Below are 72089 nucleotides of genomic sequence, written 5' to 3'. Positions count from 1 at the left end.
TTTGTCATCAATGGGAAGGGTTCTTATAGCTTGTTGCTTGGAAGGGATTGGATTCATGATAATTGTTGCATTCCTTCAACCATGCATCAATGCTTGATTCAGTGGCAGGGCGACAAGATTGAAATTGTGCCAGCCGACAGGTCAGTCAATGTTGCCAGTGCCGATTTAGCTCTTTGGGAGATGGATGGTCTTGATTGTTTATCTGGAAAAGTTTGGGATGGAGATTTTCTAAAAGTGTCCGACTCTGATATACAGCCAATTGAAGATGGAGAACCCAAGCTATTATTTTGAGGGCGTCGTGGAGGGTTCAGATGTCTACAACAAGGACACAGTGGATGATCTCGATGACAAACAAGGACAGGGTTTTATGTCAGCTGATGATTTGGAAGAAATTGATATAGGTCCAGGTGATCGACCAAGGCTGACATTTATTAGTAAGAATTTATCTGCAGAATTTAGAATCAAGTTGATAGCGCTGTTGAAAGAATTCAGAGATTGCTTCGCTTGGGAGTATTGTGAGATGCCTGGACTCAGCCGATCGATTGTTGAACATCGGCTACCTATCAAACCAGGGGTTAGGCCACATCAACAACCTCCGAGGAGATGCAAAGCCGACATGCTTGAACCTGTCAAGGCTGAAATTAAACGATTATATGATGCTGGTTTTATTCGTCCTTGCTGATATGCTGAGTGGGTTTCTAGTATAGTTCCTGTTATTAAGAAGAACGGCAAGGTCAGGGTGTGCATTGATTTCCGAGACCTGAATAAAGCTACCCCGAAGGACGAATATCCAATGCCGGTAGCCGATCAGCTGGTTGATGCTGCGTCAGGGCACAAGATTTTGAGTTTGATGGATGGAAACGCAGGATATAATCAGATTTTTATGGCCGAAGAAGACATTCGTAAGACAACTTTTAGGTGTCCTGGTGCAATCGGCTTGTTTGAATGGGTTGTGATGACTTTCGGCTTGAAGAGTGCTGGAGCTACATATCAAAGAGCTATGAATTACAAATACCATGATCTAATTGGCTAGTTGGTGGAAGTCTACATTGATGATGTGGTTGTTAAGTCTAAACAGATAAAGGACCACATAGCCGATTTGAGGAACGTTTTCGAGAGAACCAGAAAATATGGCTTAAAGATGAACCCGACAAAATGTGCTTTTGGTGTATTGGCTGGCCAGTTTTTAGGATTTCTTGTTCATGAGAGGGGGATCGAGGTGATTCAAAGGAGTGTTAATGCGATCAAGAAGATTCAGCCTACAGAGAACAAGACAGAACTACAAGAGATGATCGGCAAGATAAATTTTGTTAGAATGTTTATTTTTAATTTGTCTAGAAGGTTAGAACCTTTTACACCATTGTTGAGATTGAAAGCCGATCAACAGTTTACTTGGGGGGCAGAGCAGCAAAAGGCTTTGGATAATATTAAGGAATATCTTAGCTCTCCTCCTATTTTGATTCCTCCATAGAAAGGAATACCTTTTAGATTATATCTATCGGCCGGTGAGAAGTCAATCGGCTCTGTCCTGATTCAGGAGCTGGAAGGAAAAGAACGAGTTGTATTCTATCTTAGTCGTCGGCTTTTGGATGCTGAAACTAGATATTCCCCTGTGGAGAAGTTATCCTTGTGCTTATATTTTTCATGTACAAGGTTGAGGCGTTATCTATTATCCAATGAGTGCACTGTTATATGCAAAGCCGATGTCGTTAAATACATGTTATCGGCTCCGATTTTGAAAGGAAGGGTTGGAAAGTGGATATTTTCCTTAACTGAGTTTGATCTTCGGTATGAGTCGCCGAAGGCAATTAAAGGACAAGCTATAGCCGATTTTATTGTGGAACATCGTGATGATTCAATCGGCTCGGTCAAGGTTGTGCCATGGATTTTATTCTTTGATGTATCGGTGTATACTCATGGTTGTGTTATCGGCTTAGTTATAATTTCCCCTAGGGGGGCATGTTTTGAGTTTGCTTATACTATTAAACCTTATGCAACTAATCATCAAACTGAGTATGAGGCAGTGCTCAAAGGGTTGCAGTTACTCAAGGAGGTTGAAGCCGATGCTATTGAAATCATGGGATATTCCTTTAAAGTTTATATTGGTGGCGACCGATTATTTCACCAAGTGGGTAGAGGCGATTCCTTTAAAGAAGGTTGATTTTGGGATGCGATACAGTTTGTTCAAGAGCATATAATCTACCGATTTGGTATTCCTCAAACCATCACAACCGATCAAGGTTCAATCTTCGTGTCCGATGAGTTTTGTTCAGTTTGCCGATAGCATGGGTATCAAATTATTGAATTCTTCACCGTATTATGCACAAGCTAATGGGCAGGCCGAGGCATCTAACAAGAGCTTGATCAAATTGATTAAGCGAAAACTTTCTGATTATCCTCGGCAATGGCATACTCGGTTGGCCGAAGCATTGTGGTCTTATCGGATGGCTTGTCATGGATCGATCCAAGTCCCTCCTTATAAACTTGTTTATGGACATGAGGCTGTTTTGCCATGGGAAGTTAGAATCGGCTCCAGAAGAATGGAATTACAAAATGATTTAACAGCCGATGAGTATTATAACCTTATGGCCGATGAGAGGGAAGATCTGGTTTAGTCACGTTTGCGAGCCCTTGCAAAAGTTACCAAGGATAAGGAGCTTATTGCTCGGCATTACAATAAGAAAGTAGTACCCAAAGATTTCTTGGAGGGGGAACTTGTATGGAAATTGATTTTGCCGATTGGAACTCGAGATAGCAAATTCGGCAAGTGGTCGCCGAATTGGGAAGGACCGTTTCAGATTTATAAAGTTGTCTCTAAAGGAGCTTACATGTTGCTAGGACTCGATGGAGAAGTCTATGGCAGAGCACTAAATGGCAAATACTTGAAGAAGTATTACCCAAGTGTCTGGGTTAATGCATGATCGGTTGATGTTGTCGATATATGATAGCCGATGTGTTTTCATCGTTTTGAGATGTTGTCAATATTGTAATTGGTTGTGGTTTGCCAATATACAATGGCCGATATCGTTATATTGCCCTTAGTTGTTTTTATAATTTTATCAATGTTTTTGACATTGTAAAATTAGGGGGGCACATATGTACAAAAAACAAAAAATTTTTAGCAAAGTTAGAAGTTGTGTTAATCGGCACAAAGGATTGTCAAGACAACAAATTATTAAGGTATCTTAGCCGATTACAAAAATTTCTAAGGCCTATTACACAAAAAGTCATTAAGACAAGTATTGCTGAATAGTCGAAATAGCCCTTTGCCTGATTTTTTCTACCTCTTCAATGGCTTGGGCATCTTGAGCATCAGTTCCAGAGATGACCTTTAGGGACTTGGTCAGGTCAGCAACATTGTTGATAGCCGATTTGAGTCTTGCTTTCTGCTCTTCGATAGATTTTGGGAGATCAGCTAGCTTTTTGTGCTCCAGGTCCAGTTCAGCATTGCATTCTTCAAGCTGTGCTAAGAGCTCGATCTTGCGAGCTTCGAGCCGATCAATATTGGACTTAATCGGACCCTCAGATAGCTGATCAAGTTTGACCTTTTCTTGATGCACAAGCTGCCGATTGACCTGGATTGTGGCTTCAATCTCCTTACGCTCCCGACGTTCGGCTAGTCTTAGCTTAGCCTTTTCCAGCTTGAATTGATGTTGCTCGAGATAAGTGGCTGGAGTAAGGACATCGGCCAGTTCTTCGGAAATCAGAGCTTGAACTTCATGCAGCCGGGTCCTAATCGATCCACAGTCGACCACTAAGCTATCTAAAGAGGAGGCCTCTAGCCGACGAGAGATATCTTCAAGTGTTTTCTTCACATCATCAGATAAGGGAGCTAGAGCTTTGCTCGAAGTATCTTCTTCTGCCTCATCAAGATAATCTCTAATGTCAAAAGAGAAGAGATGAGCTAAAACATGCAGAGACAATTTCAAGAAGATTGAGAGCTAAGTAAATATAGCCGATCTAAATTCTTGCATCAAAGGGAAACTTACTGGGATAGCAGGAGCAGCTGGTTGTTCTTCTTCCTCAATATGATGACTCCCCACAGCCGATGGAGTTCAGTCACTTGACGATTGCTGTACGGAAGGAGAAGGAGGAGGAGGAGGCTGTAAAATAGACAAGTGTTATATAGAATTGGCTGAGATTGACTAGTAAAAGAATTAAAGATATCTTACTGGTGGAGCCGACTTGACAATTGTTGCTGCTGGTTTCTTCTTCACAGCAGTTTTCTTCTTCTGCAACCACAAAGTCTATGAGTAATTGGCCGAAAAGTCAGGTGATTACAAAAGAAGCTGAAGAGACTTGCTTACTCTTGTGAAATGAGTGGGGGCAGAAGGAGTTGGAGGTGTTTGCTTGGGTGAAGTTGATGGTGTTCTTTCTGTGTCACTCACTTCGGCTGCAGCTTGGTCAACATCCTCACCAATTTCTTCTTCATCCAGAGCTTGTTCGATGGATGGATCCAAGGCAGGCAGGTCATCAGTCGGCTTAGTTTTCTTAGAATTGGGTTTTTTCTTTGGAGCTAGAGCCAAAGTGCCCACAGCCGATGATCTAGTTTTTCTTTTCTTGCCCGCATCGGCTGGTTCCCTGATTAGGCCTTGGAGGAGAGTTAAAGTCCTGGGGGCATGATAGCCGATGACAGGGGGAGATGGTCCACCTCCATTAGGAATCAGGCCTGGAGCATATTCAATGTCCCCGCCACTATTGCTTTGGCGTGGAGGGGAAGAGTCGATTGTCTGCAAAACAAGAATAAAAGATTAGTCAAGTAATGAATCAGCGGACAATTATTCAAGTTAATAATGACAAGGATGATTGATGAAATAGGTGCACCTTCCATTCACCCCACCATTTGTCAAAGTGTCGAAGTTTCTGCTCTTGAATCCTGCCAACTCGATATTGTCAATGCTGCCTAGAGGGGGCCCTGGGAGGTTAAGCAGCTGATCCATCATCAGAGTTGATGTGATTTCTCCTCGGCACTGGATCTTATCGGCAAAGAATAAGCCGATTGGGAGTTGGCCCAATCCAAGTTGTCTTGTTGAACTCATTGGGTGATAGAACTCATAGGAGACTTGGATGTTTCTTCCCTGATGAATGCCGACAGGAAGGATGCACGGGCTGATTGCGACTATGAGAACTTCCCTAGATTTTTGGTATTTCTCATGATTGATGTCTGATGGAAGTTCAAGATCTGCTGAGTCTTCATAAGGAAACCAAACCTAGCATCTTTCTGAAAGCCTTCATAGAAGCTGCAGAACCAATCCTTGAGCAGCTCAGCCAATAACTTTGCTCCAGCATCGGTTGGTGTGGATGCATATTCTCCGTATGACATGCATCTGCGATGAGTACGTTCTTCTCCATCATCTTCCACAATCAGCTCTGGCAATGGAAATTCAGCTTCTGTCACGGATGGTCAATTTACAACTTTCATGACCATCAGGTTTAACCAGGTTTGCAGCAGCCACCATGGTCCACCTGCTCCAACTACTGAGCCGACGGCTATCTTGGCTGATACATTGTTCAACGTTTGGTATAGATAGCCGAGGAGGATTTTGCCCAAGGAAAATTGTTTCTTTGACCCTAGGGCTTTGGCTTCAAATTGCCAATTGGTTGTAGGACCACAACTGGATCCACAGAAGAGGAATTTTTCTAACCACATGAGTAAGAAGGCCACATGTTCTCGAGGAGTAACAGATCCTTGGCCCATGTATGCTGCCACATAACCAGACCAGCCACCTATGCTTTTGGTTCTAAAATCAAACTGGTTTTTGGTGTTCATGCTCATAGGATTAGCCGATGAAGTTACATCTAAACCGGTGATCATGGTAATGTCGATCAAAGTTGGAGTCATCGGTCCTTGGTTGAACAAGAAGGCATTGATGGTGTTAGACCAGAAATAGGTGGTGGCAGCTATCAGAGGTTTGTCCTTAGCAGAATTGGCTATGGTGAGGGCAAGCGCTTGGCCGATCCCAATCTCATCCCAGTGAACTTTCTTACTAGCCGATACGCGCTGGTACCATGTGGTCCAACTCTTCTCAGGGGTGGTTTTCTCAAAAGATGGCCAAGACTTGAAAGTATTTTTCTAGTGACCCAGATTAGGGTTGGCTAATCTAAAGGGGATCCTGTTGGTTTCACCAATAATAAAGTTAGTGGGGTCAAGATTGCCGATTGGACCAAGAAAGTAGTGGTTTTCATGTGACAAGCTAGGAATCGCAACTAGGTTGGAAAGGTGCTGGAGATCCAAAGGAATCGGGAAGAAGAAAACACGATGAGACGAGGGGAAATCGATTTCATGTGAGAAAAAGGGATCTAGCCGATGAGAACTTACCTCAGCTTACTCGGCCGATGGCGCGGTAGACGGGCTGGCGGAAGACGACATCGCCGCAGGCGGAGATCCGGCCGGAGATGGAATCACCTTGGAATCGCTTTTTGCGTCGGAGGAATCGCCGGAGAGAGAGAGAGAGCAAGGTTTGCTTCAGCGGCAAAAACGAAAGAGGACGGTGTGAGATCTCTCGAGGGTGACGGCTAGTATTTAAAGCACGAGAGTAACGGTCGGAAAACGGCAAAGTGCAAAATTTGCTCGGAGTCGATATACAGCATATCCGAAACATTACCAAATATTTCGGACTTGGGGGGCATGTGTTAACGACCAAATTTGGTAATATCAGCATCGGAAAAGAAGATTAGATCGAAGTGGAGTTCATGGCGGAGATCGATTCGAGAACGGAGCAAGAATCGGCTGGAGTCCGGATCAGCTACGATCAGGATCGGCTGGGTCTGAGTCAGACTGGGTAAACCGATACAGACGATTCCGACAATACGACTTGCTGTATGACATCGGGTTGAATTGATATGCTTCAAGATGATTGCCGCACATGGATAGAGTCCTAAGAAGGCAATTGTATCTATTAATTAGGATATTATATGCAATTTCCTTAGAGATATCTTTAGGGCAAAAGTATGCCGTAAAGACTTATGGTATCTTAGAGTTTGCTAGGGATAAGAGTCGTGTCCGACATGGATATAGTTTGTAATTTTCGGGTATAAATAGACCCCGAACCCCATGTAATCAATTAACACACACGTTCAATACAATTTCGGCGCATCGCCACCCTTTTTGCTTTTGTTTTATTTCGACGAGTTCTTGCTATCGGGTTGAGCTGCATCGGTTTCGCTCTTCAACAAGAGGTAAAACTTGTTATGACGGCTTGCGTTCTCGGGATTAGTGGTTCCATCTTTATGATACTCTAATCTTGTTTATGTAATTCGTCGAGTTATCATATGTCACACCCCGAAGTTCTTTCCCAAGCCTAAATTGAAGTTATAAATGGTCTCAAGAAAATACCTGTGTAAAGCAAGAGTAAACCTTAGTAAATTAATGCAAATAATAATCAGAATTGGCATGTGGAATTTTTCTTGAGTTCTACATGCCGAAATACGCTAACAAGATTTTTAGTGGAATTTTCAGAGCTCTCGAAATAATTTTAATCAATTAAAATTGAGCACAGGCAATATTTAAATCCTTGGAAATTCCTTTCTTCCTTTTTCTTTTTCTTTTTCCTTTTCCCTTAGTAGGCCGCCGGCCCATTCGCCCTCCTCTCTCCCCGCGCCTTGCTGGGCCGGCCGGAGGCCACGGCCCAGCTCAGCCCGCGCCCCCTCCTCTCTCTCGGGGTCACCGACAGGTGGGGCCCACCTGTCGGGTCCTCCCCCAACCTCCAGCCGCTCGCCGCCGCGCCCGCAACCGCCGCCGTGCCTCGCGTCCGCGCCTCCCGGGCCACGTCGTCCATGTCGCCCTCGCACCCGCGCCTCCCGCGCCCACATCCCCCTCTCTCCCGCTAGCCCGCGCTCCCGAGACGGCCGGGATTCGATTTTCGAATCCCGCCTCTCTCTCCTCTCCCACTCCCCCACGTCGGCCGGCGATTCCCGCCTCTCCCGGCCACGTCCGGCCCCCTCTCTCCCTATTTAAGCTCCGCCGCCACCCCCTCTCTCTTTTTCCCCATTTCGCCGAACTCTCCCGAGCACTCCATCGCTCCTGCACCGTGCATCCACCCGCCGCCTTTCCCGCCACTCCGGCCGCCGCTAGCCACCGCTAGGCTCGCCGCCGCACCGCGCCGTCGCCGCCGTCGGGTTCGCGTGGCCGAGATCCACCCCGTCCACCCCTCCTCCGTCAAGGTTCGCCGCCGGAGCGCCATTCCCACCGTGCGACGGTGAGAGCCACCATGTCCGCCGCCTTCGGCCGGCATTCCCGCCTTCTATGGCCCCTGTCTCCCTCTCTAACCTTTTCCTTTTCGTTCTTTAGGTCGTCCCGGTCCCCGTCCGCCGCTTGTCGACCTCCCTGCGTCGCTCCTCGTCGCCGGTCGTCGCCGCCCCCTCCGGTGAGGACTCCCTCCCCTTTCCTTTCCTTCCCCAATTCCCCGTGCGCCGCTGCCAGGTGGCGCCCGCTTGTCAGCGCCGCCCCCCCCCTTGATGACGTCAGCCCTGGGACTTATTGCGCAATAAATGATTTAAGGACTTTTTGTTATAGTAATAAACATAGTGAATCTTCTAAAATTCATAACTAATTCATCCGTGCTCCGTTTAAGCCCATTCAAGTCTCTGTAAATCAAGAAAAATGTGTAGAATCCACTAAAAATGGTTTTGTTCTCTGTTTCAGTAGTCTTATAGCCTGTTTGTATTGTTTGCTTTGTATGTCGCTTAGATTCCGGTTCTTCCGACGCTCCGGTGTACTTCGAGATAGTCGCCGAGGTTCCTCCAGCAGCAGAGCAAGGCAAGTCATGCTTGTCACTTGAACATGTTGATCCTATATTGCAAATGCTCTATTGTTTTTCTTCAAATATTGCATTGTTTTATAATGTTACTATGGGATGTTTACCTATTGTCATAGCCATGCTATTCTTGTACCATGTTCCTTTATTAGCTTGGGTTATAACATGAATAGACTTTGGACTAGGAATTGCTTAGCCATGCTTAGTTCAACTAGTACACAATGGGAAAAATCCTATTAATGTTTAGACTGTAGGTTCTAATGGTAATGTTGGATTAGTACCACCGCTTTGGTGTTGAATAATTAAAATGAATCACATGGTGGGCTGTGGGTGCATGGTTTTGTTGGTCGCACCCATGGCAGTTAAGGACCGGTTCACGGGATGCCCTGGAAGAACTTATCGTACTTACCACAAGCCAGCGTGGGCAACGGCTGGGCTTGTAGTGTAGCTTTCCTCTAGCCGACGCATCCAGGCAAGGGTGGGCGTGATGGAGCGGGGCGGGCCCTGCGACGGCCTTTGTCGCTTCCGGATTCACCTAGGCACGAGATGGGACTTCCCGTTGCCCGCTGGGGATGGGGGTGAAACCTGAGGTGTGGTGTGCTTGGCTAGAGGGGGTTATGCGAAGGGTCCTGTCACAGCCTCTTTCCGGTATGTCGTGGTGGCATGTCGGTGCACGGAAACGTGTCGTGGGGCTGTGTCTTGTGGGTACAGTTGTACACCTCTGATCAGAGTAAAACTATTCAAATAGCCGTGCCCGCGGTTATGGGCGGTCAACCAGATTCACCGTGATTAGACTCACCCTAGTTTAGTCTAATGAAATTGGATAGTATAGGTGGATGGTTGGGCCTGTTGCAATGTGGGATAGCGTTGGACAGCGGATGATTAATATTGATTAATTATTACAACTGTTTACTTCTTTAAACTTCTGTTTATAAATGCTCGCTTTATGCAAATGAATCATTCTAGCTCTCCTTTGATAAATCCCTGCATCATTCCCCTATTCCGGTATGACTTGCTGAGTACAGTGGGTAGTACTCAGTCTTGCTCTATTTTCCCCAACCCCAGAATATGAGTATGTGTCCGATGTTGGTTTCTCCGAGGAGTAGGCTTCGTCCGTGCCATCGAGGATGCCTGTGGAGTGGTGTTCCCGCTGCAGTTCAAGTCAAGGCTTAGCTCCTGTTATCTTTCGTTTTTCCGCTGCATTTATGTAAGACTTTTATGATGTTTGTAAGACGTGGATTTGAATGTCAACATTGTCGTTTGTGTACCCCGGCCGGTCCTGGACGAGGATTTTAATGCACATTCTACTTGTAATTCTATTCGGGAATTTCTGGGCGTGACATCATATATCTTACATAATCTCTGGCAATATCGCTATCTAACCTACAATCGGCTAACATCTGTCGGTATAGGGCAGCCGATTAGGTTATATATCGACGTTGATTTAGATTATATAAGATATCTACCACTCTATGAAACCTCCAACAGCTTGATTGTCTAGATATTGTTCTTCTTTTCATACTTAATGCTACATCAGTTGACTTTGATCTATTAAGTCATGCTTAGAATACCAATCTCTAGACTGCCTTCTGGTTGCCGATTAGGGTAGTATCGGAGTTTCAGCCAATCATAACTGATTTAACTATATTTGTTTTATATGCTTTATTGACACGTTAAATCTGCCCTTTATGTCAAGATTTTATTGCATATAAGTATATTAAGCTTCTGTTTGGTATATTCTGCTTGTTTTAACATTTTAACATAGAGTCGTATCGGAGTATTAGCCGATACATGCTAGATCTATCTGATCGGCTATGCTATAAACATATATAGTCCCATTATTAGTTTATATTTCGATCTAAGTGATTTATACTGTCTCGGCATGGCGACCGATTTATCCCAATCACTTGATTTAAGTGTATATAGATATAAGAACTATATATTGTTAATATCTACAGCCGATCGAGTAGATTTAGCTCTTTATTATCTATTTGTAACTACCGATCGATTTACATATGACATCGGCTCAAAGATAAATGATATGTTATCGTTACTTAGCCGATCGGCTATCGTTTATAGGTTTAACCACGGTTTCTTTGTCTTTATTTCTTGTTGATTGCAGGATCAAATCAACTGGCACGCTAACATACCCGAAGGCGAGCTTTGGACCTGCACTGGAGTTAAGCAGATCTCCTAAGCCTCGTGTTTTTCGTCAACAGCCGGTCAGCACCGCAAACCAGCGGCGCCTCTACCGGTATCCACACGTACAGGGACAGAACGCCACGCGCAGATGTGCTAGCACCCGCGGGCGGTTTTGCTCGGGGAGGGAAGTGACGGCTAGGGTTTCTCACGTGATGCAATTCCTCCGCCGGTCACACCCCTCATGGATATTTAGGATCCATTACTCGGGCCTCCAAGGCCCGTAGGACTCCTATTTGGATCCCTATCCGAATTAAGCTCATATTGGATCTCCATCCAATCCCCTTATTCCGGCCCATTAAGCGTGTGACCCTGTAGGTTCATGTATACTCGGCTGTAACCCGAAAACTCCTTTTCGGTCCACGCGTCAACAGCGGCCCCTAGCAGAACGTATTGACCCACCGGACATATATAAAGATCATATCGGCTGAACCTCTAGTGTATACTTGTATGAACCCCTTTGCCTCACGATATCGATTAAGCTCAAGGCTACATAAGTACCATCCTCTAATAGCTCAATCATTCACTCGAACCTGTTGATAAATTATATAACTTGTGATTGACTTCTCAATCACCTTTGGCACGGCCATGCACTTCCATAATCTACAACATCGAGGGGCCCAGAGATATCTCTCCATAGGAGGGGCAAATCCCATCTTGATTATTCATATCCCACTACATGTTTCATAGCATACCCGAAAACTATTTTTATAACTACCCAATTACGGAGTGCGTTTAGCTGTCCCTAAGTAAGCTACTATACATGTTGGGAACCATGATAATCTCAGGTCTAAGGATTCAACACCAACACTAAATGAGATCACTGATGACACAACACATATGGCTCTTGCAGTGTCTCATGTTGGGTCTATCCAACAACATGTTCACCAACATATGTCCACATTATTAATTTGGTATCTCTATACCATGATCCATGAGACATGATCATCAATTAATACATGTGCTGATCATCTAAACATATTTGTTCCACATATGATATTTGATCAGGGATCCTTTAGAAATAGCAACACACAACATAAAGAGTCTCATGAAAGAATCACATATTCATTAACCAATAATGAGTTTACCTATTTCAAGGAACAAAGTCGGATAAATATGTAAACATAGTGTGTGATACAATCATCTCTATGATTGCCTGTAGGGCATATCACTAACAGTCTCCCACTTGCACTAGAGTCAATCACGAATGTATCTTATACCCATTGCCCTAGTGTGTGCCTCATGCTTAGGCTGAGGGAGTGGCTTTGTCAACGGATCTGTAACATTCAAGTCCGTATGTATTTTGCATATTTTCACATCTCCTCTACCCACTATCTCGCGAATGAGGAGATACCGCCATAAAATGTGTTTGGACTTTTGATGCAATCTAGGCTCCTTGGCTTGCGCAATGGCACCACTATTATCGCAATAGAGCTCCATAGGGCTAGAAGCACTAGTCATCACACCTAGTTGAGAAACAAATTTCTTTATCCAAACAGCCTCCTTTGCTGCTTCAGAAGCGGCAATGTATTCGGCTTCTGTTGTAGAATCAACGACTGTATCTTGCTTGGACCTCTTCCAACTCACAGCGCCTCCATTCAGGCAGAACACAAATCCAGACTGCGATCTAAAATCATCTTTGTCGGTTTGGAAGCTTGCGTCAGTGTAACCATTTACAACGAGCTCTTCCTGTCCTCCATAGACTAGGAACATATCCTTAGTTCTGCTCAGGTACTTCAGGATATTCTTTACAGCTATCCAGTGACTCTCACCTGGATCTGATTGGTATCGGCTTGTTGCACTAAGTGCATATGAAACATCTGGACGTGTACATAGCATAGCATACATGATGGATCCGATTGCCGATTCATATGGAATCACACTCATCTTGTTTCGCTCATCAGTCGTTTGAGGACACTGATTCTTGCCAAGATTAATGCCATATGACATCGGTAAGAAACCTTTCTTAGAATCTTGCATGTTGAACCTCTTCAACACCTTGTCAATGTATGTACTCTGGCTTAATCCAATTATCCTCTTTGATCTATCTCTATAGATCCTTACGCCTAGAATATATGCTGCTTCCCCTAAGTTCTCCATTGAAAAACTATTTTTCAATGATGTCTAAACGGATTCAAGCATAGGAATATCGTTCCCAATCAATAATATGTCATCTACATATAAGATTACAAACACCAGTGCGCTCCCACTAATCTTCTTGTATACACAAGGCTCTTCTTCATTTTTGACAAAGCCCAACGCCTTGCCTACTTCATCAAAACGAATATTCCAACTCCGAGATGCTTGCTTCAACCCATAAATGGATTTCTACAATTTGCATATCTTTTTAGCTGATTGTGGATCAACAAAACCTTTGGGTTGTGTCATGTACACATCCTCATCGAGATTTCCATTGAGGAAAGCTGTTTTGACATCCATTTGCCATATCTCATAGTCGAAATAGGCAGCAATCGCTAAGACAATCCTTATAGATTTTAGCATGGCGACTGGCGAGAAAGATTCATCATAATCAACACCTTGAATTCGTCTGAAACCTTTCGCCACCAATCGTTCCTTGTAGATGTGAACATTTCCATCTACATCTGTCTTTTTCTTAAAGACCTATTTGCACTCAATGGCTTTTACACCATCAGGTGGATCAACCAAGTTCCAAACTTGATTGATATGCATGGATTCTATTTCGGATTTCATGGCTCCAAGCCATTTCTGAGAGTCTGGTCCCACCATTGCTTCCTCATAGGTAGTAAGTTCATCTTTTCTAACAACAATATATCATGTTGTCATGTAGTTAACAACGCATACCTTGCAGGTGTACGCCGTATCCTTTTGGACCTTCGTGAAGCCAGTGCTTCCACAGCTGGTTCAACAACAACTTGTTCAACCTGTTGAACAACATCTTGCTCAGCTTGTTGTGGTTGTGTGGACGTTGAAGCATTTTCTGGTGTTTCCTGAATTTCTTCAAGTCGCACCATGCTCCCACTATCCTTTCTTGAAATAAACTCTTTTTCTAAGAAAACACCGTGTCGGGCGACAAACACTTTGCCCTCTGTCGCGACCGAGAAAATTGCATTTTCCCGAACGCTAGTGTATTAATCCCCGTCCTAGGAAAAGCCGGGGTACACCATACAAACATGATATAAAAGACACATCTTTATTATATCGATAATATTTACATTATTACAAAGGCACTTAAGGCCTGACAATCAAAAATAAACAGCAGCGGACTAGCGGGCCTACGGCTCCATCTTCACAGGCGCTCAACTGGGGTATAAGCCAAGACTCCACCTAAGACTTCTTCTCCAAAGCTTCTCTTACTGAAGGGGGGAGAAAGATAGAGCAAGAATGAGTACAACCACAGTACTCAGCAAGCCACACCGGCAGATGCACGACTAATGCAAGGGGGTACAAGGGGTAATGATATAGGGGTTAAGTTTTGCAGAAAACAGCATTTAAAAGTCACTTAGTTGCCCAAAGCCATTTTAAAAAGACGATCCTAGAGCTACACAGTATTATTAATCAAGGTCGTGAACCCGCACGAACCTGCCTTAATCCAAGGCCTACGATGATTCAGACCGAACTGGCAACCCGACCCTGGGTCCCAGCTCATCCCAAGCCAACCCAGGCCAACCATTCCACATTTTAGTTGTTAAGCAGGTTTTAAGAATTAAAACACTAACTTGGGTACATTGCTCGGCTTGCCCATAACCGAGGGTGCGGCTATTCGAATAGATTATACTCTGATCAGAGGTGTACATCTTTACCCACAAGACACATCTTCCTCACGTGTAACCACGTGCCACATACCACCATGGTATACGGACGGAAGACGTGACATAGTTCCCGACCCATCCTAGCCATAGACAAGAGTACCGACCCAACCCCACCTACGGCCGGAACCTCCGGGACAGGTAGGCAGGATTGAGCCCCTAGCAGCAGGACACCAGCCCTGTGCCATGACATCTCGACTACCGGGCCGCAGCTCGTGTAGCCTTCATTTGTCCTAGAGATGTCCATCGACCCCCGACTTCGTCCATCTCTAATCCGTGTACTTTTGTTTATAACCAGACTGAGCCACAAACTAAGCCTTACCCACCAGACATGTGGAAGTACGGTAGTGCTTTGCAACAGAGGCCCGAAGACCGGTCCTTATATGGCCGAGGTGCTACTATCAAAACCATGCACCCCGAGCCCAGCCTAAAACCATTTTGGGGATTTTGAATAGAGGGGGCGGTGTGAATCCAATTCCACAATACTCCAACAATTCCATAGTGTCCAGGTGATGAGAATATCCCAAAGTCTAAAGCTGTAAAACCACCTAATGTTACCTAATTAAACAGCGTAGCATCTACCTAAAATCATACTAGTGATACCAGGAGTAGAGTGTCCACTAGTTGGGGTTTCGTTTAATCTAGGGTGAACAAGGTAATAATAACAATCACAACAATAAGGTCATAACAAAGGTAAATAGGCATGGCTAAATAAAACAGTGATAACGCGGGAATTTAAATAAAGCGATAATGCACTAATTTAAAGCAACATAATTTTACAAACTGGGTTTCGATATGTTCAAGGATGATGTGACTTGCCTTGCTCGCTTTCCCAAACGTCGGCTTCAACCTCCACGAAGAGCGGATCTTCCGAAGCTGCAGCGTCTACACGACCAACGGAAAAGAAAAGGCTTTTACTCTAATAAACTCCATATAACAAGCAGAAACAAAGCACAAAAATGGGTTCTTGACTTCTTATGGAAAAATTAGAGACTTGAACGGCCCAATTCCGAGTTCAAATGGCCAAGTTATGGCCATTTGAAGTTTATATGCTCTTTAAATGAATATTTGCGAATTTCTTCATTTAAATTTTAATTTAAAATGGATTTATTGCGTCAGCCGAGGGGAGGGGCGCGCGGACCGGGTCCACAGGAGTGGGGCCCACGCGGCAGCCTCACGGTCCACGGTGGACCGGGTGCACCCGGCTCACACCGGCCGGCGCCGTGGGTCCCATGCGTCAGCCGCACCCGAGGGCGCGGGCGGCTGACGGCCGGGCCCCACATGGCAGCCGCGGGACGCGCCCGAAGGCGGCCACGCCGGCACAGCCGACGGGAGGCGGCGCACCCGCGCCCCGATGGTCGCCGCCGGCGACCTCCGGCGCGGCGGAGCGGCGCCCGAGAGAGGGGAGGGAAGGGGGAAGCGAATCGGCGGTCCACGGCTCACCCCGGGTCGACGGCGACGACGGGAACGGCGACCGGAGCGGAGGAAGGCGGCGGCGCGGCTCGGGTAGACGGGGACGGCGGCGTTCCGGCGATCGGCGACCGAAACAGAGAGGTGGACGAGGTCGGCGAGGACGCGGCGAAGCCGAAGGAGATGGCGCCGAAGCGGGAGATGGTCCGGGGCGACGACGGCGGCGGACCAGAGCTCGGCGGCGACGGCGGAGAGAGAGAGCGACGGCGCGAGCTCGATTCCGGCGGAGAGAGAGAGCGGCGATTGGCGGAAACGGTGGAGGGAGGTACGGGGAGTGTTTATATAGGGTTGGGAGGGGAAGAGAGCGGTCGGATGAGGGGGAAACGGCCGCGGAAGATCCGGCCGCCATTGATGCGCCGGCGAGGTTAGGGGGAAAGTTTCCGAACGAATCCGAGGGAGAGAGAGAGGGAAAAATGGGGGAAAAGAGGGAGGGAATCACGGGGAATATTTCCCCCCACTTTATTGCGCGCGCGGACGGCGGGAGGCGGCGGGATTCGCGGCGGCGGCGGCGTTAGGGCACGGGCGAGGCGGCGGGAGCGGCGGGAGGAAGGGGATGACGGGTGGGCCCCACCCGTCAGCGAGGGTGGCGGGCGGGCCCGCCCGTCAGCGGCGCGCGCGCGGGGAGGAGGCCGATTGGGCCGCGGGGAAGAGGAGAGAGAGGGAGAGAGATGGGCCGAGCCGGCCCAAGAGGGGGAGAGGGGGGAAAAAGGACTTTTTAGAGTTTTTCTTTTTATAAAATCATTTTAACTTTGTTTATTTCTTAATAATTATTATTTGTGCTCTGAAAATTCCACTAAAATTTGAGGGCTCCTTTTAGACCAAGGAGAATTTAACAAAAATTCTCCGGGCCACATTTGAATTTTTCTTGTACGTATTTTAGTGTTTGTCAACTTTTTTTCGAAATTTAATTAATTCTATTATTCCTTTTAGAAAATGATTTTTATTTCGGGATGAATTTATCAGGACGTGACACCCTCTTCCCGATTATAAAAATAATATCCTTTCGTTTCCTTAGGATACCCCACAAAGAAGCATTTATATGATTTAGGTGTGAGTTTGTCTGGTTGCAAACGTTTTACATAGACCTCATAGCCCCAAATCTTTAGGAAAGACAAACTGGGACGCTTCCCTGTCCATATCTCATATGGTGTCTTATTTACTGATTTTGATGGAACCCTGTTTAGTGTGAACGCAGCTGTCTCTAGAACGTAACCCCAAAAGCTTAGCGGAAGATCAGTTTGGCTCATCATTGATCGCACCATGTCCAACAATATACGATTCCTCCGTTCAGACACCCCATTCTACTAAGGCGTTCCTGGCGGAGTGAGTTGTGGAACAATTCCACACTCCTTTAGATGATTGCCAAATTCAAGGCTCAAGTACTCTCCACCACGATCAGATCGTAGATACTTGATTGTCTTGCCCAAATGATTTTGTACCTCATTTTGAAATTCCTTAAACTTTTCAAAGGACTCAGACTTATGCCTCGTTAAGTAGACATAATCATATCTACTAAAGTCATCGGTAAAGGTAATAAAGTACCCAAAACCACCTCTGGCAGTTGAGCTCATTGGTCCACATACATCAGTATGTACTTGTCCTAATAGTTCACTTGCCCTTCACTTTGACCCATGAAAGGTGCCTTTGTCATTTTGCCAAGTAAACAAGATTCTCATGTCTCAAATGATTTAAAATCAAACGAGTGTAGAAGTCATCTCTATGAAGCTTCTCCATGCGTTTCTCATTTGTATGACCCAAGCGACAATACCAAATAAAAGTGGGATTCAAATCATTAGGACGTTGCCTTTTTGCATTAATGTTATAGACTGAACATCCATCAAGATTCACAATGTATAAGGCATTCATCATGGGTGCATGGAAATAGAAAATGTCATTATAATAGACTGAACAACCATTGTCCACAGATCTAAAACCATAACCCTCTGCTTGCAAACAAGAAGCAGAGATAACGTTCTTATACAAAGCTGGAATGCAATAACAATTATTTAACTCCAAAACTAATCCTGACGGTAATCCGCCCTATTCTATTACCAGACAAAATAGGGAGAAGCTCATCCGCTAGAAATGCTTTATTTCGTTTCGTTCCCGTTCTTCATTTCCTTATTATCGAATCCATGGGGGACTTGTCATATTTAGAATCTTTCTGCGGTCTGCTCTGTTTACAATTCTTTCGTACTCTCTTCTCTTTACCACGCGATAGGTCAGCCCTTGGAGCGAAGGGTTAGGCAGGTAGTACGGGCCCTCTGACTGATAATGGCATAGTGCCGACCACAGCAGCAACAACTCTTGCTCCATTGCCCACGCGAATGTCCACTTCGTCTCTTGCTAAGCTCCTACTTCTTTTCAGCCTCTGCAACGATTTGCATATGTGAGCAACTGACCCGGTATCAAATACCCAAGAATCAGTAGAGGAAGTAGCAAGATTAATTTCTATAACATCAATACATGAGGTGGAACTCTTTCCATCCTGCTGCTTCTGCTTGAGCTGCTCTAGGTATTTCTTACAGTTTCTCTTGCAATGACCTGTCTCCTTGCAAAAGAAGCACTCTGCGTCCTTAGCGGGCCCTGTCTTTTGAACCTTGGTCTTAGAGTTGCTAGTACTCGTGATCTCATAAAGAGTTTAGCTTTCTCTTTTGACCACTCTTCTTGTTGTTGGGCTTGCGCTTATGCATAACCATCACATGGTTGGAGTTTTTCTTAATGCTTTCCTCGGCAGTCTTTAGCATCCCATGCAATTCTACCAAGGTCCTGTTCAGGTTGTTCATGTTGAAATTCATTATAAACGGCTCAAAGCTGGGAGGGAGCGACTGGAGAATCAAATCAGTAGCCAACTCTCGGCTAAGGGGAAAACCAAGCTTATCCAGACTCTCGGTGTAACCAATCATTTTGATCACATGTGGGCTCACTGGATTACCTTCTGCAAGCCTGCACGCAAACAAGGTGTAACATCCTAAAAATGTGTCATTTTCTAATCTTGCATCATGATGTTTCTTATGTTCTTAATAACGTTCTAAACCTAGGAAAATATAATTAGCGGGACCTCCTAAAACTAACTTGTATAAAAACCTCTAAGGTATTTAATCTCTTTTGTGTTTTTCATTTAAAAACATATTTTATATTTCTTGTTGGAATTCTATTTTCGAATATTAAACCTTCTTTCGACTAAAACTCTTTTATTCAAATTTAGTTTGAAAACCATTTTTACTATTATGAATTATGGTCCAAGAAATCCTCTAATTTTGCCCTTGAACCTATACCAAAGTAATTCCAATCTCATTGATCTTTGATCTTAAACCCATCCTTTGATTCTCGATCCAAATATCCAAATTCCTCCATTTGATCTAGCCACCAACTTAATCTATGTGGCTTGATTTCCTCTTCGGCACAAGAATAGTATTATTGCAAATATTGTGAATAATTGCTCTTGTGCTAAGAAAATTCCAATTTATATTCTTCACTCAACTTCCCCTTTTAGCCACAAATATACATAACACCAATTTTAGAGTTCAAATCCTATTTATTGTCTTCAACTAATTCCCTTCTGTATTCCCAAAAATATTTGAGGAATATTATTAATTTCCCTTCCTATTTGAGTGCTTCCAAATAAATTCCCTCAAACTCCATCTCTAAATATTGCACTCAAATATATTAGGAAATCTCTTTTGTGAATTCTTTCTGAATTCAAATTCTTTGCAAAACCTAGTTATCCAAATCAAGTATTCAAATTAGACTTCTTTCTTTTTGTCATCGGGCTGAAACTCCGTTCTTTCTTCCTTTTTGGCCCAATCCCTTTTCTTTTACCTTTTATTTTCCTCCTCCCTCTTGGGCTGCCGGTCCAGCTAAGCCGAGCCGGCCCAAATCAGCCCACAGCCGAACCGCCCTCTTCCAGGTGGCGTGTTGTACACGCGCACGGCGCACGCCGCCGCAAACTCCCTTCCGTCGTCACGAAGTAATCGGCGCCGTCTTTTCTTCCTTCACGCCAGCGTCGCCGTGGTCAAGCCGTCGACCGCCTCCAGAACCGCCTCTCCCCACCGCCTCTCTCCCCTATAAATAGCCGGCCATCCCTCCCCTTCTCTACATACAAACGGAGCTCCATCTCTCTCTCTCTCTCTTGCCATGTCCGGCCGTCGCCGTCGTCGGCCGATCTCCCTCACCGGAGCTTCGCAAGCCAAACTCTTGCGCCACCAACTCCGCCTCGCCGAGGTGATTCCATTTTTCCCCTTTCCCCTCTCCCTCCACCTTGAGATAAACCGCCACCACCACCTTCTCTTACCGCCGGAGCTGAGCTCTTGTCGCCGCCGTTCCGGCCATCTCCCTCTTTCCCTTGGCTAGCTACCACCCTCCCCGAGTGGGCGTCGCCCGGGAACACGATATACTGCCGACGTCGCCGCCCTCCAGCCACCGGAGCGCCGTCGCCCCGCTTGCCTTCTCCTCTCTCTCTTCTCTCGGCTCTGTCTGGAACAGAGAAGAAGGAACGGGAAGAAGAAGAGGAAGAAGAAGAAAAGATAAAGAAGAAAGGCTGACAGGTGGGCCCATAAAATAGTACCTTTTCGTATTTTCTAGATTTAATTCAAATCTCAATCTTTAGAAGCCCATATCTCCTAAACCGTAGATCCGATTCCAGTGAAATTTGGACCTCAATTTATCTAAATTCAAACTCTTCATTTTGATACCAAATTTGCTATTTTAAGATTTTATTTGAATTTCCTTATTTTATTCGAATACCATTTGAATAAATATTTGATCTTATAATTGAATTTAAAACCTAAACTTATATTTGCTTTTCAAATATTTTCTTTTATTTCCAAAATGCCCTTTAGCCACTAAAAAGTCGCCGGTTGAAACTTTACGCCTTCCATGGGAACGTTTGCACGGTCTATGGACCTCAACGTCGAACCGTTGGTTGTAAAGCCCGGCAAAAACCAAACCTAAGGTCGAAGTGCTGCTCCTGGCACCCCACGCCTTGATGCGTACAGCGGTCGGAGCTTCACTATCCCCTCGACCTCCATTGCACGCCGCACAGTTAGCTCTCGGGCTCTGTGTGATCCTAGCCGCTCCGTCGCCACTCACGGTTGATGGAGTAACACTTCCACCCCACTAAACCTGCACCCACCTCCTATTCTTCTAGCCGATATGCTGTCTATCGACACGGCTAGAAATGATACCAAACCTAGTCGTCATGCTACCCAACTCTAACGACGACTAGCAAACACCCAAAACCCTAGCCGATATTATCCTACCTCGATGTCGGCCTAAACAACTAAACACTAGCCACTATTCTACAAAAGCCCAACCTTGACCCATACTAGCCACATACCTATTTAACCATATCAACTATCCAGTATATTTCCTATCATCCAAACCACGAGAGTCTTCACATAAAATATAAGCAACATTAGTTGCTTGATTCCCTTTTTACCTTAGCCTCCAACCCTCTAGAACTTCCACATAAAATATTAGCCCAGTAATCTCTATGCCCTACAAAAGAGATATGCTATACCCTAAACCCAAGCCCTCTTTACCGTTTATCGTTTTCTTATTATTTTATGGCTTTTATTGAAATTGGTTCTTCCTCTTTCTCAGTAGTCTATTGTCTTTTGGATGGCAGCCTATGGTATTTCGAGAATCGGATAATCAGGTTGCCTATCTTGGATTTATTTGCGTTGGAGCAAGGCAAGTTATTATTCCTACCCTTGAGCATAATTACCCTATATTCTATATTTCTATTCTATGCATTAGTCATTCATGATTTTGAATGCATAACCTGAACATATAGCAAACTAATTATATGCTAGCTTTTGCTTAGCCCTGCCTAGTTAGATTGCATAAAATATAATGAACTTAGATTGGGACAGTACGTAAGATTTGGTTGATTTCCGGGTGGCTAGTACTGTTTCGGTCGATATAAGTTTACCAAGTACAAACGAACGAGTACGACCGCAGCTTCTAGAATGGGGACAGACCTAGATATTATGTTAATTAACAATGTGGTGCCTCTGTATAGTGGTTCTTATGTAAGTCCTCGCGAAGGAGGCAAATATATGCCGAGCAGGGCAAATGTGATATTTACCGAGGCGCAGGTAAATATCTTGATTGTCGTGCAATGTGTGTGTGTGAATTTATGGAAACTTGGTTGAGATGACGTGGGGTCTGTCATCCAGTTCTCTCTGAAAAACCTCGGGAACACCAGAACTCCTCTCACTGCTGATAACGTTACGTTCAGAGCGCATGGGGACTAGAGTTCATGGAACAGGTGCCACTATTGTTAATAACTTAATACTGGGCCATGACTAAGCTAATGATTATTGGCAAGCTATGGACTGCGGGTAAAGCGTACATCTACTACAGTATGAATATCATTGAATCTATTCGAATAGCCGTGCTCACGGATTTGAGCATCGGGACTCATATAGTACTTTGGTTAGAAATATAATTCAATATTTTCTTAAATGTTGTTGCATATCAGCATTTCAGGATTTCTACCTCTTTATTGTCAGCTTTCTACAAGTAAATCTAGCTCTACACAGATATTACCTCTCATGCATTGATTGTTGAATAATATAATAGCTTGCTGAGTACGTTGTACTCACCCTTGCTTCAACCTATCTTTTTCAGAGTCTAATTGGAGTTTTTGCCGAAGCTAGGAGTTCAATCACATAAGTTAGTTCCCTTTTAACCTAATCTTCAAGTCTAGTATAATTAGATGGTTTAATTCTATAGTAAAACAGCAGAGTTGGATCATCGTATAGCTTTTGCTGTAGTAGTTAGCCACAAACTTGTAAATATCCTATTATTTTATATAAAGATATCTCCTTTGGAATCTTGACCAAATGTATGCGATGAAGATCCAGATCGTTGAACCTGTATCAATCTACTGATCCAGGGCTTGATACAGTTAAACATGTCAGTTTCTAAATTGTTAGTTTTGGGATCCGACACAAGGACTTTGAGGTATTAAACCTCTCAGCTCTTGCTTGGTCTTCAAACATGTTACGTAGTCCCTTGATTATCGTATGAGCATCCAATGCCTCATATTGCCTTTGAAGCTCAGGGGACATAGTAGCAAGCATGAGATAGCTTATATCAAGATAATCATTGCATCGCTTTTCATGCTCTCTACGTTGAGCAGCAGGAGCATTGTTGGGCAAGTTAGCTGAAAAGGCTCTGTAAGCACAAACTCTTTGTGCTCTTGCCTGAGAACAATTCTCAGGTTGCGATACCAATCCATGAAGTTTGTTCCAGTCAACTTCTCTTTCTCAAGAATAGACCACAAGTTAAAACTGGATGGTGCAGGAGTTGCCATGATCTACAATAGAAATATATGTATACAAAATCAGCACCATGTTTACATTTAACCTTTCATTAAACAATTTAACAAAAGATACGCCCACTATGTATTGTGAAACAAAATCCCCTCTAGTAACATAGTGAGTCAAGATCCTCATTTTATTAGTGTCTAGTGAGCTTTGGCATCATAGCTAGACAACTATCAAAATAGGTAAGCAACACCTTGCTAATCACATTATATGTGACTCTTGTGCTGTTGGGGTGATATCTCCATGTCCAACCCAACCTATGCCCCAAGGTCCAAAACCGTTTTGATAACCTTCTCAAGTAAACCAATAATCTCCACATATAGATGTCCGACATCTATCCTATTTTATCATGATAAAAAGTGACACTTTTCTATGGCAAACCCATCACTTATGATCACAACTGTAATAGGTGCAATTATTGGAAGAGCATAAATTACACTTAATTTTTCTGAGGGGATCTATCCTACCATGTCATATCAAATATACAACAGTAATAAAGTAAGATAGATATAAAACCTAAGCGAAATCTAAGGGGCAACGCACACGGCGGTCACGGGGTACATAGATCTCATCTATGATTCGCCATGTGAAAACCTTAACGGCGTAATCAAATTATGCCGAAACCGAGTCAATCTCATTGGCTCGTTTTCTCATTGGCGTGCGGTTCCAGTGGACATCGAACTATCCGATGAACATAATCGCGCTCGGCCTTGGTGAGTACTAGACATTCCAGTGAAGTCACCAACACACATACCGATTGATCTCATCAACCCATGCAGCTATCGGTTCATCTCGTGTTCCGATCATCTAAGAACTCATATACAACATAATAGATCTCATCTACTACACCCGCATAACAACTATATGCACTGATCTAGATCATAAACTATACAAGGCGGCTCTGATACCACTGTTGGGATACGCGTAGGCTACGATAGCATAAATCAAAATTTTCTATCGCGTAAACCAGGAACCATGCAAGTATTAGATCATAGATCGTTACCACTCGACGTGTTGCGCAGCGGAAGAAGACACTGAGAAGTCAAAGGAACTCTCGCGAAGTAGCGCACGTCTATATAGAGGAAGTAGTCGATCGCACCGGCTCGACCTTCTCCTCCTCGTGCGTTCTCCTCGCCGTACTCCCACGCCGATCAGCACCGCAAATCAGCGGCGCCTCTACCGGTATCCACACGTAGAGGGACGGAACGTCACGCGCAGATGTGCTAGCACCCGCGTGCGGCTAGGGTTTTGCTCGGGGAGGGAAGTGACGGCTAGGGTTTCTCACGTGATGCAATGCCTCCGCCGGTCACACCCCTCACGAATATATAGGATCCATCACTCGGGCCTCCAAGGCCCGTAGGACTCCTATTAGGATCCCTATCCGAATTAAGCTCATATTGGATCTCTATCCAATCCCCTTGTTCCGGCCCATTAAGCGTTCGACCCTGTAGGTTCATGCATACTCGGCTGTAACCCGAAAACTCCTTTTCGGTCCACGCATCAACAGCGGCCCCTAGCAGAACGTATTGACCCACCGGACACACATAAAGATCATATCGGTTGAACCTCTAGTGTATACTTGTATGAACCCCTTTGCCTCACGATATCGATTAAGCTCAAGGCTAGATATGTGCCATCCTCTAATAGCTCAATCATTCACTCGGACCTGTTGATAGATTTTATAACTTGTGATTGACTTCTCAATCACCTTTGTCATGGCCATGCATGTCACGCCCAGAAATTCACGAACCAGAATTTCTAAACTGAATGTGCATTAAACCCCTGTCCAGGACCAGCCAGGGTACACAAACGACAATTGTTGACATACAGATCCACGTCTTACAAAAAATATAAAAGATTACAAATGCAGTAGAAAAAGATAAAACGAACTAAACTTGGAAGCTTGACTTCAGCAGTGGGGCAACTCCACTCCACAGGCATCCTTGACGGCAGCGATGAAACAAACCTTTCTGAAGTAGCTCCAACTGGGAAGAACTTCAACTCTGGTGTGGGCGAAGAGAGAGCAAGACTGAGTACTACCACTGTACTCAGCAAGTCATACCGGAAGAGGAGGTATGATGCAGGATATATCCAAAGGAGGCTAAGGGTTCATTTGCATAAAGCAGGCATTTAAAGCCGTAGTTGAAAGCAGTAAAACAATTGTAGTAGATTAATCAATATTAACCAATCACTGTCCAACGCTACACCATGTTGCAATAGGCCCAACCAACCACCTGAACTACACCAGTTCATTAAGCTAAACTAGGGGTGAGACTAATCACGGTGAATCTGGTTGATCGCCCATAACCGCGGGCACGGCTATTCGAATAGTTTTACTCTAGCCAAAGGTGTACATCAGATCAAGCAGTTACCCACTCCCGCTTGTGGTAAGCACGATAAGTCTCCCAGGGTTTCCCGTGAACCGGTCCTTAATTGCCATGGATGCAACTAGCAAAACCATGCACCCACAGCCCACCATTCAGTGTATTTTAATTAACTAACACCATTGCGGTGGCACCAATCCAAAGCTATGCTAATAGTCAAAGTCTATGTAATAATGTGATCCCAATTTGTGTACTAGTTGAACTAGCCATGGCTAAGCATTTTCCTAAACCAACATCTAGTCATTTTGATACCCAAGTTATCAATGGCACAAGGTAAACAATAAATGGCTAAGTAATAGGACCCATCCCACATGACATTGTAAAAATATGCAACAATTAATAGAAATGCGGGATATTTGTAAATTGGGTACAATATGATCAATTGTAATGCATTACTTGCCTTGCTCTCACACTGATGAGACCTCAGCAACGTCTTCGAGAAACCGTGGATCGATGAAATGGCCAAAATCTACGCGACAAACAAAGCACACAAGTAAAACATGCTATAAGACTACTGAAACAGGAAGCAAAACCATTTTTAATGGATTCTAGGGATTTTTATGAATTTACTGAGACTTGAATGGACTTAAACGGAGCTCGGATTAATTACTTATGAATTTTAGAAGATAATCTGTGTTTTTACTAATAAAGAAAAGTCCTTATTTGATTTATTACGCAATATCACCAGGGCTGACGTCATCAAGGGAGGGGGCGGCGCCGGCAAGCGGGCCCCGCATGTCAGCGGCACGAGGCGGCCGGTCTACCGTGGACCGGGACCACACGAGTGGTCCACCGCCGGCCCATGGGATCGACGGTCCAGATCGGCCCGAGGCCGATCGGATGGCGCAGGTGGCGGCTAGGCACGGCTCGGCTCGGCACAAAGCCGGCCGGCCGGCCATGGCGATGTAGCGGCGGCGCACGCGGGAGAGGAGAGAAAAAGGGAGGAGAGGGGAGCCTCACCGGTGAGCATGGCGACCGGAGCGGAGGATGAAAGGCGGCGGTGACCCGGCGACGAGGAGGGGCGAACGGGTGGCGACGACACCTATAGAAAAGGAGGAGAGGGATTAGGGATGGAGAGGACGACCTGGCGGCCACCATTGACGGCCGGGGGCGGAGAGGAATGGATAGCTCACCGGTTCGAGAGGGAGATGGGGTTCCGGCAACGCGAGGCGGTGGCCGAGATGACCCACGCGGCGGTGAAGCTAGCGGTGGCGGCGGCTTGGCGCGGCGGTGGCTCTAGTGGCGACGGCGCGCTGCCGGAGGCGGCGGTAGGCGGTGGCGCTAGCGGTAAGCGGCGTGGGCGCGATAGGAGGCACGAGAGAGAGCGACAAGCGCGGAAAAAGGGAGAGGGGACTCGGGGGAGGGATTTTATAGGCACGGGAGGGGCGGACGTGGCCGGGATAGCCCCCGATTTCACCGGCGACGTGGGGGTGGGACATAAAATGAATCCCGCCCATTTCGTGCACGCGCGCGGGGCGGGAGACGCGGGGGAGAGGGCGGCGATGTGGGGAGGACGTGGGAGCGGCGCGGCGTGGGCGCGGGAGGAGCGGAGGAGGTGGGGCGGCAGCGGCGGTTGCCGGCTTGGGCGCGGCTGGCCGGAGGTTAGGGACGACCCGACAGGTGGGGCCCACCTGTCGGCGTCCCAGAGAGAGGGGGGTGTTGGGCCGGCCTAGCAAGAGGGAGGGACGCGGGAGAGAGATGGGCCGACGGCCCAACAAGGAAAAAGGAGGGAAAAAAAGGAAAAAGATTTTCCTGGGATTTAAAATATTGCACTTGCTCATTTTTAATTGGTTTAAATTATTTCCGAGGCTCTGAAAATTCCACTAAAAATTCAGTTAATGTATTGGAGCATGGGGAACTCAAGAAAAATTCCACCACGCCGAATTTGATTATTAAATGCATTTATTAATTGAGCATTAGCTCTAGGTTAAAAAAAAAATTCTTCGGGCAATTTATTTAACCAATTTTTTTAAAGCAAGAAAAAGGGGGAAACTTCAGGGTGTAACAAACCTACCCCCTTAAACGGAATCTCGACCCCGAGATTTGGAAGAGCTGGCGAAGAGGTGCGGTTGGGCGGCCTTCAATTCATCTTCTTGTGGAGATTATGGATACCCCATATCTACATGACAGTTGTAATTTAGTCGGATATACGGTACCAAATATAGAGGGAATATCTCTATGAAGACTCGGGTTAGGTTCTAAACTTGTATGTCAAGGAAATACCCGGGATCTTAGTCGGTTAAGATTGTATTTTATCTATAATCCCATATTCCGTTAGGATATGGACTGTATTTTGTAAAGCGGATTCCTTCCCCTATATAAGGAGGGTCCGTGTGCCTCATGGGGCACGATTCTTTTTTCCAGTTTATACAATCAATAACACACTCGGCGGAATCATCCCCGGACAGGAGTAGGGTATTACTTCTTGAATAAGAAGGCCTGAACCTGTATAAAATCCTTCGTCTCCAAACCCATCCACTTTCCTAGCTTGATAGCCACCCCCTTTTATTATTGCCGAAATCTTGTTTCGACAGTTGGCGCGCCAGGTAGGGGTGCGTCAAGTTTTTGCCGACTAAGTGCGATGGGTTCCGTCTCCGGCATCGACGACTTCGCCTTTCCTCCCGGGCAGGCGTTCCGGTTCGGTAGCCTCAACTTCATCACCAACGACTTCGGCAAGATCTCTCTCCTTGACTCGGATTCAAACCAGTTGGGGAGAGACCAGGTCCCCGTGCCGTTCGGTATTCCGAACTCGGCTGAGGCCTACTCCAAGATCATCTCTCCCGAGTCGGCTTCAAACCACTCGGAGGAGATCCAATCTACTCTTCCGCGACCAGATCAAGACGACGGGTCCTATCCCTCAATCCTGATGAAACTTCCGGATGATTTGGCCGCTGTCTTCACAGTCAAGACATCTCCCACTCGAAGATCTAGGCGAGTCCCGGCATCGGCCCCGATCCAATCTAGGTCCAGGGAGGTTGGCGTCATACTCCAACCTCTTGGGACAGTCTCGACGGACGAGTTGGATGGCTACCTCAGCTCCCCCGGCGTCAGCTCTCGACCAACCGAGATCCTCGACTACGACGACTTCGGCTACCACTACGACGACGGCGACCTCGACGATTTCGATGACAGCTATGAGGATAACTACATGCCCCTCTTCTTCGGCGTATTCATGGCTGACAACGAAACGGAGGAACAGCGCCGAGCCCGAGAAGCGGACCAAGATCGCGCACGGCAAGAAGCTGAACGTCGCCGACTGGAGGAAGAGCGACAGCAACAGGAGCGAGAACGACTACAGCGTGAGCAACAAGATCGCGAACGGATTGCAAAGGAGGCTGAAGATCGACGGCAACGCGCCTTGGAATCTGGGCGGCGAGCGAGAGAGCTCATTAGGCAACAAGACGTCGATGGAACAGCGGTCTTTCACACCCCCCAGAAGAACGCAGTTGCAGCGATCACTCTCCTCGACACCCTCCTCAAGGAAGACGTACTCAACCAAGCTGATCATGTAGTCAACATCTTGAACCAGACGAAGACCATGATCGCTGCCTCGGTACCAACCAACTCCGCAAGCACTCGCACCTCGACTGGTAGCCGAGTCCCTCATCTTCGATCTCAAGACTATCACCAGCCAAGCCTCAGCATTGCCGGTGCCGGATCTAGTCGCAGGAGCAGGGGACATGATGAACGGTCCGTTCGCTCGCCTCCCGAGCGATATAGGGAGCGCCGAGTTGAACGACCACACTCCCCACATCGAAGATGCCCCATCGATCTTCACGACACCATCAACCAGTGCCGTGCAGCAAGAGGCCATCATTCACCGGATCGCTACGACGACGACGTGGACGGAGTTGCTGCCTTCACAAGCGATCTGCGTCGAGTGGATTGGCCAACCGGCTTTAAGCCGACTGGAATCAAGAAATATGACAGCACCACCAACCCTGAGTCTTGGCTCACCGTCTACGGACTCACAATCCGCGCAGCAGGAGGAGCTAGGCCCAGCACATGGGCGGCGAAGGCCTAGCACACACAAAGACAAACAGGAAACAGCGGAAGACTAGGGCGACGACCACAGGCGCTTGACGGCAGGCACAAGCTAGACACCAAAGCCTTCATCTTCCAGGAACTCCTCTTCTCGGTTTGGAAAAAAATTAAGCAAGACTGAGTACAACCACCGTACTCAACAAGACACACCCACAAGTGCAGAATAAATGCAAGGGAGTACAAGGGGGTTATAATATAAGGGTTAGGGTTTGCAGTAAACAGCATTGAAAGACACTTAGTTGCTCAAAGCCATTTTGTAAATACGATCCTAGAGCTATACAATATTACTAATCAAGGCCGTGAACCCACACGAACCTGCCTTAACCCAAGGCTTACGATGATTCAGACCGAACTGGCAACCCGACCCTGGGTCCCATCTCGTCCCAAGCCAACCCAGGCCAACCATTCCACATTTTAGTTGTTAAGCAGGTTTTAAGAATTAAAACACAAACTTGGGTACATTGCTCGGCTTGCCCATAACCGAGGGCGCGGCTATTCGAATAGGTTATACTCTGATCAGAGGTGTACATCTTTACCCACAACACACATCTTCCTCACGTGTAACCACGTGCCACATACCACCACGGTATACGGACGGAAGACGTGACATAGTTTCCAACCCATCCTAGCCATAGACAAGAGTACCGACCCAACCCCACCTACGGCCGGAACCTCCAGGACAGGTAGGCAGGACTGAGCCCCTAGCAGCAGGACACCAGCCCTATGCCATGACATCTCGACTACCGGGCCGTAGCTCGTGTAGCCTTCATTTTCCCTAGAGATGTCCATCGACCCCCGACTTCGTCCATCTCCATCCGTGTACTTTTGTTTATAACCAGACTGAGCCACAAACTAAGCCTTACCCACTAGACATGTGGAAGTATGGCAGTGCTTTGCAACAGAGGCCCGAAGACCGGTCCTTATATGGCCGAGGTGCTACTATCAAAACCATGCACCCCGAGCCCAGCCTAAAACCATTTTGAGGATTTTGAATAGAGGGAGAGGTGTGAATCCAATTCCACAATAATCCAATCATTCCGTAATGTCCAGGTGATGAGAATATTCCCAAAGTCTAGAGTTGTAAAACCACCTAATGTTGCCTAATTAATCAGCGAAGCATCTACCTAAATCCATACTAGTGGTACCATGAATAGAGTATCCACTAGTTGGGGGTTTTGTTTGTTCTAGGGTCAACAAGGTAATAATAACAATAACGACAATAATAAGGTCATAACAAAGGTAACTAGGCAAGGCTAAATAAAAACAATGATAACGCGGGAATTTAAATAAAGCGATAATGCAATAATTTAAATCAAAATAATTTTATAAACTGGGATTCAATATATTCAAGGATGATGTGACTTGCCTTGCTTGCTTTCCCAAACGTCGGCTTCAACCTCCACGAAGAGCGGATCTTCCGAAGCTGTAGCATCTACATGACCAACGGAAAAGAAAATGGCTTTTACTCTAATAAACTCCATATAACAAGCAGGAACAAAGCACAAAAATGGGTTCTTGACTTCTTAAGGAAAAATTAGAGACTTGAACGGTCCAATTCCGAGTTCAAATGGCCAAGTTATGGCCATTTGAAGTTTATATGCTCTTTAAATGAATATTTGCGAATTTCTTCATTTAAATTTTAATTTAAAAAGGGATTTATTGCGTCAGCCGAGGGGGAGGGGCGCGCGGACCGGGTCCACGGGAGTGGGGCCCACGCGGCAGACTCACGGTCCACGGTGGACCGGGTGCACCCGGGCTCACACCGGCCGGCGCCGTGGGTCCCACGCGTCAGCCGCACCTGAGGGCACGGGCGGCTGACGGCTGGGCCCCACGCGGCAGCCACTCGGCGCGCCCGAGGACGGCCATGCCGGCACGGTCGGCGGGAGGCGGCACGCCCGCGCCCCGATGGTCGCCGCCGGCGACCACCGGTGCGGCGGAGCGGCGGCCGAGAGAGGGGAGGGAAGGGGGAAAGGAGGCGACGGTCCACGGCTCACCCCGGGGCGACGGCGGCGACGGAGGAGGCGGCCGGAGCGGAGGGAGGCGGTGGCACGGCTCGGGTCGACGGGGACGGCGGCGGTCCGGCGGTCGGCGACCGAAACGGAGAGGTGGACGAGGTCGGCGAGGATGCGGCGAAGCCGAAGGAGGCGGCGCCGAGGTGGGAGGCGGTCCGGGGCGACGACGGCGGCGGACCGGTGCTCGGCGGTGACGGCGGAGAGAGAGAGCGACGTCGCGAGCTCGAATCCGGCGAGGAGGAAGGGCGGCGAGAGGCGGAAACGGACGGAGGAGGTGCGGGGAGGGTTTAAATAGGGTTGGAAGGGGGAGAAGGCGGCCGGAGGGGAAGGAAACCAGCGCGGCGTTCTCGGGCTCCATCAATGGCGCCGGCGGGATTAGGGGAGGGTTTCCAAACGAATCCAAGGGAGAGAGGGAGGGAAAATTGGGGGGAAAGGGAGAGGGAATCACGGGGAATAATTCCCCCCTATTGATTGCACGCGGGGACGATGGGATGCGGCGGATTTGGCGGCGGCGGCGGCGCTTGGCGCGGGCGGAGAGGCGGGAACGGCGGGAGGTCGGGGATGACAGGTGGGCCCCACCCGTCAGCGAGGGTGGCGGGCGGGCCCGCCCGTCAGCGGCGCACGCGTGGGGAGGGGCCGAGTGGGCCGCGGGGAGAGGAGAGAGAGGGGGAGGGAGATGGGCCGAGCCGGCCCAAGAGGGGGAGGGGGGATTTTAAGGTTTTTCTTTTTATAAAATCATTTTAACTTTGTTTATTGCTTAAAAATTATTATTTGTGCTCTGAAAATTCCACTAAAATTTATTTACACATTTTAGGCTTTTAGGCAATATACAAAAATCCTCTAAGCCTTGTTTGACTTTTACTTTGCACATTTTAATTTTTGGAGGCTTTCACAAGGATTTTAATTATTCTAGGCATAATTTAAAGGATATATTTTAGGGTCGTTTTGGGACGTGACATCCCAACTCCAACCACGTGGCCAAAGATTGCTTCGTCTACAAACAGTTCGCGGAGCAATACGTCAAGAACACACGTAAACCCTCAGACGGAGATGAAGGCACATCAAAGAAGAAAGATGATGAAGACGATGCCCCGACTGGTTTTTAAGATCATCGCAAAGAACTTAATCACATCTTCGGCGGACCCCTGGCTTATGAATCTAAGAGAAAACAGAAGCTAACAGAACGGGAGATCAATGCGGTTTAGCCTAATACGCCCCAATACCTTCGGTGGTCAGAGATAGCAATTAAGTTCGACCGCTCGGATCATCCCGATCGAGTGGTCCACCCAGGGCGGTACCCCCTGGTACTAGACCCAGTGGTTCGCAATGTCCAGCTCCAACGGACTCTCATCGATGGTGGCAGTGCACTTAACATCCTTTTCGCTAAGACCCTGGACGATATGCAGATTCCTCGCACAGAATTAAAGCTGAGTAATGCACCCTTCCACGGTGTTATCCCAGGATTGTTAGCTACACCACTCGGCCAGATCACTCTTCCAGTTACCTTCGGCACTCGGGAGAATTTTTGCATAGAAAATGTTTGCTTCGAAGTTGCTGATTTCGAGACAGCATATCATGCTATACTCGGACGACCGGCTTTAGCTAAATTCATGGCCGTCCCACACTACACCTACATGATGATGAAGATGCCTGGTCCTCGAGGAGTCATATCACTATGGAGCGACATCAAGCAGGCCGTCACATGTGACAAAGAAAGTTGCGAGATGGCCCAAACCCACGAGACTACTCTCGCCCGCGAAGAGATCCGACTGGCTGTGACCACGGCAAGTGAGGGAGAAGTGCCTGCAACCAAGCTGATAAAGACCGAAGAAAGTGATGCCAAGACGAAAAAGATTCCCTTAGATCCCTCCGATCCTGATAAGACTGCTGTAATAGGCGCTGAGTTAGATTGTAAATAGGAAAGCGCGCTCATCACCATTCTTTAGAATAATAAATATATTTTTGCGTGGAAACCATCCGATATGCCTGGTATCCCCAGAGAGGTGATTGAGTACTCTTTACATGTTAAGGAAGACGCCAAACCCATCAAGCAACGACTCCGCCGTTTTGCACAGGACAGGAATGATGCGATCAAGGAGGAGTTAACCAAGCTGTTAGCAGCAGGCTTCATTAAGGAAGTCCTTCATCCCGACTGGCTGGCTAACCCAGTCCTAGTTCGGAAAAAGACGGGGCAATGGCGCATGTGTGTCGATTATACTGACCTCAACAAATCTTGTCCCAAAGACCCTTTTGGGTTACCTCGCATTGACTAGGTGGTTGACTCAACGGCCGGCTGCGAGTTACTCAGCTTCTTGGACTGTTACTCGGGATATCATCAGATCCGACTAAAAGAATCCAACTGCTTGAAGACCTCGTTTATTACGCCCTTTGGGGCCTACTGCTACATCACCATGCCCTTTGGATTGAAGAATGCAGGAGCGACCTATCAATGCATGATTCAAAGATGTTTTTCAACTCAGATCGGTCGCAATGTTGAAGCTTATGTTGATGATGTAGTCGTCAAGACCAAGCAGAAGGATGACCTGATCGCGGATTTAGAAGGAACTTTTGCAAGCATTCGTGCTTTCAGGATGAAACTAAACCCTGAAAAGTGCATCTTCGGAGTACCGTCAGGGAAGTTGCTCGGATTTATGGTATCTCAAAGAGGCATATAGGCCAACCCGGAGAAAATCAACGCCATCCTCAACATGAAACCGCCAAGCTCCCAAAAAGACGTCCAAAAGTTGACTGGTTGCATGGCGGCGCTCAGCCGGTTCGTCTCACGACTCAGCGAGCGGGGGATGCCCTTTTTCAAGCTGCTGAAGAAGACTGGCAATTTCCAGTGGGGACCCGAAGCACAAAAAGCCTTTGAAGACTTCAAGAAACTTCTCACCACTCCACCAGTTTTGGCCTCGCCACGTCCACAAGAGCCGCTACTGTTATATGTGTCGGTGAACCTCCCAGATTGTGAGCACGGTCCTGGTTTGTAACATCCCGGCCTAGGGCTTAATAGGATTAATAGAATACTCATACCAATAAGTTGCAACTTCTTTTCCGGAAGCCAATCTCCAAAGAACTCTAGGGTTAAGCGTGCTTGGCCTGGAGCAATTTGGGATGGGTGACCGATCGGGAAATTCTCTCCCGGGTGCACACGAGTGAGGACAAAGTGTGTAGAAAAGACATGTGTTGGTCTGTGAGGGCAGTCTATGACCTATGAAAGCTATCAGATGTAAGTGGGCCCGGCCTGGGGGAGCCGGGACGTTACAAAGTGGTATTAGAGCCGACTCTCGCGGTTTCACGGGCGCGTGTGTCGCAGTTGCGCAGGCATGGTGCGCATGGCTGGTGTAGACCGTGAGTGGTTACACAGCATGGCACATGCGCTGGCACTGGACACATGGACGTGGCCAAGAGAGTGAGGGCATTCTATGACCTATGAAAGCTATCAGATGTAAGTGGGCCCGGCCTGGGGGAGCCGGGACGTTACATGGTTGTCGAGCGTGAAAAGGAAGGCTATGTTTAAAAAGTCCAACGACCAATTTATTTCGTCAGCGAGGTTTTAGCCGACTCCAAGACAAGATATCCTCAGGTTCAAAAGTTATTATATGGTGTCTTAATTACCGTCAGGAAATTATCTCACTACTTTCAAAGTCACTCGGTCACGGTGGTCACATCATTTCCACTCGGAGATATACTTCATAATCGCGAAGCAAATGGACGGATTGCGAAGTGGGTCTTAGAGTTGATGTCTTTGGACATATCGTTCAAGCCACGAACTCCGATCAAGTCACAAGCCTTAGCTGATTTCCTTGCCGAGTGGAACGAGTGCCAAGAAGATATGCCAGATGAAAAGATGGAACATTGGACTATGCATTTTGATGGGTCGAAGAGGCTTACAGGCACTGGAGCTGGGGTCGTCTTGATTTCCCCGATTGGAGAAAGATTGAGCTACGTATTGTGGATACATTTTTCTGCGTCCCATAACGTGGCAGAATACGAGGCGCTACTCCATGGACTAAGGATTGCAATATCTCTATGTATTCGCCGACTAATCGTCCGTGGAGACTCTCAGTTGGTTGTCAATCAAGTCATGAAAGAGTGGTCATGTCTAGATGATAATATGACCGCTTATCGACAAGAGGTACGCAAGTTGGAAAACAAATTCGATAGACTCGAGCTCACCCATGTCCTCCGACATAACAATGAGGCAGCCGACAGACTGGCCAATTTTGGTTCAAAACGGGAAGCAGCTCCTTCTGATGTGTTCGTAGAACATCTTTACGAACCAACCGTACCCAGAAAAGAAACAATTGAAGCCATGGATACTCAAGGTGTAAGCATGATCGAAACCGACTGGAGAGAACCTCTCATAAAATTTTTGACCAAACAGGAACTCCCTCAAGACAAAAATGAAGCCGAGCGGATTTCCAGACGCAGCAGACTTTACATTATTCATGAGGCTGAGTTGTACAAGAAAAGTCCATCAGGAATACTGCAGCGCTGCGTGTTTTTGGAAGAAGGGAGACAATTGTTGAAGGATATACATTCTGGTATTTGTGGTAATCATGCCGCCGCACGGACCATTGTCGGCAAAGCTTACCGGCAAGGTTTTTTCTGGCCTACAGCTGTGTCTGATGCTGACAAGATTGTGCGGACATGCGAAGGTTGTCAATTTTTTGCCAGACAAATTCATCTGCCAGCCCAAGAGTTGCAAACCATCCCGTTGTCCTGGCCGTTTGCGGTCTGGGGGCTTGACATGGTCGGCCCGTTTAAAAGGGCAGTTGGCGGTTACACGCATCTCTTTGTGGCTATCGACAAATTCTCCAAGTGGATTGACGCTAAACCGGTCATCACGATCACAGCAGATAAAGCTAGAGATTTTTTCATTAACATCGTGCATCGGTTTGGGGTACCTACTGGGATCATCACTGATAATGGCACTCAATTCACTGGCGGAGCATTTAAAAACTTTTGTGAAGACTTCGGCATTAAAATTTGTTACGCCTCCATGGCACACCCCATGAGTAACGGGCAAGTCGAACGCGCTAACGGTATGATACTTCAAGGGATCAAAGCACGAGTTTTTGACCGACTACGTCCCTACGCTAGCAAGTGGGTAGATCAGCTGTCGTCCTTACTTTGGTCTTTACGCACTACTCCTAGTCGGGCTACCGGCCAGTCGCCGTTTTTTTTGGTTTATGGCGCAGAAGCAATGTTGCCGAGTGAAGTGGAATTTGAATCACTACGATTTCGGAACTTCAACGAGGAGGGCTATGAAGAAGGCCGAGTAGACGACATCAATCGACTAGAAGAAGCCCGAGAAGCAGCTTTAATTCAGTCGACTCGATATTTGCAAGGGTTGCGCCGTTATCATAATCGGAATGTTCGATCGCGAGCCTTTTTAGTCGGCGACCTGGTTCTGAGGAAAATTCAAACAACACAGGATCGGCATAAATTATCTCCCTTATGGGAAGGACCGTTCATAATTGATGAAGTCACTCGGCCGGGTTCTTATCGACTCAAGCGCGAAGACGATACTCTCATCAACAATTCTTGGAATATTGAACACATTCATCGATTTTACGCTTAGGCATTTCGTTTGTATCTTTCCTCTTTGACTGCTAACTTCAAGTTTTTCCTTGAAGTTTTCAGTCAGGGGGATACTATGATAATAATGGAGTGTGATTTTTATCAATTCAATTTGCTTACTTGATTTATCATTGCCCTGTTTGGTCTTTCGACTTAGCCAATAAGGACTGAAGGTTTTTAATAGCTTTTGCGGGTTTTAGGCTCAATAAGGCTTGACAAAGGCTTTTAAGAAATCAGAAGCTAAGTATGGAACACCAAGCATAGCATAAATTCATCAGTATTGTACAAATTGAGCCTCCACCGCCATTAATCATCAAAATCATTGTTATATCAATCAGTATCAGTTTTTTCATCGTCAGACTTATCAGACCCAGTTTCACGACCGGAAATAACCCAACGGGCGTTCCTTACGTGCGTGTATTATTCCTTGTCCCAGGAGGCAAGGTACACCAAAAGTTGATACATTTCAGAGTTTATCAAGCGGAAACGTAAATAATTAATTTATTACATGGGCAGCGAAGGCCCAGCACACACAAAGACAAACGGGAAACAGCAGAAGACTAGGGCGACGACCACAGGCGCTTGACGGCAGGCACGAGCTAGACATCAAAGCCTTCATCTTCCAGGAACTCCTCTTCTCGGTTTGGGAAAAATTGAGCAAGACTGAGTACAACCACCGTACTCAACAAGACACGCCCACAAGTGCAGAATAAATGCAAGGGAGTACAAGGGGGTTATAATATAAGCGTTAGGGTTTGCAGTAAACAGCATTAAAAGACACTTAGTTGCTCAAAGCTATTTTGTAAATACGATCCTAGAGCTATACAATATTATTAATCAAGGCCATGAACCCACACGAAACTGCCTTAACCCAAGGCCTACGATGATTCAGACCGAACTGGCAACCCGACCCTGGGTCCCAGCTCATCCCAAGCCAACCCAGGCCAACCATTCCACATTTTAGTTGTTAAGCAGGTTTTAAGAATTAAAACACTAACTTGGGCACATTGCTCGGCTTGCCCATAACCGAGGGCGCGGCTATTCGAATAGGTTATACTCTGATCTGAGGTGTACATCTTTACCTACAAGACACATCTTTCTCACGTGTAACCACGTGCCACATACCACCATGGTATATGGACGGAAGACGTGACATAGTTTCCAACCCATCCTAGCCATAGACAAGAGTACCAACCCAACCCCACCTACGGCCGGAACCTCCGGGACAGGTAGGCAGGACTGAGCCCCTAGCAGCTGGACACCAGCCCTGTGCCATGACATCTCGACTACCGGGCCGTAGCTCGTGTAGCCTTCATTTGCCCTAGCGATGTCCATCGACCCCCGACTTCGTCCATCTCCATCCGTGTACTTTTGTTTATAACCAGACTGAGCCACAAACTAAGCCTTACCCACTAGACATGTGGAAGTACGGTAGTGCTTTGCAACAGAGGCCCGAAGACCGGTCCTTATAAGGCCGAGGTGCTACTATCAAAACCATGCACCCCGAGCCCAGCCTAAAACCATTTTGAGGATTTTGAATAGAGGGGGAGGTGTGAATCCAATTCCACAATAATCCAACCATTCCATAGTGTCCAGGTGATGAGAATATTCCCAAAATCTAGAGTTGTAAAACGACCTAATGTTGTCTAATTAACCAGTGAAGCATCTACCTAAATTCATACTAGTGGTACCATGAGTAGAGGGTCCACTAGTTGGGGTTTTGTTTATTCTAGGGTGAACAAGGTAATAATAACAATAGCATTACTAATAAGATCATAACAAAGGTAAATAGGCATGGCTAAATAAAACAGTGATAACGTGGGAATTTAAATTAGCGATAATGCAATAATTTAAATCAAAATAATTTTATAAAATGGGATTCAATATGTTCAAGGATGATGTGACTTGCCTTGCTCGCTTTCCCAAACGTCGGCTTCAACCTCCACGAAGAGCGGATCTTCCGAAGCTGCGGCGTCTACACGACCAACGGAAAAGAAAAGGCTTTTACTCTAATAAACTCCATATAACAAGCAGGAACAAAGCACAAAAATGGGTTCTTGACTTCTTAAGGAAAAATTAGAGACTTGAACGGTCCAATTCCGAGTTCAAATAGCCAAGTTATGGCCATTTGAAGTTTATATGCTCTTTAAATGAATATTTGCGAATTTCTTCATTTAAATTTTAATTTAAAAAGGGATTTATTGCGTCAGCCGAGGGGGAGGGGCGCGCGGACCGGGTCCACGGGAGTGGGGCCCACGAGGCAGCCTCACGGTCCACGGTGGACCGGGTGCACCCGGGCTCGCACCGGCCGGCGCCGTGGGCCCCACACGTCAGCCGCACCCGAGGGCGCGGGCGGCTGACGGCCGGGCCCCACGTGGCAGCCACTCGGCGCGCCCGAGGGTGGCCAGGCCGGCACGGCCGGCGGGAGGAGGCGCCCTCGCCCCTATGGTCGCCGGCGGCGGCCATAGGTACGGCGGAGTGGCGGCCGAGAGAGGGGACGGAGAGGGGGAAACGAGGCGGCGGTCCACGGCTCACCCCGAGGCAACGGCGGCGACGGAGGAGGCGGCCGGAGCGGAGGGAGGCGGTGGCGCGGCTCGGGTCGACGGGGACGGTGGCGTTCCGGCGGTCGGTGACCGAAACGGAGAGGTGGACGAGGACGGCGACGGTGCGGCGAAACCGGAGGAGGCGACGCCGAGGTGGGAGGCTGTCCGGGGCGACGACGGCGGCGAACCAGAGCTCGGCGGCGACGGCGGAGAGAGAGAGCGACGTCGCGAGCTCGATTCCGGCGAGGAGACGGTGCGGCAAGGGGCGGAAACGGGCGAGGGAGGCACGGGGAGGGTTTAAATAGGGTTGGAAGGGGGAGAGGGTGGCCGGGGAGGAAGGAAACCGGCGCGGCGTTCTCGGGCTCCATCAATGGCGCCGGCGGGATTAGGGGAGGGGTTTCCAAACGAATCCAAGGGAGAGAGGGAGGGAAAATTGGGGGGAAAGGGAGAGGGGATCACGGGGAATGATTCCCCCCACTTAATTGCACGCGGGGACGGCGGGATGCGGCAGATTTGGCGGCGGTGGCGGCGGCTAGGCGCGGGCGAGGCGGCGGGAGGAAGGGGATGATGGGTGGGCCCCACCCATCAGCGAGGGTGGCGGGCGGGCCCGCCCGTCAGCGGCGCGCGCGCGGGGAGGGGCCGAGTAGTCCGCGGGGAGAGGAGAGAGAGAGGGGGGGGGGAGAGAGGGAGATGGGCCGAGCCAGCCCAAGAGAGGGAGGGAGGGTTTTAGGGTTTTTCCTTTTATAAAACTTTTTTCAACTTTGTTTATTTCTTAACAATTATTATTTGTGCTCTGAAAATTCCACTAATATTTATTTACATATTTTAGGCTTTTAGGAAATATACAAAAATCCTCTAAGCCTTATTTGACTTTTACTTTGCACCTTTTTAATTTTTGGAGGCTTTCACAAGGATTTTAATTATTCTAGGCATAATTTAAAGGATATATTTTAGGGTCGTTTTGGGACGTGACACCCAGTCGGCCGAAGGTCGACATCTTGGAATCTCTCAACTACATCAGCAGCAATCTTGTCAGCGGCTTTCTGTGCATCACTGATAAGGTCAAGAGCAGCTTCTTCGCTCGTCCCGTCTGCAAAGCCATCAATGGCATCAATGTCAACTCTTGGATAAAGGGATTTGGTCATCGCCAATGCCAGACTTGCTCCCATACTTCCAACTTCTTTGATGTTCTTGAAGTAAGTATCTGGAGCGACTCTCAGCTTGTCGAAGATTTCGGCAGCATCAAGTGTACTCGAACCGGCGTTATTGAAGAACATGGCTTGGATAAGTGGAGTAGCGGCATTAGCGACTTTATCCCTGGCTCCTTCAAGCTTGTTGATCTTGTCAACTAAGACATCAAATTGTGCTTGAGACTTGATCTTGCGGTCTGCGTCAACAGATTCACATTAATGAATCAGCATGTAGAAGATAATGGCTTTTGAGGTATTGATTATTGGTACCTTCAACCTCCTTTAAAGCCAAATCCCTCTGTCTTGCTAGCTCTGCCTTATCATTTTCCAGAGTTTGGATCTGCTTCTCTAGTTGAAATATCTTGGCAGCTTGCACTACATTAACTTCGGTTAACCAAGATTACAGAGATAACAGCACAAATTAGTTGGGCAGAGTTTGCGCGTACCTTTTGATGAGCCACTCAGTTCAAAGTTGGATTCCTGGAGCTCAGCAATCCGATCCCTCAGATCATGTTCATTCTTCTTGGCAAGTTCTCTGGCCTCGTGCAGTTGACTCCTGGTGGCTTCAAGGGTTCCAAGATGAGGAACTAGTCTCTCTAGGGTTGTGGTTTTCGCCTCGTTCCTAAGATGAATCCTCTGCAGAGCAGTTTAATCAGCGCTCGGGCCAGACGGCAACCAAGATGGCTAAGGTCAGGTGTCAAGGAACTTACATTTACAATGCGAGTCGCTTGGTTGAGTGCCTTTTTCAGTAGGCATACCTCTTTGTCTTCTTTTTGCCGGTTTATTACAATTCCTTGAGGTTGCAAGTTGTCATCCCACCACTTGACCAGAATAGGAGGGCACGAATCTTCGGCTGCTTGTATACAGGGAATTTCTTCTTCATTACCGATCATTGGTGCTAATGCATCCATTGACAAAGGTTAGACAATCGATCAGAGTTATTTGGGTCAACATGGTTTCGGACAAAGTGTTTACCTGTAATGATTTCTGGATGAGGACGAGTGGATTCGGATACTCTTAAAGGGGATCCAGATCTCCGATCATTGCTGGCGTCTTGTCCGCGAGGGTTGTCTGCTTAGGTTTTGACTTCTGGGATCTCTTGGCTTGGCCCTGCGTCCGACTGATTTCCAGTCGGGGGCTCCTGTTTAACTCTGGCTTCGGCTTCGGCCGACTGGATTCCAGTCGGGGGTTGATCACTGGATTCTACATTATCGGTTGCCGGTTGATTGTCACTCGGATGATCCTCAGCAGCTGGCTCGATTTCTTTGGAAGAACTTGTGTCCACGTTAGTCGGGTCAGAGTCTTTCCCAGACGGATCTATATCAGATGGTTTCCTGCAAATTTGATTATCAATATTATTGCCTCAATGGGTGCGCATCAATGCAAGAGAGATCGTTATATGAGTTGCACCTAGAAGACTTCCTGATCTTTGGCACAGGGCGACTGGATGTTTTCTTTCTTGGAGTAGCCTATTTCGGTAGTTTCTTGGTTGTCTCTCGGTCTCCAGGCCTCCTGGCGGTATCATCGGCTTTGTCGTCACTTAAAATCAGTTTCCTCTTTCGAGAATCTGACTGGCCGATTGGATCAGAAGCACTTGGTTGAGTTTCAGACCGAATTCTTGGTCCTCCGCTCCCTTGCCCAGTTTGGTGGTGGGGAGATCGGCGTTGAGCGATTGGGGGATCCGACTTCATCAAAGCAAATTCCTGGGTGTAATATCCTTCATTGTTAACTGAATCAACAAGAAAACAAGATCATATTTTGAGAAAGGTTGAAGTGTATGAATATGTACCGGTGGAGGAGGATTGAATGCATTGAACGGTACGACTGGCAGCAAGTGTGAGTAGCTGACAACGATGGCGTTTGAGAAGATCTTATACATCCTTTCCTTCATGACCTTGAAGTCAAGAGAATCTGGATCTTCACAGTTTGGGTCATGCTTGCCGTCAAATTCGAAGGCTGTGCGAGATCTTTCTTTGATTGGAGCTAACCGACACTTGATAAAGTGTCGGGTGATCTGTTCTCCTTGAAGGCCCTGCTCTTTCAGCTTTATCATCCTCTCCATCAGTTCTACTGCTTGTGCAGCTTCATATCTCATTGGCAGTGAGTTCCAAGTATCCCGATAAACTGGAGGAAGACAGGAGTACTCGGGAAGAACAGGCTCGGGGTTTTGAACATAAAACCAGTTTGCGTGCCAGCCTTTATTTGAGGTCTTGAAGGGCATGGAGAAGTATTTTTGGCTCAGTGTTCCCCTGAGTTGGAAACCAGCACCCCCAACGACGCATGGTTTGCTCTTATTTGGCTGGGGCTTGAGGAAGAAGATGCGTCGGAACAAGGCGAAATGAGGCCTAATGCCCAGAAAAGCTTCGCAGGCATGAATAAAATTGGCAATATGAACTATGGAGTTTGGATTCAGATGATGCAAGCTAATCCCGTGGAAGTTCAGAATGCCCCGGAAAAATCTTGAGGTTGGAAGAAAAAATCCGCCATAGAAGAAATGAGCAAATACCACGATTTCATGCGTATCGGGGGTTGGGAATGCTTCGCCGAATGCCGGTCGCCACCCGATGATCTCCTTCGCTGGAAGAACGTCATGCGCCACCATCTCCTTCAGATTATCTTCCGTCACATCGGAGGGCGCCCACTGACTCTCGAAGCTTTCTCTTTCTTCCGCCATGAATGTGAACTGGATGGTTTGATTTAGTCCGAGATATGGCTGGAGAGGGATGGCGAATCGGAGCGGTGGATGCGGGGAGAAATTTCGTGAAGTTTTTGAGGATGGATTAGAGCGGATTGATGAACCCTAGTTTGGTCGGTGCAGTTTGGTACTGTAGCAGGAAATGGGGAAAATGGCAAGAGTTTCGGCGGGGAAGACGAAGCGACGCTTCAACTTCGGTGTTTTTAGGGTATTGGGAGTACTAATGGGCCTGGGCCTGTACAGTACTTCAGCCCAATATTATAATCTGCGTGGCCTGTTGTGATCCCTAGGGACTTAGGCACTTTTTCCTTTGGCAATTTGTGTTCACAATGGTGTGGCCCAATGCTGTTAAAACCCTTTTTAATGCGATTCAATAATTCTTTGCAATTATTATGATGCACATAAAAAGGTGCCCGACAGAAATGTGTTATACCATTTTTTGTAAGCTTTATTAGGCTGCAAAAGCTGTTTGGGTTGATTTGAGATGACTGGTTTATTAATAGTCATTCTTTTAGCATGTTATATGCTTATTTTGGTTATGGTAAGGGTCACAGCCTAGGCTATTAGACTCATTAATTACCATGATTTTTTATCATGTTTGGTGGATCATTTTCTGAGATTTTTACTCGGATTCCTATCAAGCATGTCTATTTTTGGACCTTTGAGTGTTTATCACTTGGCCCTTCTTGTATTTTTTGTCCTTGATATGTTCAAGTTGAGAAGCAGCCGGCTGGGTATCTTACTAAGTACCATATGTGCTTCGCTATAAAACCACTCGGTTCTTGACTATATGTTTAGTTTTTCAACTAATCACATAGTCGGGGGCTACACCTAATTAGGTGCATCTACTCGATGCACCATGTTTTATTTTCGCCCTTCACAGTTTTTGATTTTTAGTACTCGGCAAGCTGGAGCAAGTTGAATTGAAGCACTCGGACTACTGTTTTTTGTTTCGAGAAGGCTATTTTGTCAACTGCGAAGGTCTCGGGGGCTACTGTGGAGATTATGGATACCCCATATCTACATGACAGTTGTAATTTAGTCGGATATACGGTACCAAATATAGAGGGAATATCTCTATGAAGACTCGGGTTAGATTCTAAACTTGTATGTCAAGGAAATACCCGGGATCTTAGTCGGTTACGATTGTATTTTATCTATAATCCCATATTCCGTTAGGATATGGACTGTATTTTGTAAAGCGGATTCCTTCCCCTATATAAGGAGGGTCCGTGTGCCTCATGGGGCACGATTCTTTTTTCCAGTTTATACAATCAATAACACACTCGGCGGAATCATCCCCGGACAGGAGTAGGGTATTACTTCTTGAATAAGAAGGCCTGAACCTGTATAAAATCCTTCGTCTCCAAACCCATTCACTTTCCTAGCTTGATAGCCACCCCCTTTTATTATTGCCGAAATCTTGTTTCGACACTTCTCTTTCCCAAGTGGCCTCTTCCTCTGAGTGGTGGCTCCACTGAACTTTGTAGAATCTGATTACCTTGTTTCTAGTCCTTCTCTCGCTGGTTTCGAGGATACGGGTCGGCTTCTCCACATACGTCAGATCTTCCTGAATTTCAATGTGATCCGGACTTGCCTGTTCCTCAGGAACTCTCAAACATTTCTTCAACTGAGAGACGTGGAACACATTATGAATGCCAAGCATGTTGGAGGAAAGCTCAAGCTGGTAAGCAACTTCACCCCTGCGTTCCAAAATCCGATATGGTCCCACAAAGCGTGGTGACAACTTTCCTTTGGTTTGAAAGCGGTGTACTCCCCTGAGCGGAGTGACGCGGAGATACACATAATCCCCTGCTTCGAAAACGAGCTCCCTTCGGCGGTTGTCTGCATAGCTTTTCTGTCGAGATTGTGCGATTCTCAATCTTTCCCTGACAGCTCTGACTTTCTCTTCTGCCTCTTTTAAAACTTCTATACCAAACAACTGGCGTTCCCCTGTCTGATCCCAGAAGAGCGGAGTACGACATCTTCGTCCATACAGTGCTTCAAAGGGTGCCATTTGCAGACTAGCCTGGTAACTGTTGTTGTAGGAGAACTCAGCATACTGCAAGCTTTTGTCCCATGCTCCACCAAAGTCAAGCGCACAGGCTCTCAACATATCCTCCAATATTTGATTAACTCGCTCAGTCTGGCCATCAGTTTGCCGATGGTAGGCTGTGCTGAAGTTCAGACGGGTTCCCAATTCTTCTTGCAATTTCTGCCAGATGATTCTTGCCATGTAGACACGATCTTCTTAGGTACACCATGTAGACATATGATTCTTGCCATATAAAGTTCTGCTAACTTCTTCCCTGAGTAGGTAGTGTGCACTGGAATGAAGTGAGCCACTTTGGTGACTCGGTCAACGACTACCCAACTAGAATCATGCCACGATGACGTCCTAGGCAAACCGGTGAAAAAGTCCATTCCGATTTGTTCCCACTTCCATTCTGGAATCTGAAGGGGCTGTAGCAAACCTGCTGGCCTTAGGTGTTCTGCCTTTACTCGCTGACAGACATCACAGAGTGCGACGAATTCAGCTATTTCCCTTCTCATGCTGACCCACCAGAACTTTTCTTTGAGGTCTTGGTACATTTTGGTACTGCCGGGATTAATTGAATATTGAGTTTGATGAGCTTCCGTCAGTATCAGGTCTTTTAGCTCCTTGTTTTCAGGTACACACAATCTTTCTCCCATCCAAATTGTTCCTTGTTCGTCCTCAGTGAAACCTCGGGCTTTTCCAACCCTCATGTTCTTTTTGAGCTCTGCTATTTCAGGATCGGTCGCTTGAGCTATGCGAACCTGCTCCACCAGTGTGGGTTGTGCCTCTAGGGCAGCCACGAATCCGTGCTCAACTATACCGAGGTTCAGATGTTCCAAATCACGTTGAACCTCACAACATAGTTTCTCTACCCATGCAACATTGCAGTAGTTGTTCCTGCTCAAGGCATCTGCAACCACATTAGCCTTGCCGGGATGGTAGTGTATTTCCATATCATAATCTTTGATTAGCTCCAACCATCTTTGCTGTCGGAGATTCAAATCAGGTTGAGTGAAGATTTACTTTAGACTTTTGTGATCCGTATATACCTCACAACGGTAACTAATGAGATAGTGCCGCCAGATCTTTAAAGCATGAACGACTGCAGCCAATTCCAGATCGTGGGTTGGGTAGTTGCCTTCATGAGGACGCAACTGCCGTGAAGCATAAGAAACCACTTTGCCATCTTGAATCAACACACATCCTAGCCCCTAGCGAGATGCATCACAATACACCTAGAAATCTTTCGTCTGATCAGGCAGAATCAGAACTGGTGCAGATACCAACCGTCGTTTGATTTCTTCAAAACTCCTATTGCATTCAGCAGACCAGATAAACTTTTCTTCCTTCTTCAATAGATGTGTCATTAGCTTTGCAATTTTAGAGAAGTTCTCAATGAACCGGCGGTAATAGCCCGCTAGTCCCAGAAAACTTCGAACCTGAGTGACTGTCCTTGGTGGGGTCCACTTGGTAACTGACTCCACATTTGCTGGATCCACAGCTACTCCTTGAGCACCTACGACATGACCAAGAAACTGAACTTTCTTAAGCCAGAAGTCACACTTGCTGAACTTGGCATATAGTTGGTGCTCTTTTAACTTTTCAAGTACCAACCGAAGATGCTGTTCATGTTCTTCCTCGAACTTGGAGTAAATCAGTATATCATTGATGAAAACCACGACAAACTTGTCCAGAAATTCTATAAACACCTTGTTCATCAAATTCATAAAGAAGGCAGGTGCATTAGTGAGTCCGAAAGACATAACTGTGCATTCGAACAACCCATAACGAGTGATGAATGCTGTCTTCGGAATATCCTCTCCGCGGATCCTCAACTAGTGATAGCCTGATCGCAGGTCTATCTTAGAGAACACAGTAGCTCCTTTCAACTGATCGAACAGATCATCAATCCTTGGCAAAGGGTACTTGTTCTTAATAGTAACCTCATTGAGTGCGCGGTAATCGACGCACATCCGCTTGGTTTTGTCTTTCTTTTCCACAAAGATAACCGGAGCACCCCAAGGCGACGTGCTCGGGCGGATGTATCCCTTCTGTAACTGTTCATCAACTTGCTTCTTGACTTCCGCCAACTCGTTGGCTCCCATTCTGTAAGGCCTCTTGTGGATCGGTGCAGTTCCAGGTACCAAGTCAATCCAGAACTCGATATCCCTTTTTGGTGGCATTGTTGTCAGATCGTCCGGAAAAACCTCTGGATACTCTCTGACTATGAGAATATCCTCCAACTTCATAGAGGTTTTCTCCACTGCTGCCTCTTGTTCTTCACCAGTGGCCTAGTTTAGACTGACCCCTGGCTTCTGCTGTACTGGAGACTGGAAGGTTACCACTTCTCCCTTCGCACTAGTCAACTTGATGGTGCGGCTAACGCAATCAATCACTCCTTTGTGCCTTGTCAACCAATCCATTTCAAGAATAACATCTAGATCCTTGGATTCGAGAAGAATGAGGTTGGCTGGAAAAATCAACCCTTGAATTTCAACTGTCACGAATGGGCAATAGTGAGTTGTGGTCATGCCACCTCCAGGAGTATGAACTCGCATAGGTATCTTAAGCTTCACTAAAGATAACCCATGTGCACCAGCAAAACGCTTGGAAATGAAGGAATGAGTTGCACCAGAATCAAACAATATTATTGCCGGTGTCGAGTTTACAGGAAATGTGCCCAATAAAACCTCTGGTGCTGACTGTGCCTCCTCTGCAGATGCATGATTGACACGGGCCTGAACGAACTTGAGTCCGGCACGTCTTGGCTTCGGGCACGTACGTACCATGTGTCCGGGCTCGTTACAAATGAAGCAGAGTTCGGGCTTTTCTCCAAACTTCTTGGGCTGTTCTGGCTGAGCTGGCAGAGCTGACTGAACTGACTAAGCTGGAATCATTAGTGGGCTTGGAGTAGGGTTGAGGCTGTGCTGCTCACTGTTGCTGTGACTGCCACTGTTGTAGTTCTTGTTGAAGCTTCCCGGGTGGTAAGGACGGTGCTGCCGGATAATCATGGTGGAAGGTCCACCTTGATGTCCCATCGTGTAGCGAGGCTTCTGACTGATCCCCTGGGAAGTCCTAAGCTGAGCTGCCTTCCTCTTACGGTTCATTTTGTTGCACTGCTCCTCTTGACAGATAGCCTTGTCCACTAGCTTCTCAAAGTCCTCATAGTCCTTGGAGATCAGTTGGTTGGTCAATTCATCATCAAGACTAGACAGAAACTTTTCTTGCCTCTCGGCATTAGTGCGCACGTCCTTAGGAACGTAGCGCAGAAGGCGGTTAAACTCATGCAAATACTCTATAACTATTCTGGTTCCTTGTTGCAAAGAACGGAACTCCCTCTTCTTTTGTTCCACAATTCCCTAGGGAACCTGTGCCTTATTAAAACTTTGACAAAACTCTGACCAAGTAGCTTCTGTCCCAGCTGGACGGGTCACCATGTAGTTGTCCCACCAAACAGAAGCGGGACCTTGCAGCTGGTGTGTAGCAAAAGCAACCTTCTCCTGGTCGTTGCATTGCAAAAGATTCAACTTCTTCTCAATCGCATGGAGCCAATCGTTGGCCTCGATTGGGTTGGTGGTGCTTGAGAAAGTCGGTGGCTTGACACGGAGAAACTCTAATAGTTTGGATTGTGGAGGTGAAAGACCAAACTGCAGGTTCTGCTGCTGCTGCTGTTGTGCTTGCTGCTGCACCTCCTGCAACACCTGATGGTACTGTTGCTGCATCTGTTGCATCATCATTGTCATCATCTGAATCTGATTGTCTAACACCTGAGCAATCGTTGGGTTCTCGGGCGGTGGAGACGGACTGTTGTCAGAACGCTGGCACATGGTCCATTGATCTGCTCTTCGCTGCCACTGGCGTTGTTGGATTCACGGGAACCATTCCTTGTCTTCACCATCTGAAGGGGGATAGGTAGAAATATGAGAAAAGGAAGAAAAACAGGGGGCTCAGAAACTAATCTTTCTTATAAATTTAAGTGCAATTATCTCAATCTTGAATAAAACACTGAAAAGGAAGCAAATAACTCCTAATTAAGGCAGTCATACCACTGACACATGATATCGACTGCCGACTAACCCACAAGCAACAAACCTAAAACACGGAAACTAGCAAGCAAACAGACTAAGAAGACGATAAAGCTAAGGGCGGCTACTCTGAAGCTCGGAGCGGCGCTTGCGATCGAGGAACAGGTCTGACAACTAAAGATGGACAAGGGATAGGAACCAATGCATGCTCAAATCCAAATAAACAAAGCAACAAATGACTCAAATAAATAACCGAGCATGGTGATTTTTATGCATAGAACATTTTTCATGAACCCAGATAAAGACACTAATGCAACTGACTAAACAATAACTTAATGCATAAAATAGATGCATGGAAAATGATGCGCATAAAATTGCCCCATCAAACATAGACACGACCTAATGCATATCACCCGATAAATTCCTGACTAACTGTCGAATAAACTCCAAATAAAATTTTACTAAAACCCTAGACTGAGCTAATTTTAAAGATCCAATCCGAATGAACGACCAAGATTTTTCCCGCAAACCAAAGAGGCAAAACCCCAAATTTTCCCGAAACAAATCCAAGTGAAAAAGGCATATGCAGATGAAAAGGGGTTCAGAAGGCTCTTAGGGTTCCAGTTGGCTTGTCCTACGGTCAAGGTTGGCTCTGATACCAACTTGTCACGCCCAGAAATTCACGAACCAGAATTTCTAAGCTGAATGTGCATTAAACCCCTGTCTAGGACCAGCCAGGGTACACAAACGACAATTGTTGACATACATATCCACGTCTTACAAAAAAATATAAAAGATTACAAATGCAGCGGAAAAAGATAAAACGAACTAAACTTGGAAGCTTGACTTCAGCAGCGGGGCGACTCCACTCCACAGGCATCCTTGACGGCAGCGATGAAACCAACCTTTCTAAGGTAGCTCCAACTGGGAAGAACTTCAACTCTGGTGTGGGGGAAAAGAGAGCAAGACTGAGTACTACCCACTGTACTCAACAAGTCATACCGGAAGAGGAGGTATGATGCAGGATATATCCAAAGGAGGCTAAGGGTTCATTTGCATAAAGCAGGCATTTAGAAGCAGTAGTTGAAAGCAGTAAAACAATTGTAGTAGATTAATCAATATTAACCAATCACTGTCCAACGCTACACCACGTTGCAACAGGCCCAACCAACCACCTGAACTACACCAGTTCATTAAGCTAAACTAGGGTGAGACTAATCACGGTGAATCTGGTTGATCGCCCATAACCGTGGGCACGGCTATTCAAATAGTTTTATTCTGGCCAGAGGTGTACAACTGTACCCACAAGACACGATTCCACACATGTCGCCATGCCCCGAAGTATCACCATGATACTGCAAAGGGGGAAATCGTGACAAGATCATCCGCATAACCCTCCCCTAACCATCCACACCACGCTAAGGTTTCACCCCCACCCCCAACGGGCAGTGGGCGGTCCCCTCTTGCGCCGCGGTGAATGCGGCAGCTGGACAACCGGACACCCCGGCCGACCTGTCACGACCGGAAATAACCCAACGGGCATTCCTTACGTGCGTGTATTATTCCTTGTTCCAGGAGGCAAGGTACACCAAAAGTTGATACATTTTAGAGTTTATCAAGCGGAAGCATAAATAATTAATTTATTACATGGGCAGCGAAGGCCCAGCACACACAAAGACAAACGGGAAATAGCGGAAGACTAGGGCGACGACCACAGGCGCTTGACGGCAGGCACGAGCTAGACACCAAAGCCTTCATCTTCCAGGAACTCCTCTTCTGGGTTTGGGAAAAATTGAGCAAGACTGAGTACAACCACCGTACTCAACAAGACACACCCACAAGTGCAGAATAAATGCAAGGGAGTACAAGGGGGTTATAATATAAGGGTTAGGGTTTGCAGTAAACAGCATTAAAAGACACTTAGTTGCTCAAAGCTATATTGTAAATACAATCCTAGAGCTATACAATATTTTTAATCAAGGCCGTGAACCCAAACGAACCTGCCTTAACCCAAGGCCTACGATGATTCAGACCGAACTGGCAACCCGACCATGGGTCCCAGCTCGTCCCAAGCCAACCCAGGCCAACCATTCCACATTTTAGTTGTTAAGCAGGTTTTAAGAATTAAAACACTAACTTGGGTACATTGCTCGGCTTGCCCATAACCGAGGGCGCGGCTATTCGAATAGGTTATACTCTGATCAGAGGTGTACATCTTTACCCAAAAGACACATCTTTCTCACGTGTAACCACGTGCCACACACCACCACGGTATACGGGCGGAAGACGTGACATAGTTTCCAACCCATCCTAGCCATAGACAAGAGTACCGACCCAACCCCACCTACGGCCGGAACCTCCGGGACAGGTAAGTAGGACTGAGCCCCTAGCAGCAGGACACCAGCCCTGTGCCATGACATCTCGACTACCGGGCCGCAGCACGTGTAGCCTTCATTTGCCCTAGAGATGTCCATCGACCCCCGACTTCGTCCATCTCCATCCGTGTACTTTTGTTTATAACCAGACTGAGCCACAAACTAAGCCTTACCCACTAGACATGTGGAAGTACGGTAGTGCTTTGCAACAGAGGCCCGAAGACCGGTCCTTATATGGCCGAGGTGCTACTATCAAAACCATGCACCCTGAGCCCAGCCTAAAACCATTTTGAAGATTTTGAATAGAGGGGGAGGTGTGAATCCAATTCCACAATAATCCAACCATTCCATAGTGTCCAGGTGATGAGAATATTCCCAAAGTCTAGAGTTGTAAAACCACCTAATGTTGCCTAATTAACCAGCGAAGCATCTACCTAAATTCATACTAGTGGTACCATGAGTAGAGGGTCCACTAGTTGGGGTTTTGTTTATTCTAGGGTGAACAAGGTAATAATAACAATAGCAATACTAATAAGGTCATAACAAAGGTAAATAGGCATGGCTAAATAAAACAGTGATAACGCGGGAATTTAAATAAAGCGATAATGCAATAATTTAAATCAAAACAATTTTATAAAATGGGATTCAATATGTTCAAGGATGATGTGACTTGCCTTGCTCGCTTTCCCAAACGTCGGCTTCAACCTCCACGAAGAGCGGATCTTCCGAAGCTGCGGCGTCTACACGACCAACGGAAAAGAAAAGGCTTTTACTCTAATAAACTCCATATAACAAGCAGGAACAAAGCACAAAAATGGGTTCTTGACTTCTTAAGGAAAAATTAGAGACTTGAACGGTCCAATTCCGAGTTCAAATGGCCAAGTTATGGCCATTTGAAGTTTATATGCTCTTTAAATGAATATTTGTGAATTTCTTCATTTAAATTCTAATTTTAAAAGGGTTTATTGCGTCAGCCGAGGGGGAGGGGCGCGCGGACCGGGTCCATGGGAGTGGGGCCCATGCGGCAGCCTCACGGTCCACGGTGGACCAGGTGCACCCGGGCTCGCACCAGCCGGCGCCATGGGCCCCACACGTCAGCCGCACCCGAGGGCGCGGGCGGCTGACGGCCGGGCCCCACGCGGCAGCCACTCGGCGCGCCCGAGGGCGACCAGGCCGGCACGGCCGGCGGGAGGCGGCGCCTGCGCCCCTATGGTCGCCGGCGGCGACCATAGGTACGGCGGAGCGGCGGACGAGAGAGGGGAGGGAGAGGGGGAAACGAAGCGGCGGTCCACGGCTCACCCCGAGGCGACGGCGGCGACGGAGGAGGCGGCTGGAGCGGAGGAAGGCGGCAGCGCGGCTCGGGTCGACGGGGTCGGCGGCGTTCCGGCGGTTGGCGACCGAAATGGAGAGGTGGACGAGGTCGGCGAGGATGCGGCGAAGCCGAAGGAGGCGGCACCGAGGTGGGAGGTGGTCCGGGGCGACAACGGCGGCGGACCGGAGCTCGGCGGCGACGGCGGAGAGAGAGAGCGACGTCGCGAGCTCGAATCCGGCGAGGAGGAAGGGCAGCGAGAGGCGGAAACGGACGGAGGAGGTGCGGGGAGGGTTTAAATAGGGTTGGAAGGGGGAGAGGGCGGCCGGAGGGGAAGGAAACCGGCGCGGCGTTCTCAGGCTCCATCAATGGCGCCGGCGGGATTAGGGGAGGGTTTCTAAACGAATCCAAGGGAGAGAGGGAGGGAAAATTGGGGGGAAAGGGAGAGGGAATCACGGGGAATAATTCCCCCCTATTGATTGCACGCGGGGACGACGGGATGCGGCGGATTCGGCGGCGGCGGCGGCGCTTGGTGCGGGCGGAGCGGCGGGAGGTCGGGGATGACGGGTGGGCCCCACCCGTCAGCGAGGGTGGAGGGCGGGCCCACCTGTCAGCGGCGCGCGCGCGGGGAGGGACCAAGTGGGCCGCGGGGTGAGGAGAGAGAGGGGGAGGGAGATGGACCGAGCCGGCCCAAGAGGGGGAGGGGGGAATTTTAAGGTTTTTCTTTTTATAAAATCATTTTAAATTTGTTTATTTCTTCTTAATTATTATTTGTGCTCTGAAAATTCCACTAAAATTTATTTACACATTTTAGGCTTTTAGGAAATATACAAAAATCCTCTAAGCCTTGTTTGACTTTTACTTTGCACATTTTAATTTTTGGAGGCTTTCACACGGATTTTAATTATTCTAGGCATAATTTAAAGGATATATTTTAAGGTCGTTTTGGGACGTGACAAACGATGTAACATCCCGGCCTACGGCTTAATAAGATTAATAGAATACTCATATCAACAAGTTGCAACTTCTTTTCCGGATGCCAATCTCCAAAGAACTCTAGTGTTAAGTGTGCTTGGCCTGGAGCAATTTGGGATGGGTGACCGACCGGGAAATTCTTCCCGGGTGCACACGAGTGAGGACAAAGTGTGCAGAAAAGACATGTGTTGGTCTGTGAGGGCAGTCTATGACCTATGAAAGCTGCCAGATGTAAGTGGGCCCGGCCTGGGAGAGGCGGGTCGTTACACGACCCAACTCCATCACGCCCACCCTCGCCACCGGTGCCTTGGAAAGGGTCAAGCTATACTTCAGATCAAGCAGTTACCCACTCCCGCTTGTGGTAAGCACGGTAAGTCTCCCAGGGTTTCCCGTGAACCGGTCCTTAATTGCCATGGGTGCGACTAGCAAAACCATGCACCCATAGCCCACCATTCAGTGTATTTTAATAAACTAACACCATTGCGGTGGCACCAATCCAAAGCTATGCTAATAGTCAAAGTCTATGTAATAATGTGATCCCCATTTGTGTACTAGTTGAACTAGGCATGGCTAAGCATTTTCCTAAACCAACATCTAGTCATTTTGAAACCCAAATTATCAATGGCACAAGGTAAACAATAAATGGCTGAGTAATAGGACCCATCCCACATAACATTGTAAAAGAATGCAACATTTAATAGAAATGCGGGATATTTGTAAATTGGGTACAATATGACCAATTGTAATGCATGACTTGCTGTAACACCCTGAAAATTCGACCGACAAAATCAAAACTCTAAAAATACGGATTTTCAAAAACTTTTTAAATTAATTGCATCATGCCGATCTTATTCGTCTATTTTATCTGGATTTGATCTCGAAAATTATTAATCGTAAGTAAAGAATAGTTAATTAGGAATAAACCGTAAAAACAAAATTGGTAAAATACATACAAATTAAAATAAAGATTAGGTGGGGACAGAAATAAATAAAATATTATCGCGACCATATTTGGATCAATTAAATTTAAATACGATGGAATAAGAATTAACCCTAATTAAAACTCAAACAAATTATATAAAAATAAAATATGAGTAATATTAATCTAGGGTGAATTCATTAGTTAAGATAACACAAATATTGAGTAAAATGCATATATGCAAAATTAGGAATTGTGGAATCAAATTTATATGGAAAATACACTAAAATCGGGTTAATTAGAAAATGGCACTGTTTATTGCACCTAAGGTGTTCGGCGCGGTCCCCTAACCCAGCTCCTCCTCTTTCCCCCTCTCTCTCGTCGCCAGCCGCCGCGCGCCGTCGCCCTCGTCGCCTGGCGCCGCGCCACCGTCGCCATCGCCATCTCATCGCCGCGGCCGCGCCGTCGCCGTCGCGTCCCGCCCCGCGCCGCACGTGCATCCCATCGCCACCTCGCGCCGCGCGCCACCACTGCCGCGCCGTCGCCGTCGCCGTCGCCATCCCGTCGCCGCGTGCGCGTTCCATCGCCGCCTCGAGCCGTGCTGCTGCCGCTGCCACGCCGCGAGCCCGCGCCGCGCCATCCCATCGTTGCGGTCACACCGTGCCGTCATGTCGCCGCCCATCGCATCCCGCCCCGAGCCGCGCGCCACCGCTGTCGCCGTCGCCATCGACGTCCCGTCGCCGCGCGCATCCCATCGCCGCTGCCGCGCCGCGCGCTGTCTCGTCGCCTCGCGCCGCGAGCCCGCGCCTCGCGCCCCGTGCTGCGCCGCTGCCGCCTGCCGCGCCGCACGCCGTCGCCATCGCCGTCGCATCGCCGCGCGCCGTCGCCATCGCACGCGCGTCGCCGTCGCTGTCGCGTCGCCATGCACCTCGCGCCCCGCGCCGCCGTCGCGTCTCCCCTCTCCCCTCTTCCCCTTATTTCTTCCCCTCTCCCCTATAAAGACCCCGGCCCAATCCCCCTTCTCCACCCCACTCCATTCCCTCCTCTTCTCCCTCTTCCCCTTCTCCACACGCCGTCGTCGTCGCGCCGCCGCGCCGCCGTTGTCGTGCCGCCGCGCCGCCACCTTCGAAGCCGCCGCGCCGTCACCCCGGGGCCGCCGCGCCGTGCGTCGCCACCTTGCGCCGCCGTCGCCGTCGTCGCCGCCACCGCCGCCGCCGGTAAGCCGTCTCCCCCCTTCACCTCGCGCCCACCGCCGTCGCCGCCCGGGGAAGCAAAGAGCCGAGAGAGAGAGAGAGAAACCGAGGGAGGGAAAGGAGAAGGAAGGAGGAGAGAAACCGAGAGGGAGAGAAAGAAGAAAAAAAAGAAAAAGAAAGAGAGGGAGAGAAGGAAAAAAAAGAAAAAGAAAAAGAAAAGAGAGGCCGGCAGAGAAGAGAAAAAGGAGAGAAAAAGGAGAGAAAAAGAAAGAGAGGGAGAGAAAAGAGAGAAAAAGAAAAAAAAAAGAGGAGAGAAAAAGAGGGAATATAGAAAAGAAGAAAAGGAGAAAATAGAAGGGAAATTGGGGGAGAAATTAGGAGGATTTAGGAAATAAAAATGGTCGGGGTTGATCATAGGTTATTTTTGGAAATTCCTCGAGCGTAATAGTATTTCGGTCGAAATTTCGAGTTAATTATAAAAATGTGTATCTTGAGCAGATTAGAGTAAAATTGTAAGTAATTTAGATATAATTAGTAGCTAAACAATTAGATGAATTCTTATAGATTATTATAGATTATTTTTGGTAATCTCTATAAGTCATCGGTTCACGGTTGAAATTCAGATTTAATTACTAGGAATTTTAGCCGTGTATTATATTTAATCGTTTAGCCATAGGCTAAATTAAATTGTATAATATTTCTAGGATTTCGTCCGATATTAAGCTCGTAATAGAAATTTCTAACCTATTATATACAATGCTCGGGGAGAGTAAATTAAAAACTTATGACAACGAAATAATTATACCCGCAAAATAGTTTAAATTGAAATTGGGTTTGCCGTAGTTCGCAGATAGTAAAATTAATAAAAAGGAATCGACTTTCGCATTCGACTTTCATTTGGATTTATTTGGATTTTTATTTGAATTCTAACCGAATTCAAATCAATTTTTGCACGTAACTATAGAGCCCGAGGGAGTTGCGGATCCAAGCGAAGGCCAAGACCCGCAAGACTTTGAGCAAGGCAAGTCATCACTATTCCTTGAACATGTTGATCCCAATTGCGAAATTGTTTTGTTTACAAATAAAATTGCATGCAATGATGAACATCCTACTTGTGATTATGCCATGCCTTGATTATTGTTTACCCTTAAATCTTTGTAACCATGTTTACGTATGAGTCCCTAGTCAACTATGACAATTGCTTAGAAATGCTATTCTAGAATCGTGCATACTCATATTTATCAAATGCTATATGCTTGGGCAATTACCTTTGGGAAGGTAATTGAGATGCGGCATGTGGAGACATGAGCGCCACATTGCCATGATGTTCATGACATGATTTGTGAAAGGAGAAATAAAATTAAACAACTGTTTTCGACTGGGGCGGACGGAGGATTTGGGTGGTATCTGGAAAAGGCTAGTACCGTCCCCGGTCAATTAAGGACCGAGCCATGAAGTTAAGCATGAAACGACCCCCGTACAACCGCACTTCTCGTATGGGTATAGACCTAGCGGATTAGATAGCCGAGCGGAGGCAGTATCCCTGCATAGATGGTTCACCCCTGAGTGAGGCAGGTGCGCTACGATGGGACAACCGTTGAGGTAGGGCCGAGAAGCGTGCCCTACATCGGTGTCGCCATTGGTAGGACTGCCATGATTGTGTGAGAGAGAGAACTTAACTTGAACCATAATTTAATATGTGTGTGAGACCTCTCTTTCCCGGGAGCGCCAGAACTCCTCTCACTGCTAGAAACATGGACGCCTAGAGTGTATGAGGATTTAAGTTCATGGAGCGGGTACTGCCAATGCGAGGTTATCGAAAAGCTTTGCCGTGACGCGTCTCATGTGTTGCGACGAGGCTCATGTGTTGGGCAGTCGCGGAGTGCGGGTAAAGTGTACATCCACTGCAGTGTGAGTAAACTAAATCTATTCGAATAGCCGTGCTCGCAGTTATTGAGCACCGGGACATGTATTACACTTGGCTAGACTCTAAATTCTTTAACTTGTGTGGGATGAGATATTGCATAATGATTTTTATGCTGATGGAGCCACTTCCTGAGAGGCGGGAATGTGGACGTCCTCAGAAAACCATAACGACTCAATGACGGGAAGCTATCCTTGGGATCACAATGGATGGTGGACAGAACCGTCATTGTTTAATATGAACACTGGTATTAAAAACTTGATCAGTCTATGCTAGGTCTTAGGCTTGTGAAAAGAATTACAAAACTTGCTTTGCGCGAAAGAACCATAGCCATCCTTTGAATTCCTCTGTCATGTGCATCATTGCTGTGATGGCTTGCTGAGTACGGTTGGTACTCACCCTTGCAAATATAAAATTAATCAGAAGCGGGAGATGAAGCCTCGGAGGATCCCTATGCCTACTACCAGGAGGGAGATGAAGACGATGGCGCTCAGTAGGTCTTAGTACGGTCGTTGCCTGTGGCAATGGCATGCCGCTGCCTGAATTCCGCTGCCTTATCTATTTCTGCTTTTGGATGTATTCCGGACCGCTCGGTCCAATGATTTAAGACTATGCCTGCGGGCTTATGATGTAATAATTCGTATTAGATACTCGTGTATTTGCACTTGGTATTTCAGCTATGAATTCGTGTGTACCAGACTACTTGATACAGGGAAATGGTACTGTTTACACGATTGATTCCTGTTATAAAAACGGGGGTCCACAGAGCTGGTATCAGAGCCATACGACTGTAGGAAAAGACCAAAAGGCGCCCCACCCCTTTTCTAAGTTGGCCAAGGGAGAAATTCCCATTTAGTAATACTTTCAAAAATAAAAACGCTATGTTTACAAAAACTCGGTACAATTTTCATCTTACTCTTAACTATTTTCTTTACAAAACAAGTTTTACTCTCAACTGACTTTGGGTTTTTCTTAAAATTAGATGGCAGATCCGGATTCACCCGCTACTTGGGTGTTGAGCCTACCTCAATCAGAGGGGTATGTCATTGAGCTGCATCGGATGTTGAGGCGTCTGCGATACTCTGGGTTCCCGTCATACCGAGTGAGACAGTGTGGCTCAGTTTGGGAGGCTCGGGTCGAGGTTCACCCCCGAGTCCCTTCCGAGTTGGACTACAGCTTTCAGACACGTCACCACCGAGACCTGCCAGAGACCGCGATGCAGGATGCAGCCCAGGAGGCCTTACTCCGACTCAGCTCTATCCACCGAGCTGAGTTAGCGAGTACCGAGTTTGCTCATCACCCGTTCCGGGAGGAGAGCAACTCAGTTTGCACAGTTCAGGACACGCCCTGCTGCTACAACCCGATGGTGACTCGGTTGTCACGATGGGCTGAGGCAGTAGATGACTACTACGAGGAGGCTCTGTTGGAGATTGACGACCACCAGAGACGTGTGGGGGAGTTAGAGACTGAGGTGACCGACCTCACAGCGCAGCAGCTGCAGTTGGAGGAGGAGCACCAGGCTTGGGGCAGTGAGATAGACTCACTGAAGGCACAGCTCCAGGTCCACGGCGACCAGTTCCAGCAGTTATCTGACCAGTACAACGATCGCCGCGGGATGATGGATACTCTTGAGGGGCAGCTGAGAGAGAGTCAGGAGCACGTCAGCCAGCTGGAGGAGCAGCTTCGAGCAGCCAAGATCAGCACCACAGGGGCTTCTACTTCCACAGCAGTAGGCCGTGACCGCTACTTCTTCCTCACCCCGCCGTACCCACCAGCATTCCACGCTCTTCTGGGAGAGGCTAGTATGCTAGCTACCGAGTCAGCACCCTACCTAGTGGACTCGACAGCGGCACAACCACCTGTCCTGGAGTTGGTGCACACTCCACTGATCCCTACACCTTCTCCGCAGCTGGGTTCCAGTTTGGAGACTCCGATCCAGGTCGACTCCGAGACAGAGGGGACCGACACCGAGCCAGAGATCGAGCCAGACATCACTGATCCTTCAGAAGATGAGACCCCTGTTCCCCGCATCACCTTCCTTGGAGGTCCTCGCACCCTCAGCACTGCTCGCAAGAGCACACGACCTCCGGGCAAGAGGCCCAAGCCAGATCCAGAGGCCACTACCTCTGAGCCGTGGGGACTCAGGTTTGCGCGTGCCAGCGACCACCCTCTACCTGCCCCAGGATCCTGCGGATGGCTGGAGGACTAGACTGACGGACTCCTTGCAGCTTCGATCTCGTATCAGATGGTTTTTGGATAGTATGCGAGACACCCCCCTCCCTTACCTAGATTGACGAGTAGATTGATGATTAGTTTGATGTATCTTTTGGATGAACCTTATTTGGACTGCGTATGTATGCGGTCGATTGCATCATGATTTATGTACCATTTGTGAAACTCTGTTATGTTATTTATGATATCTATTGTTGTTGTGTTATAAATGAGTTTATTCCACCATGCTTGCAAAACAAAGTTCATATCAACACAACTCCCTTAATGGGATAAAGCCATAGGAGCTAGTTAGAAAATTAGGATATTTACTCCATCAACCTACACAGATGGCAAGCCGACGTCGGGCAACAACCAGCAATGACGAAACTCAGACACCCGACTTAACCACTCTTGCTGGAGTTATGGCCACCCAAACTCAACTTCTGCAAGCTATCGCGAACAACCAAGGCAACCGCGGAAGGTCAAGCTTTGGAGAGTTTATGAGGACCAAGCCACCCACATTCGCCACAGCTGAAGAACCTATGGATGCTGAAGATTGGTTAAGGATCATTGAGAAGAAGCTAACTCTTGTTCGAGTACGTGAGGCCGATAAAGTGATCTTTGCGGCAAACCAATTGGAAGGACCAGCCGGAGATTGGTGGGACACGTACAAAGAAGCCCGAGAAGAAGATGCTGTAGAACCAAACTGGGAGGAATTTACCACAGCCTTCCGTGACAACTTCGTGCCTGCCGCAGTGATGCGGATGAAGAACAATGAGTTCAGGAGACTACAGCAAGGGAATACCACAGTACAAGAGTACCTGAACCGTTTCACTCAGCTGGCGCGCTACGCGACTAGAGATCTTGCCGACGAGGAGGAAAAGATCGACAAATTCATTGAAGGCTTGAATGACGAGTTACGCGGGCCCATGATTGGACAAGACCACGATAGTTTCCAGAGTTTAATCAATAAGGTCGTTAGGTTGGAGAACGACCGGAAGGTCGTGGAGCACAATCGTAAAAGGAGGCTTGCCATGAACCGCTCGCCTCAGACCGCACCCCAGCGTCCTAAAGGGACAACCTCCTCGGCATGGAGACCAACAGTGGTGACAACCAGTCGACCTGCCGCCTCCAGCAATTTCCACAGGCCGGTTACCATTCAGAACCGCGCTCCTGCACCGAATCAGGCCGCCACTGGATCAGTAAGGCCTGGAAGCTGTTTCAACTGTGGAGAGTATGGGCATTTCGCCAATAAATGTCCTCATCCAAACAAGACACCCATTTGCACCGGAGCTAATGCAACGGCTATTCACGGGACTGCTACCCCTGCCGTTGGACGAGGTCTATTCAGGACTCCGCAGACTAACAGGACCGCTACCGGATTTGGACGCGGGCAAGTGAACCACGTTCGAGCTGAAGAGGCCCAGGAAGACCAAGGCGTACTGATGGGTATGTTTTCACTCAACTCCACTCCAGTTAAAGTTCTCTTCGATTCAGGAGCATCGCATTCATTTATATCTTTGAAAGCAAGTCAACAACACAATTTAACCAGAGTTAAACTAAGACAACCAATGTTAGTACATTCACCTGGGGGTGAGATAGCAGTGGATACAGCTTGCATTGACGTACCCATCCGCCTTAGGGATGTGGTATTTCCCTCCAATCTTATGGTGCTAATACCCCAAACTCTTGATGTCATTCTGGGTATGGATTGGTTAGCAAAGCATAGAGGAATAATTGACTGTAGACGTAGAGAAGTTACCCTGACCACACCCTGGGGATCGGATATGAGAGCAACCATGGATTAAGATCCTAGGCTAACCGAACGTGCCGGAGGTATATTTACCATGCTACCCCTAAAGGGAATGCCCGTAGTGCAGCGATTTCCTGATGTGTTCCCAGAAGATTTACCTGGAATGCCACCAGATCGTGACATAGAGTTCATTATTGACCTGATACCCGGAACTGCCCCCATATCCAAGAGACCATATCGGATGCCGGTCAATGAGTTAGAAGAACTTAAAAAGCAAATTAGGGAGTTGCAAGAAAAGGGATTTGTACGCCCCAGTTCGTCACCTTGGGGAGCCCCAGTGCTATTCGTCAAGAAGAAAGATGGTAGCATGAGAATGTGTGTGGACTACCGCTCACTGAACGAAGTAACTATCAAAAACAAGTATCCACTACCACGGATTGATGATCTCTTCGATCAACTTAAGGGAGCTAAGGTGTTTTCAAAGATTGACCTTCGGTCAGGATACCACCAATTGAAAATTAGAACCGGGGACATACCCAAAACCGCGTTCTCAACACGCTATGGGTTATATGAGTTCACCGTAATGTCGTTTGGTTTAACCAACGCTCCGGCATACTTTATGAATCTTATGAACAAAGTGTTCATGGACTACTTGGACAAATTTGTGGTGGTATTCATCGATGATATTTTAATCTACTCCAAAGATGAGGAAGAACATGCGGAACACTTGCGATTGGTACTCGAGAAACTTCGGAAGCATAAGTTATATGCAAAATTCAGCAAGTGTGAGTTCTGGTTAAAAGAAGTCGCTTTTCTAGGCCACGTAATCTCGGCCGGTGGAGTAGCAGTGGATCCTGCTAAAGTGGAGGCTGTCACGGAATGGAAAGCACCCAAATCTGTGACTGAAATTCGGAGTTTTCTAGGCTTGGCTAGATACTACCGAAGGTTCATTGAAGGGTTCTCTAAGATAGCCCGACCAATGACACAACTACTCAAGAAGGAAAAGAAGTTTGTGTGGTCAGAGCAGTGTCAGGAAAGCTTTGAGCAGCTCAAAGAAAAGCTGACCTCGGCGCCTATTTTAGTTCTTCCCGACATCAGGAAAGACTTTGTTATATATTGTGATGCTTCAAGGCAAGGACTAGGAGGAGTACTGATGCAGGACGGAAAAGTTGTGGCCTATGCGTCGCGACAATTGCGACCACATGAGGAAAACTACCCTACCCATGACCTAGAACTCGCAGCTGTGGTTCATGCGCTAAAGATTTGGAGACATTATCTGATTGGAAACCATTGCGATATCTACACTGACCACAAGAGTCTGAAGTATATCTTCACCCAGTCAGATCTCAACTTGAGGCAAAGGCGATGGTTAGAATTAATCAAGGACTATGATCTAGAGGTTCACTATCACCCAGGCAAAGCAAACGTTGTGGCCGACGCTCTGAGTCGTAAGAGCCATTGCAATTATCTGAGAATGGAAGGGATGGTCCCTGAGCTTAGGGAGGAAATAGCTCAGCTGAACCTACCTCGTGGGCAGATAAACACCCTGGACATTCAATCTCTTTTGAGAACCCAAATAGAAGAAGCCCAGAAGGACAACGAGGAAATCCGAGAGGTGAAGGAACGCTTAGCTGCAGGACGTGCAAAGGAATTTTCAACCGACGAAAAAGATGTCCTATGGTATAAAAAGAGGATTTACGTACCCGAACAGGGTGGACTGAGGGGATTAATTTTAAAGGAAGCTCACGAATCGGCATATTCATTGCACCCCGGAAGTACGAAGATGTACCAAGATCTGAAGGAAGGATACTGGTGGCCCAACATGAAGAGAGATGTGGCGGAATACGTAGCACTCTGTGATGTGTGCCAAAAGGTGAAGGCTGAGCATCAGCGACCGGCAGGCTTGCTGCAACCCCTTAGGATTCCCGAATGGAAATGGGATGAGGTAGGTATGGATTTTATTGTTGGATTGCCCAAGACCGCAACAGGATATGATTCCATTTGGGTGATCGTGGATCGACTCACCAAGACGGCAAGATTCATCCCCGTCAGGACAAACTATAGTAGTGCTAAACTCGCCGAGTTGTACATGACCAGAATAGTGTGTCTTCATGGTATACCTAAGAGGATTTTATCCGATCGAGGCACACAGTTTACCTCGCATTTCTGGGAAAAAGTACATGAAGCCCTAGGAAGTTACCTCGCATTTAGCACAGCTTATCATCCGCAGACAGATGGCCAGACGGAGAGAACCAACCAGGTCCTAGAAGACATGCTGAGGGCTTGTGCTCTGGATTTTAGCAAGGACTGGGAGAGATGTTTGCCCTACGCCGAATTCTCCTACAACAACAGCTTTCAAGCAAGCCTAAAAATGTCACCCAATGAGGCATTGTTTGGTCGACGATGTCGTACCCCGCTAATGTGGTCCGAGACTGGAGAACAGGCGGTATTTGGGCCTGACATTATTCAAGAAGCCGAAGAAAAGGTTCGCTTGATCCGTGACCGTCTAAAAGTAGCACAATCACGCCAAAAGAGTTATGCCGACACCCGAAGAAGAAACCTGGAATTTAAGGAGGGAGATTACGTTTATCTAAAGGTTTCCCCGATGAGGGGAACAAAAAGGTTTAAGGTCAAAGGAAAACTGGCACCAAGATATGTGGGGCCATTCCAGATCATCGCCAGGCGAGGAGAAGTTGCATATCAGTTACAGTTACCAGAGAATATCGCGGATGTGCACCCAGTCTTCCATGTGTCTCAGCTGAAGAAATGTTTACGAGTGCCGGAAGAGCAAGCCCCGCTGGAAGAGATTCACATTAGCAATGATCTCACATATCCAGAACACCCGATCCGGATATTGGATGAAGCCGAAAAGAGGACTAGGAGCAAAGTGTGGCGTATGTACAAGGTACAATGGAGCAATCACACTGAGGATGAAGCCACATGGGAAAGCGAAGAATTCTTGAGGACGGAGTACCCACATCTATTCGAAAACTGGTAAGAAATCTCGGGACGAGATTTATTTAAGGGGGGTAGGTTTGTAACACTCTGAAAATTCGACCGACAAAATCAAAACTCTAAAAATACGGATTTTCAAAAACTTTTTAAATTAATTGCATCATGCCGATCTTATTCGTCTATTTTATCTGGATTTGATCTCGAAGATTATTAATCGTGAGTAAAGAATAGTTAATTAGGAATAAACCGTAAAAACAAAATTGGTAAAATACATACAAATTAAAATAAAGATTAGGTGGGGATAGAAATAAATAAAATATTATCGCGACCATATTTGGATCAATTAAATTTAAATACGATGGAATAAGAATTAACCCTAATTAAAACTCAAACAAATTATATAAAAATAAAATATGAGTAATATTAATCTAGGGGTGAATTCATTAGTTAAGATAACACAAATATTGAGTAAAATGCATATATGCAAAATTAGGAATTGTGGAATCAAATTTATATGGAAAATACACTAAAATCGGGTTAATTAGAAAACGGCACTGTTCATTGCACCTAAGGTGTTCGACGCGGTCCCCTAACCCAGCTCCTCCTCTTTCCCCTCTCTCTCGTCGCCAGCCGCCGCGCGCCGTCGCCCTCGTCGCCTGGCGCCGCGCCACCGTCGCCATCGCCATCTCATCGCCGCGGCCGCGCCGTCGCCGTCGCGTCCCGCCCCGCGCCGCACGTGCATCCCATCACCGCCTCGCGCCGCGTGCCACCACTGCCGCGCCGTCGCCATCGCCATCCCGTCGCCGCGTGCGCGTTCCATCGCCGCCTCGAGCCGTGCCGCTGCCGCTGCCACGCCGCGAGCCCGCGCCGCGCCGTCCCATCGTTGAGGTCACACCGTGCCGTCGTGTCGCCGCCCATCGCATCCCGCCCCGAGCCGCGCGCCACCGCTGTCGCCGTCGCCATCGACGTCCCATCGCCGCGCGCATCCCATCGCCGCTGCCGCGCCGCGCGCTGTCTCGTCGCCTCGCGCCGCGAGCCCGCGCCTCGCGCCCCGTGCCGCGCCGCTGCCGCCTGCCGCGCCGCGCGTCGTTGCCATCGCCGTCGCATCGCCGCGCGCCGTCGCCATCGCACGCGCGTCGCCGTCGCTGTCGCGTCGCCATGCACCTCGCGCCCCGCGCCGCCGTCGCGTCTCCCCTCTCCCCTCTTCCCCTTATTTCTTCCCCTCTCCCCTATAAAGACCCCGGCCCAATCCCCCTTCTCCACCCCACTCCATTCCCTCCTCTTCTCCCTCTTCCCCTTCTCCACACGCCGCCGTCGTCGCGCCGCCGCGCCGCCGTTGTCGTGCCGCCGCACCGCCACCTTCGAAGCCGCCGCGCCGTCGCCCCGGGGCCGCCGCGCCGTGCGTCGCCACCTTGCGCCGCCGTCGCCGTCGTCGCCGCCACCGCCGTCGCCGGTAAGCCGTCTCCCCCCTTCACCTCGCGCCCACCGCCGTCGCCGCCCGGGGAAGCAAAGAGCCGAGAGAGAGAGAAACCGAGGGAGGGAAAGGAGAAGGAAGGAGGAGAGAAACCGAGAGGGAGAGAAAGAAGAAAAAAAAAGAAAAAGAAAGAGAGGGAGAGAAGGAAAAAAAAGAAAAAGAAAAAGAAAAGAGAGGCCGGCAGAGAAGAGAAAAAGGAGAGAAAAAGGAGAGAAAAAGAAAGAGAGGGAGAGAAAAGAGAGAAAAAGAAAAAAAAAGAGGAGAGAAAAAGAGGGAATATAGAAAAGAAGAAAAGGAGAAAATAGAAGGGAAATTGGGGGAGAAATTAGGAGGATTTAGGAAATAAAAATGGTCGGGGTTGATCATAGGTTATTTTTGGAAATTCCTCGAGCGTAATAGTATTTCGGTCGAAATTCCGAGTTAATTATAAAAATGTGTATCTTGAGCAGATTAGAGTAAAATTGTAAGTAATTTAGATATAATTAGTAGCTAAACAATTAGATGAATTCTTATAGATTATTATAGATTATTTTTGGTAATCTCTATAAGTCATCGGTTCACGGTTGAAATTCGGATTTAATTACTAGGAATCTTAGCCGTGTATTATATTTAATCGTTTAGCCATAGGCTAAATTAAATTGTATAATATTTCTAGGATTTCGTCCGATATTTAGCTCGTAATAGAAATTTCTAACCTATTATATACAATGCTCGGGGAGAGTAAATTAAAAACTTATGACAACGAAATAATTATACCCGCAAAATAGTTTAAATCGAAATTGGGTTTGCCGTAGTTCGCAGATAGTAAAATTAATAAAAAGGAATCGACTTTCGCATTCGACTTTCATTTGGATTTATTTGGATTTTTATTTGAATTCTAACCGAATTCAAATCAATTTTTGCACGTAACTATAGAGCCCGAGGGAGTTGCGGATCCAAGCGAAGGCCAAGACCCGCAAGACTTTGAGCAAGGCAAGTCATCACTATTCCTTGAACATGTTGATCCTAATTGCGAAATTATTTTGTTTACAAATAAAATTGCATGCAATGATGAACATCCTACTTGTGATTATGCCATGTCTTGATTATTGTTTACCCTTAAATCTTTGTAACCATGTTTACGTATGAGTCCCTAGTCAACTATGACAATTGCTTAGAAATGCTATTCTAGAATCATGCATACTCATATTTATCAAATGCTATATGCTTGGGCAATTACCTTTGGGAAGGTAATTGAGATGCGGCATGTGGAGACATGAGCGCCACATTGCCATGATGTTGATGACATGATTTGTGAAAGAAGAAATAAAATTAAACAACTGTTTTCGACTGGGGCGGACGGAGGATTTGGGTGGTATCTGGAAAAGGCTAGTACCGTCCCCGGTCAATTAAGGACCGAGCCATGAAGTTAAGCATGAAACGACCCCCGTACAACCGCACTTCTCGTATGGGTATAGACCTAGCGGATTAGATAGCCGAGCGGAGGCAGTATCCCTGCATAGATGGTTCACCCCTGAGTGAGGCAGTTGCGCTACGATGGGACAGCCGTTGAGGTAGGGCCGAGAAGCGTGCCCTACATCGGTGTCGCCATTGGTAGGACTGCCATGAGTGTGTGAGAGAGAGAACTTAACTTGAACCATAATTTAATGTGTGTGAGACCTCTCTTTCCCGGGAGCGCCAGAACTCCTCTCACTGCTAGAAACATGGACGTCTAGAGTGCATGAGGATTTAAGTTCATGGAGCGGGTACTGCCAATGCGAGGTTATCGAAAAGCTTTGCCGTGACGCGTCTCATGTGTTGCGACGAGGCTCATGTGTTGGGCAGTCGCGGAGTGCGGGTAAAGTGTACATCCACTGCAGTGTGAGTAAACCAAATCTATTCGAATAGCCGTGCTCGCAGTTATTGAGCACCGGGACATGTATTACACTTGGCTAGACTCTAAATTCTTTAACTTGTGTGGGATGAGATATTGCATGATGATTTTTATGCTGATGGAGCCACTTCCTGAGAGGCGGGAATGTGGACGTCCTCAGAAAACCATAACGACTCAATGACGGGAAGCTATCCCTGGGATCACAATGGATGGTGGACAGAACCGTCATTGTTTAATATGAACACTGGTATTAAAAACTTGATCAGTCTATGCTAGGTCTTAGGCTTGTGAAAAGAATTACAAAACTTGCTTTGCGCGAAAGAACCATAGCCATCCTTTGAATTCCTCTGTCATGTGCATCATTGCTGTGATGGCTTGCTGAGTACGGTTGGTACTCACCCTTGCAAATATAAAATTAATCAGAAGCGGGAGATGAAGCCTCGGAGGATCCCTATGCCTACTACCAGGAGGGAGATGAAGACGATGGCGCTCAGTAGGTCTTAGTACGGTCGTTGCCTGTGGCAATGGCATGCCGCTGCCTGAATTCCGCTGCCTTATCTATTTCTGCTTTTGGATGTATTCCGGACCGCTCGGTCCGATGATTTAAGACTATGTCTGCGGGCTTATGATGTAATAATTCGTATTAGATACTCGTGTATGTGCACTTGGTATTTCAGCTATGAATTCGTGTGTACCAGACTACTTGATCCAGGTAAATGGTACTGTTTACACGATTGATTCCTGTTATAAAAACGGGGGTCCACACTTGCCTTGCTCTCGCACTGATGAGACCTCAACAACGTCTTCGAGAAACCGCGGATCGACAAAACGGCTGAAATCTACGCGACAAACAAAGCACATAAGCAAAACATGCTATAAGACTACTGAAACAGGAAGCAAAACCATTTTTAATGGATTCTAGGGATTTTTATGAATTTACTGAGACTTGAATGGACTTAAACGGAGCTCGAATGAATTACTTATGAATTTTAGAAGATAATCTGTGTTTTTACTAATAAAGAAAAGTCCTTATTCGATTTATTTCGCAATATCACCAGGGCCGACGTCATCAAGGGAGGTGGCGGCGCCGGCAAGCGGGCCCCGCATGTCAGCGGCACGAGGCGGCCGGTCTACCGTGGACCGGGACCACACGAGTGGTCCATCGCCGGCCCACGGGACCGACGGTCTAGATCGGCCCGAGGCCGATCGGACGGCGAAGGTGGCGGCTAGGCACGGCTCGGCTCGGCACAAAACCGGCCGGCCGGCCATAGCGATGTAGCGGCGGCGCACGCGGGAGAGGAGAGAAAAAGGGAGGAGAGGGGAGCCTCACCGGCGAGCACGGCGACCGGAGCGGAGAATGAAAGGCGGCGGTGACCCGGCGACGAGGAGGGGTGGGCGGGCGGCGGCGACACCTATAGGAAAGGAGGAGAGGGATTAGGGGTGGAGAGGACGACCACGGCGGCCACCATTGACGGCTGGGGGCGGAGAGGAATGGATAGCTCACCAGCTTGCGAGGGAAATGGGGTTCCGGTGGGGTTCTGGCGACGCGAGGCGGTGGCCGAGATGACCCACGCGACGGTGAAGCTAGCGGCGGCGGCGGCGGTGGCTTGGCGCGGCGACGGCGTGCTGCCGGAGGCGGCGGTAGGCGGCGGCGCTAGCGGCGAGCGGCACGGGCGCTAGCGGCGAGCGCGGAAAAAGGGAGAGGGGACTCGGGGGAGGGATTTTATAGGCACGGGAGGGGCGGACGTGGCCGGGATAGCCCCCGATTTCGTCGGCGACGTGGGGGTGGAGAGACAGAGAGTGGGGTGGGATTCAAAATGAATCCGGCCCATTTCGTGCGCGCGGGCGGGGCGGGAGACGCGGGGGAGAGGGCGGCGATGTGGGGAGGACGCGGGAGCGGCGCGGCGTGGGCGTGGGAGGAGCGGAGGAGGTGGGGCGGCAGCGGCGGTTGCCGGCTTGGGCGCGGCTGGCCGGAGGTTAGGGACATCCTGACAGGTGGGGCCCACCTGTCGGCGTCCCAGAGAGAGGGGGGTGTTGGGCCGGCCCAGCAAGAGGGAGGGGCGCGGGAGAGAGATGGGCCGACGGCCCAACAAAGAAAAAGGAGGGAAAAAAGGAAATAGATTTTCATGGGATTTAAAATATTGCACTTGCTCATTTTTAATTGGTTAAAATTATTTCCAAGGCTCTGAAAATTCCACTAAAAATATTGTTAATGTATTGAAGCATGGGGAACTCAAGAAAAAATCCACCACGCCGAATTTGATTATTAAATGCATTTATTAATTGAGGATTAGCTCTAGGTTAAAAAAACAATTTCTTCGGGCAATTTATTTAACCAATTTTTTTAAAGCAAGAAAAAGGGGGAAACTTCAGGACGTGACAATGCACTTCCTTAATCTACAACATCGAGGGGCCCAGAGATATCTCTTCATAGGAGGGGCAAAATCCCATCTTGATTATTCATATCCCACTACATGTGTCATAGCATACCCGAAAACTACTTTTATAACTACCCAATTACGGAGTAGCGTTTAGCAGTCCCTAAGTAAGCTACTACATATGTTGGGAACTATGATAATCTCAGGTCTAAGGATTCAACACCAACACTAAATGAGATCACTGATGACACAACACATATGGCTCTTGCAGTGTCTCATGTTCGGTCTATCCAACAACATGTTCATCAACATATGTCCACATTATTAATTTGGTATCTCTATACCATGATCCATGAGACATGATCATCGATTAATACATGTGCTGATCATCTAAATATATTTGTTCCACATATAATATTTGATCAGGGATCCTTTAGAAATAGCAACACACAACATAAAGAGTCTCGTGAAAGAATCACATATTCATTAACCAATAATGAGTTTATCTATTTCAATGAACAAAGTCGGATAAATATGTAAACATAGTGTGTGATACAATCATCTCTATAATTGCCTCTAGGGCATATCACTAACACAAGAAGCACCGCTGCAGCCGCGCAACCAAGCGCTCAGCGCTGCAGCAAGAATGGCAGCCGAACAGGCCCATTGAAAAGGAGGGAGTT

The 72089-nt window shown here is 47.5% G+C and overlaps 1 protein-coding gene and 1 long non-coding RNA gene across 2 annotated transcripts; both read left to right on the top strand.

Annotated features, from left to right (window-relative positions):
* The first annotated feature begins 20310 nt into the window (after positions 1-20310).
* LOC136357177 (uncharacterized) lies at positions 20311-23057 on the top strand. Its single transcript, XR_010742354.1, has 3 exons — positions 20311-20760; positions 21843-21907; positions 22850-23057. It is a non-coding gene; the product is annotated as an uncharacterized lncRNA (long non-coding RNA).
* Positions 23058-61395: 38338 nt separating this feature from the next.
* LOC136357416 (uncharacterized) lies at positions 61396-62710 on the top strand. The gene is made up of 2 exons (XM_066312672.1): positions 61396-62175; positions 62693-62710. The coding sequence occupies exons 1-2, from the start codon at positions 61396-61398 to the stop codon at positions 62708-62710; spliced, it is 798 nt and encodes a 265-aa protein (XP_066168769.1).
* The last annotated feature ends 9379 nt before the right edge of the window (positions 62711-72089 follow it).

The sequence above is a fragment of the Oryza sativa genome, chromosome 7, assembly GCF_034140825.1.
Source record: "Oryza sativa Japonica Group chromosome 7, ASM3414082v1".
Lineage (NCBI taxonomy): Eukaryota > Viridiplantae > Streptophyta > Magnoliopsida > Poales > Poaceae > Oryza > Oryza sativa.
This window is presented reverse-complemented; position numbering and strand designations above follow the sequence as displayed.

What these genes read in the sequence shown, in the direction of transcription:
- LOC136357416 (XM_066312672.1), top strand. Translation starts at nt 61,396, where the DNA reads ATGGCCACCCAAACTCAACTTCTGCAAGCTATCGCGAACAACCAAGGC.